Genomic DNA, 63765 nt, shown 5'->3' on the forward strand with positions numbered 1-63765 from the left:
CACCCAGATGCGTTTAATGTTTCAACATAGGTTACTTCAATTCTAGTTGTCATTGGACCCGGGGTTCGCTGGTCAGACGACGTTGCCCTTGCCTGTCAAGTCACGAGTTCGAATCGACAGACACTGCTTCTTATTCTGCCTCACTCAATCTCATCAAATGAGGTATTCCCAAATACCTCTCCTCTTTTTAGTTACCAAATCTTCACCCTTGGAATTTTGGAAATAGAATCAGGTTCTGTTGTGACGACCAACGGATCATATCGATTTTTTTAGTTTTGATCATAAAAGCACACGTTATAGTAATCTGAATGTTACGTCAAGAGATTAGGCCAGTTCAATGAGGTGAAATTTTCTGGCTCTATAATGATACCTGACAGACTTGGCTGAAAGAGCCAGGCAAATTTCTTTTACCAAGTCATTAAGTCAGTCAAGATTAATTAACTGTAACCTAACTTACCCAACTTACAAGTGGCTATTGGTACATCTGCATGCATGTTATCTCACTTATATATTAAAATTGGTTGAATGAGCTTTTCAATTAATGGTAACCATAATCCCATCAGCTCCTATGCTTTGTATCTGATCGTTCCAATATGTATACGCTTTTAATCTGTATGTGTTACCCTGGCAATTATTTTTTAATTTGCTATTATAGAGAATTATCATAAATACTTGAGTTTTAAATCCTTCCACAAAAGTTAAAGAAAATCCTCATTCCATTCATTCTGATTCCTAACATGCTTGTGTTTACTTTTTATCAAACTTTGCCTTATGATGGAGCTGATAACTGGAAGGAATAAAGATCTTGACGAGAAGAATCACCCAGAGGACACTCCAAGATCCTTGTAACAACATGCATGCACGGATAATTGCATTATTCATTCTCTTGCTTCTTCTTTCGGCTGAGTTTTTATGGTGTGATATGCTCTTGTTATATGTATTAGTTATGCAGAAAAACAGATCATAAGGGAATCTCAGCACAGCAGAGAATCAATTTTCCCATCATCGTCTCAGATTTAAGTCTTCCCACTTGTACTGGTTGTTAGAGATGAAATTCAAATTAGCCGACTCAAAATCAAAAAACATAAACAAACGCGGAAAACATGCAGATAGGTAGATATGCCAAAAATATTTCTCATTATTTTAAAAATACATGGAATATATATAACGCTACCGTGAGATGTAAGTAAGGTGGCTAGGTATGATTTGAATGGTCCACAAAATATAATGTGGAGGGTATGAAGATAGAGTTTTGGAGGAAGCATGAAATTATATAGAGAGTGGGCAAAATAGACCGTGAGTGAATCGAAACAGGGATGAGTGGCTACAGAAAGAGTCAAAAAGAGATTACAAAGTATTTGGCGCTGCAGCTTTCTTTATACTGAGGAAGGCGACAGGCGGCCAAAAGCAACTTCAAGTTTGGCCAAAAGAACATCGCCGACGACTCGCCGTTTTCCAACTGGCAGCGGCCTGCCATCAATCACTATGAAATGTCATCTTTTCCACATTTCAATTCAATTTCTTTTTAAAATAAAAAATAAAGTAGAAGGATAAAGGTATGCTTTTAAAACTAACATGCATTGATCATGTAAAAAAGGGTTATGCCCACTTAAGCCCGGATGTTGAGTTAGAGTTCATAAACAAAGGCTTTACGAGAATTACTCTTAATTGAATCTGTTAATACTCTCTCTTAATAAGATAGCTATAGCTTATGTCAAAGTGAGATGCTCTCTCTATTAAGAAATTATCGCTTTGATTTGTTTTTTATAAGTAAAATTGTATATCTTAATAAGCATTTATTATAATTTTTTAAATTACCTCTCATAATTGACATTAATGATAAACAATTAATACATACTTATGTTGATTAACACAAAGTATCTAATTACTTTATTTTTAGATATAATTATTATAATCAATTAATTTTTTAAAAATGTATGGTATATTTTTTTGTTATATACAGAAACAAATGGAGTATGCTTTTAAAATTCTAATTTGACCTAATATAATGGACATTGGCCGCCTGCTAATGTGCATGTTACTGTCACTCGTTGTCTTTTGCACTTTCTCTCCATGTTCTCAACTCGAACTTGTGCTTCCAGATTTTCTAATTTCCCTTGGATACTGCATCTGCGATTCCCTTCTTATAAATTTTTTTTCTTTTGGTGATTCCAAAGATGCTTTTTGGTATGTTTTATATATATATATATATATATATTATTACTTACAGATATCTTTTTTATTATAGACATCATGTTCAAGACACAATGAGATATTAAGTGTGGATATTTCTCTTAATAAAAATTTAAATCTTAGTTGATCGTATTATGAAAGACTAGCTTCTTTCATTATATTTAATCCTCAGAAGTCATGCTCAACTCAAAACATTGCTAAGCATACATAAATGGCAAGTCGTTTTATGTTGTCCTTACCGCTTGAACAAGGGAGTCATTTTGTTGGGTAAAACAGGGGGAAGATTAAAATTTCTTGGAAGTAATAAAATTGTCTTTACTCAGTTTATTAAAAAATTAATTTCTTGATATTTAACATCGTTAAACTAATTTGGATTCGAGTTTGTTCAGTTTTCAAGTAGATAAAAGCACCCCCGGCATAAGCGTTCGTTTTTCGTCTACGATGAATGAACGTAATGACATTGCCTAGCTAGCTAACTTTGAAATAAATTACTTTGTCGTATTAATATGACAATATTCATATTTAAATATTGAACGAAAGATATCAAAGTCACAAAATGGATTTGATATTATTAAACCCATACTTATGAAAATGAGTTATAAAATTAAAGATATATAAGCGAAGATTTAACGTGTCATTTTAGGTATGGTCAAATGCATCGAAATAAGTGAAGTAAATGCTAATGAAGCCGAGTTGAAATTCAAAGAGCATGTGTGTTGAATGAATGTTAAATCTCACAGTGAAGGACCATATTATAAATGAAGGACGGGGCTGATGAACGAGAAATCGATTGTCAGTTCGTTGGAATCGAAGGGTCAGATGGGGACTTCGCAGTGCCAAATATTTCTACAATGATATCAAAAGTCAATTATGTACAGACTGTCAGTCCCCAAAAAAAAAAAATCTAAAAAAACTGTACAAATAGAGTTAAAAAAACAATTGACTCAATTTTATACACTTAACATTTAAGGATTAGAACTTTTAAATTTAATTTTTAAAATATTTTATTTTTTAAAGCCCGACTTTTATATAAAGGATTTAAAACTAAGCCTATAAGCCCTTGTTATTATTTTATTATTTTTTAAAATTTTTAAAAATTAAAATTTTTTATTTTAATATTTCCTATATTTTTTTCAAAATATAAATTATAATATTTAAAATTTAAAAATAAATAATATAAATTCTTATTTTAAAGTATAAACATGTATTTTAAAGTTTAAATTTAATTTAAAAATTAAAAATATTTTATTTTTAAAGAAGAAACAAAAATGGGTCTAAAAGGGCCGCCCAAGCCCATTTTTTAAGGATCTATCAGGGCCGGACTTAAAAGTTTAATTTCTTTAAAAAATATTATTTTTCAAACCCGAATCCTTATAAAAATGGACTTAAACGAATAACTCTTCAAGCCTAACCCTTATTCTCGATTCTATGCACGAGCGGGCTAGTATGGCAAAATCAAACTCGTTACAAATTATAATTGTAAACTATAGATGCTAATGCTATACACAAAGAAACTCTCATTTGTTCCAAAAAGGAAAAAAAATGTTATGTTTATACTTCTCCCGAGCAAACATGACTAGATAACTTTAGAGAGAATCTCACTTAGAATTTTCAAAGTACAAAATTTTGCACTATGAATTCAATAAAATTTAAAAATATACTATAGGTTCGAGAGTCTTCCTTACAAATTTTGTCGTAAACAAAAAGACGTATTTGTCCTCATCTCTATAGAGTGTTCATAAATATATAACACAATATTTATAAATTCTCAACGTAATATTTATACATACGCGATATATCGTGTGAATATTAACTTAAAATATGTTGTTTTAATTAAAGTATTATTCTTTATGAACTTTATGTTATACAAATATTTAGGTTTACATTTGTTTATTATGTTGAGAATTGATGGGTATGGTATTATGTATTCATAGACATTGTGTTGTTCATCATTTGCTCATTTGTACATTTCACTTCAAGTTAAATCATGTTTATCTAATGTGATGTGCATTCATGAATATTGCGTTGAGAATTTGTAGACGTCTTATTGTACATACATGGACATGCCCTGAAGACAAAAGCAATTGCATTTTTTTGTCCACAACAAAATTTGCAAGAAGGGTCATCGAATTTGTAGCATATTTTCAGATTCTATTAAGCTTGCAATGTAAATTTTTGTGTTTTAAAGCTCTAAGTGAGATTGTCCATGAGTCCTATTTATAACATTATTAGGTCAAAAAAGGTTTTGTTGCATAATCCATTTGAGTTCAGGTTCAAAAACATGGCCACCTTAAAATTAGTTAATTTTCAAAAGTCCTACACTTATCATCAATCCGGTTTATGATCAGAAGCCCATCTTTGTATTCAATTTTATTTTTAAATTTTTTACTTTTAAAATTTAATTTTTATATTATAATATTACAAATTCATTTTCTAAAATATAAATTATAATCTTTAAGATTTTAAAATATATAATTTAAATATTAATTTTAAATCACAAACGCTTATTCTAAAATTTAAATTTAATTTAAAATTTAAAAACTTTTTATTCGTACGGATTAAAAAAAAACTCAAACATGAAACCTTGAGCCCGAAGTTGTTTCTTTTTAAGGTTTAGAAAAATCGGGCCGTGGAGCCCTTTCATATAAAACAACTTAAATTTTGAAAGCTAGAATCCTTCCCAAAAAAAAAACGGTAAATGGGTTGTCCTGTAAACCTGGTCAGTAATTTTTGCAACCTCAAAAAGTACAAATTTTATTTTAAAGGATAAAATTATACCTTTAATTGTTTTATTTTATGCAAGATTTTATTTTGACTCTTTAATGTTATAAAATATTTTTTTAATCTTGTATTTTCAATACTATTATTTTTATCACAAAAAAATTATATGTTAAACTTTTTAATATTAACAAAATATTCTTAAATATTACCATATTCATTAGTTTAATATTTTTAAAAATAATAATAATTGGCATAAAAAAATTATTTAAAATTAAATACATTAATATTAAAATATTAAAAAATATTTTATAAAATTACGAAATTAAATCAAAATTTTATGTAAAGCTAACTTTAGTCTATTTTAAATAATGTTAATATTCCACGTTCAGTAAGGAGGGAAGATAACAACGTTAGTGAGCAGTGGACGGAATATTCGAGAAAGAGAGAGATGTAAGTAAGATAACCTGCCAAACCAAACAAACAGGCAAGCAGGTCCAAAATTCAAGGCGGGTCAGCACACCGACCAGCTGACTCAGTCCGAGCAAGCATCCCGCCGTTCAATTCAACCCTCCAGCCGTCAAATTAGTCATTTCTCTGTCCTTAATCTAATTCCAATCAAATTCCTAAATCATACAAGTACACTACTATAGTCCATTACTTTCATTTTCTTCATTCACAAACCTCGTGTGTCAATTGCGTCCAACTTCTCTCTCCATATCTTCCACCTTTCAACGGTCAACCTTCCCCTATTCAACCTTCTCCCTCCCGCTCCCTTTGACCATCTCCCCCACCCTCCTCTACTTCTATCTATAAAACCTACGCAAGTGGCTTTCCCTCCTATCCTCCTCCTGTATCTCTTCACAGAACCACAAACAAACAATTCAAATCCCAGATTTCTTCTGCTTCTACTCAAGCATACAAACATGGTTTTGTCTTGGTCCAGAAGAAGAGTTTTCCGCCGTGCCCGCAAAGGAAAAGACGTTCCCGGTCCAGCCGGCGCCAGTGACTTGGACGTCGATGTCGAGGTGCTTGTTCCGACGCACTTCCGATGCCCGATTACTCTCGACTTGATGAAAGATCCGGTCACTTTATCCACCGGGATCACCTACGACAGAGACAGCATCGAGAAGTGGGTCGAATCTGGAAACCAGACCTGCCCCGTCACAAACCAGTCGTTGATTAGCTTCGACGTGATCCCCAACCACGCCATCCGTAGGATGATCCAAGAATGGTGCGTCGAGCATCGTTCCTACGGCATCGAGAGAATCCCCACCCCGAGAATTCCAGTCACGCAGTACGAGGTTTCCGATATCTGTGGGAAAATAATGTCGGCGACGCAACGTGGGGACGACAACAAGTGCCAACAGTTGGTGGCTAAGATCAAGATCTGGGGCAGAGAGAGCGAGAGGAACAAGAAGTGTATAGTTGAAAACGGCGCTGCTGTTGCACTGGCCAACGCCTTCAGTTCTTTCTCAAGCGCTTCGATTGAGAAAAACGTTGGCCTTTTAGACGAGATTTTGGGGCTTTTAACATGGATTCTTCCAAAGCGACAGGATGGTTATTCTCAAATTCAAGCTCAATCACTGTTGAGCTCAGAAGCGTCTTTAAGTTGCATGGTTTGGTTCCTCAACAGCAAAGATCTCTCATCAAGGCAAAACGCAGCTTTGGTGCTGAAGCAAGTGCCTGTAGAACCATTAGCAAAGACTGAAGGTATGATTGAAGCTTTAGTTAAGATGATCAAAGAACCCGTAGGCCCTTCTGCAACAAAAGCATGCCTGAAAGCAATTTTCCAGATGGTTTCCTCATCAAATGAGAAAGAGAGGATCATCAAAAGATGTGTGGAACTAAGTCTGGTCATGTTGTTGCTGGAAGCCCTAGTGGATGGAGATAGAGGGACAAGTGAGAAGGCTTTGGGTACGTTGGATTGCATATGTGATTACGGTGAAGGGAAGGAAGTGGCCAAGGCTAATATGTTAACTTTGCCTATCGTGGTGAAGAAGATACTGAGAGTATCTGGTTTGGCTTCTGATTTTGGAGTGTCAATTCTTTGGAAGCTTTGTGATAAGATGGAGGAAACTGTGGTGAAGGAGGCACTTCAAGTGGGAGCGTTTCAGAAGGTTCTGGTTTTGTTGCAGGTTGGGTGTGGTGAGAACACGAAGGGGAAGGCCACTGATTTGTTGAAGTTGCTGAATGCTTATAAGAACACAGTGGAGTGTGTTGATTCGTCTTTGGATTTGAAGTACCTTAAGAAGCCGTTTTGATTGATCCATTGATCCTGACTTGTTTTCTGTATAGATTCATCAGAGAAACTTTGTACAAATTTGCGACACTTGGATTCAAAGAATATACAAGTTATATAGTCAATCGTTCCATTAAAGTTTTGAATTTCAATTTCAGGGAACTTTGGATTTGAGAGATTTATGTTCTGGTGCTACAATCTTGCTTCTTTTTTAACACGTACGTTTCATTTTTAATGATCATAATCACATTCGTTGTCGTCATTTAATTTGCTGATCTTGATGATAAGAACGATGATATATTATCCACGTCTTTTAATTTCTTTCTTTATTTTCTCAAAATACAATTGATTATCGTGGCAAGTCATTTAGACTTTCAAGGTGCTATTAGTGACATGCTCAAGCTCTTTCTCAGCCGTTGAAATTTCGATGAAATAATCAGCCACACAAGTTTTTGTTATTAGCTGTTGCCCATAAATTATTCCAACTTATCTCTTGCACATGATAAATGATTACAATAACTTCTATCAACTTTTTTTGTTCAATTGAGGCAGTCCATTTTGGTGGCTTGATAATATTCTTAATTGAGTATAGAAAAAATATAGTGAAATGTGAATTACTTCGGTCCTTAGGTGCTTTTTCAGAAGTTTGTTTTGTCTACAAATATAAATGTGCCATAACAACTTTGAGTAATTGACAATTTGGCCCTTATTATTATAAGTCTTGAAATGGGGGGAGAAATATTGATTCCACCACCATGATATAATTGTCACATTATTGAGACAAAATTGAACATTTATTATAGTTTTACATACTTTCAACTAAATAATAAAATTTTATTGGTATATAAACAATAGAGTTTGGTTTAAAACATTTTATATATAAGAAGGGACATCGTGCCAAATTAAAATTAATATTTTTTAATTAGTTGAGAAAATTGAATTAGTTTATTAACAAGTTTCAAGTTCAAGCCTTAAAATTTACAATCACATTAAATAAAAATATTAAAGACATCTTCGAAGTACTATAGTATTGTTGTTGATAATAACAATCCCATATATAATATATAGGATTTAAATTAGTCTAGACGGGTAATAATAATATCCAAATTTTCTAGGATAAACACAAACTAACGCTTTTGAGTTCTGAATCAAATGATGAAGATGCTTCATTGTTAAGAGATCCGAGCAGGTAACTCCTCAGTGGGCAGTGGCTCAGAGTTAAAAAATAACGTATATATTATTTGTAATAATTTTTAGCTTGAAATTTATTTAAAATGATAATGGAGATTTTAAAAAAAGTCACAAGGTCTAAAATTACCAAGTTTAGTTCAATCAGTTTTTGAGGGAGGATAACACAGAAACTCTCTCATGCCCATAAAAAAATCAATTAGTATCAAGGCTTTTTTTTTTTGGCCAAAACTATTAAGGCTTATTCGATCTTTTAATTTGTCAACGTGAAAAAAGATTTTTGGCTTTCCAGAAACGTATTAGTTGTATTTAGATTTAAGTCATTTGAAATTGTAATTGGTGAATTTTTATGAAGTTTTTTATTTTAAAAAAGAGAAAATATTTTATATTTGATAAAAAATAATACAATAACAAAAATATTAAAAAATGAACACTTTATCTAAATCCACCAATCCCAGTTTTAAAGAATTTAAAGATAGTTGTAGATAAGAAGAAAAAAAATCAAATATGCACATTCCATGTCTTAACTTCACGATGTCGTGACAAGCAAAATTGAGAAGGAAACAATTCTACACAGAACAACACTCTCAATTTCAATAGTCTGAACTGCTGAAAAAAAAAAAACAAACAAACACCATGACTGTTGACTTGGTACTTCCAGATCCAAGTCTTTAGCTCCACATAATTAACCGATAAATTTCTAGAAGGAGCCATTCAAATTGACAAATAACCACTGGACATTTATTTTATTGATATAAAATACCATATATATATATATATATATAAACAGCATATATAAGGCGAGAATACATATTGACCCATCACACAGTAGACAAAAATAAAAAGAAAGTTAGAGACGAACAAGACGAAACACAAAACGACAACAAACCAAACCCAAACGAACCCCAATTAACTCAGCTCCCAAGCACGTCCTTCCTCAAGGGAAGTAGTGATTATGCCAGAATGCATTGGAATGGCCCACATCCCCAAACGACAGCGTTTCATCAGCACCACCGTTCATCATGTCCATATACCACTGCTGCTTTGGCATCGCTTCCCCTCCGGCCACCTCCAGCACATCCACCTGCTCCACCTTCGCCTTATCTCTGCCCCTCGCCGCCACATCGGCCGCCGCGATGGCCGCCACGTCCACCGCCCTCTGACTCTGAGCCGTCTTATGCAGCGTCTCCATCCTCCGATTAACCTCCTTCAGATTCTGCTCCACGAGCCAAGCCAGATCGTTGAGATCGATCATCGTCATGTTATGAAGAACCTTTCCTGCACTGAGATACTGGTACATGATCTGCGTCATCTCCTTCTCCCTATTGTCCTTCCTATGCTTCTTCAGCTGCTCCTTCGCTTTCATGATCCTTTGCTTCAGAAACCCTTCCTGATTCACCATCTTCTTGCTCTGCTCCAGCTCCGGCATCCTCCTGAACTTCGACAGAACGCGCTGGACTCCGAACGGAGAAGGCCAAACCTCCGGCTGAGAATCGTACGGACTGTACACAATGGCACAAGCCTCGATTCCGCAGAGAGTGGTTAGTTCGTCGATCTTCTTGATCAGACCCTTCTTTCTCTTCTTGTATGTCGCTTTCCTCGCAGAGTCGTTCGCTATGAACGCGAGCTTCACCTTCTTTCTGGTCATGGTGATATTGTGTGACTGGGAAGGAAGATGGAGAAAAACGGAAACTGAAAAAGTTTCTGTTATGTGATTCTTACCCCAAACAGTGAATGGTATTTATAGTCCAGTTTGGTATGGTGTAAATTAATATTTTAGTAATTCATTTATGGTATTAATTAAGCAGTAATTACTAATTTTGATACTTTGTACATTTACATGTATGCGACTTGATTAAACCTTACCCGTTACAATTTTTTTTTAAATGTCCTAATTAATGGATATATGTGAAATTAAAAAAAATATATCTCATGTGTGATTGTTGCTAGAAGGATGTACTCTATACATGTACATAAATCAAGAAAAGATATAAAGCGTGTATGTGAATATGAGTAGGAAAATGGGTGGAGGATAAAGAGAATCTGGGAATTTGATATGCAGCATAAATAATGATGAATAAATGAGGATGGTGATTGGTTTATTTGTGTGTGTGAAGGTATTTTTGACACAACAAGTGTACGTTTATAACCAGTGAATCGTAACGTAAACTTCCATGTTTGGTAATTTTAAATATAATTATTTGATATTTGTTATCATCATGCTAGAATCGAGAATTGTTATATGCTTAATTAAAAGTTTCTCTCTTGACAATAATTTTCCCATCAACAAGTTAATATTCAAAATTTTTATATTACCATTTGTCCATTTCATTGCTAATTCAATCAATATTGGTATTTTGATAAAGAAGATATATATGGAGTTGAATAAGCCTCAAATTTAAAATAATTATTGATAATATTCATTTAACCAGAGAAATAATAACCACGAAAATGCATGTGAACGAGTCTCTTGTGATAAAATTACATAGAATATTGGATTAGAATGCCACACATTCATACTCATCTTTTGCAGTTGGACAATAGTACATATCGAGTCAAACTTAGAAACCTGGTAAAATACGAGTGACGTATTATTTCTTTTGGTCAATTAATATGAGAATCTCACTAAATGGAAAATCCTTAAGTAATGAACATTGCAAAATATATGAGAAAGGAAATATAATTAATAATAAGATTCTACTTAATTTTAAGAATTAACACGATACAATCATTAAGTAATTCAGGCAAAAATAATCATTAGACAACGTCCTACTTTTTTAAGACACTGCAGATTGACGAAGAGAATCTTTTCCTTGTGCAGGTATACAACTATCATAAACATAATTAATCAATTAATATCATGATCATCTGGGTACCGTAAATAGTACGTACTATCTGTAAACTGTATAACATTCAAGAAAAATCTTATAGTTTTAAAACAAACAAATTCTACATTCTAAGATACTAGCTAGACCCATGCTTTTTTATGTTAATTCTTACGCAGTAAATTCTTCTGTGTGTGTGTGTGTGTCATATACCCGTTGTTTTTTTTTTTTTTGGAAAGCTACGTTGAATTTTGATTAATTTGATTTTGAGTTCAGCTGTGAGTTGGATTGAACGTGTAAAACTTTTTATTGGACGAGTTCTGCAATAATAACTATAAAAACTGATGTTAATAATTATTGTGCAATAATTCTAACAATATTTAAATACAATTAGACATGTTTTCTTATACATTGTCAGAAAATTAAATATTATTTTTTCCTTTGGATTATTCGTGCAAGAGAATTTAACATCGTCAACATTTTTTAGTACAATGTTCCCCTTTAACAGTTAAAAATGAAGTTTAATCATTAATTAACCTAAAAAATTACAGAAAAAGATTTCAAAAATTATATTATAGGACTCTATAAGTCTCTTAAATTATAAATAAATTTCAAAAGAATAATGTTATTTCTTATTCATACAAAGGATTAAAAAACTATTTTAACCAATTATTTTGATCAACTATTAGGTGATTTTTTGAATTATCATTGTTGTTAGTCACGTTGATAACAAAATATTAAATATTAAAGTGTTAACATTTTCATAAGATATTATTAAAATAAATATATTAGTTTTCAACCAATTACTGGTGTTGATATTAATAATGATCCAGTAATCATCTAATAGTATGTCAAAGTGGTTAATCAAAATGATATTTTAGTATATTACGTGGTAAAAAATGGCATTTGTCTTTTAGAATTTATTCATGATTTAAGTGACTTAATTAGTATTTTTTTTTATATTGTAATTTTGTATTTTTTTAAGTCAATATAACTAATGGTTAAATTTAATTTTATTAACCATAAGGGTAATATTACAGCAATTTTAATTGTTAGAAAGAAAACATTATACCCAAAAAAGTCCAGGATGCCGAATGTTCTCCCATGGATAATTAACAGACAAAAATGCCCTTTATTCCAGTAATTAAAAACGATAATAATTTACATTCACTTGCACCAAAAAAAATTCTCAACGCAATTTTACAACTCAGTTTATTGTTAGCTTTTACAGTAAATATAAAATATTTATAAACAAAAAAAATAAATAAAATAATATAATCCACAATCATTAAAATGATACATTTATCTTTCTCTCTCTTTTTACTCAAGGCATTCTTGCAACTGGCATTTGTAGGATTAATCCTTAAAAAAAAAAAAATCTACGTAGCATTTCAGAGATGTCATCTCTTAAGCAATATTTTTCTATATATACTTTTAGAAATCAAACCGTACAATGATGCACATTTATCTTGTATTTATTAAGAAATCGCATCTAAAATCCCCATAACAAAGTCCGAGAAGCTATAGCTAAACTCTGCTCTAAACAAATTTGGAAGGTTGCCCCATAAATCAAAAAATTTGAGAAGGGCTGGGCCTTTGGGCTTCTGTGCAGCTCGGGCTTTTTTTGTCCTCCTATTTTTATTTTTTCAGTTATTTTTCCCTTTCCAATGTTTTTGCTAACATCATCAGAATAAAGATGAAAAACTCAGTATGTGTTTGGATTATATTATAACTTAGGTTGGGATGGCTCCAACTTAAGTTGAGATGGTAAATGCCATCAAAATTTTGTTTGGATTAAAAAAAAGATGAACGGGCATTGGGAGGGAAACGAGCGTTGGGATAGAAGCTGCTGGGTGGAGCTTTGCAACAAGCGTTGGCGGACATTGGGTAATGTTTTATCAATCTTCTCTCTCTTCAATCTCTACCAATGCCCGAATTTGCTCTGCCTTTAGCATTCACGAGTCTTCAATGAGCTCTTCACCACCTTCTCATCTTTGCAGATCTGACCGGAGATTGTGTTCGCTGTCATTGTAGCCGTCCGATCTTTCGTCGACTGTGTGTTGCTCGCTTACGGTGCCTGAGTTTGCCGGGCATCGTCCCTTCTTTCTTCTTGCATCTGCTTGCCTACTGTCTTCTTACGTCGGCTTCTATGGTGCTTGCTTACCGTCTTCTTAAGTCAGTATTCGTTTGAGGGTAAGGTGGGTATTCATGGCTTCATACCACTCACCCATGCAACAATCTTGAAAGTAGAGAATCTTTGGAAAAATGGCATCATCTGCTTCAGCTGTGCAGCCATAGAACGTTGACATGCTTTCCCTCTTCTGTTCTCTCCTCTGCACGATACAATATCTCATCCTCTTTCCATAATTAAGAACCGACCACACACGACATTCTCTCTGATCAATCCGAGGTATAGCTTATCTTCACGAATTTTTCGTTCCATTTGCTGTCAAAAAACCAGACCAAAATCATGTAATCCCCGACAACATCGTCCTTCACTTTCACTATGTTCTTAACCAGCAAAAACCTGTTCTTTGTTCTCCTCCTCCTCCTCCTTCCTCATGTCTTCATCATGGTGTCTAGCCAAGCACAAGGTAGGTTTTCAAAATCTGAGCCTTTCTTCAGTTTCATTAGAGCCATTGACCCTAGAATGTTCTTCACATTAATGGGTCATTATCTTCATCTGCGAGAACTTCACATCCCTGCATGACGAAGCTAAAGGGTGTTAGATGCAACTCTGAAGGTACCAACATTGCAGAGATCAGGCTAGAAAGCCTGAATCTCACTAGAACAATCGATGCAGAATTTCTGTGCAGGCTTAAGAAGCTTAGGATTTTAAGCTCAGCTGAGAATAATATCAAAGGCAATGTTCCAAACTCAATTTTGCACTGTGCTAGCTTGTGTTATCTGAATCTCCCAAGCAATCATTTGAATAGGAGAATATCCAGAGGCTTAACGAAACTGAAGTTTTTGAGAAAATTGGACATCTCAAACAATAACTTTTCAGGAAAGATGAACTTAAGTCACTTCTTTACTGATTCGTTGAATGAAGAAGCTATAATGCAATCAATGGTGGATCCTCCTGTTACCAGCAATATTTCTCAATATAATAATGATGAAAGAGACAATTTCTTGATTCTATATGTTTTGGTCATTGGAATAATGTTGTTATTCTTGGGCTTTTACTTTGCAAGCATTAAGGTTGGGGACAAAGTGCAGATCATGATAATAATGATGATGATAAGACATTAAAGAGCATTGAGCAATTTGATCATGCCGTCAGAAAGGCTAAAATAATTGAGGTCAAAGAAGAAGAAGACGTGATGATGATGAAGCTGAAGGAAAGAGATCATATTCATACAGATGATCAGCTTGTATTCTTTGAAGAGAATGAGAGATTCATAAAAATTGGACAAAAGGTGGCTGGATTGAAGGAATGGAATAATAGGATAATGATCTTTATTTGCAGCCTATAATAATATGAAATTTGAAAATGAAATATTGTGGTTTCCTAATGAGAAAACTATTGAGCATATCTCAATGTATGTGTATAATTAAAAAAATAATAGACTACATCATGATAAAAAATTAAGGCAAAAGAAGTTTGGAGACCTATAAAGTATAAATTTATTATAGAGGCTTATTATGATATAATTTATAAATTATACAATTTTTATTAAGACTAATTAGATTTTACATTCATTTCAATAGCATCAGGTAAACGAAATTACTTTAATATTTTTTTAAATTTCAAATTTACGCAAATCCATTTTTATATAATTTTTCATTATATAATATCTAAAATAGTTTTTAAATCAAATTATGTGAAAAACATTCTATTACATGTTTTTATATTTGCAATCTACTCTTTAAAAACATCAAAGATTAGTTACAAAAATATATACAAGAAAAATAGTATTTATTTTTGTTATTATACATTTTAACTGGCTTTTGAATCAAATTATCCAAACAAGTTTTAGTTTGTCTGACTGACTTCTGAAAAAAAGATATCCAAACATAAATCACGTTAAAGTTACAAACTTTTTTCCTAACCTCGGTTTGCTAACCTCAGTTAAATCTAATCTCAATTATAAATTTTTTTAATTCAAACATACTCTCAGTTTCACGGCTTCATCTCGTTGCTTTGTGGTTCACAATCATGCCCTAGATGCTGCTTTAGGGTGATTTTATTTTTTTTTATTTTTTATTTTTGACCAATAGAAGAAAATACTGCTTTGGCGTGCTTGATATATTCATTACACATAAAAATAAGTTTTTCTATTCATAGCTGTTTTTTAGCTTTTATATCATACACAGATATAGATAAAAAATGGATAATATTTATTCTGAAAGTGGACACTTTTGTTTTTCGGGAGAGAAAAAGGACACTCTTAGAATGATAAATCGGGATAAATGTGAATAGAAGCATGAGTTGACTAAAGCTCCAGACATCAAATGTCCCTTCATTGGTTTGCTTCAGTTACAAAAATGGCTGCTCTGAGTTTCTTGAGCGATGATGCATCAGTAGTTACAGGATTAGAAAAAGAAATTTTCTTATCAGGTGCAGATATAATTAAATCAACAAGTATAACCATAGAAATAATCTTGATTTGTCAATGAGTCTTGTCGGCGTGTGGTGACTCGGAGTCTCATTCCACGTAAATGTATCCGCGCATGTTTTATTTAAAAACTCACAACTTGTGTGTTAATTGTTTTTGAAAAGCTATTATCCTGTAAACTTTATAATAATTTGTTAGTCCTAAAAATACTTATATTTTAAAATTTATTTAGCATATTTCTTTTGAAGTTTGAGTTTTTTTTTTTGGTTATACTCCTCTCACGAGAAAGTAAATAATTAAATAAATAACTTGTTTTTGGCTTTTATTGATGGGTAAAAGTATAAAATTAGTCACCAATTATTTTTGAAGGAGCACTGTATAGCCTGTAATATCGTTGATGTGAAAAAAATTATCAAAGATAAAATACGGATCATCTATCACCTTCCATCAATTTTGCCCGGCCGTTTGTTGATTAATTCTTTGACTGGAAGAAAGAGCTGTCTGGTGGTGATATTGGGCTTAGGGCTAACCTAAAAGACGTTGAGATAAATACAGGAAGGCGGAAGCAGGGAGAAGGCAACGAATGATTTTGTGATAGTTCTCTCTCTCTGTACTCTTCTCCTCTCCCTGTAAGTTTCTTCTTCTATCTCTTCTGCTATTGCTTTGTAATCCGAAACTTGCTCATTTATCCTTGTAATTTGCACTTCCGTTATCATATTTTGTGGCCAATTCAAACTATATTGTTGTTAGAACGTGGTGATCGTTACATTCGTATTGGCTCAGATGCTATCTCACAGGACAACTCATGTATGGGCGTACGAGGATGAGAGCGACGATGTTTTAGTTGGCGTTGAAAGAAGATGTGACAATGTGAACCAGAAAACGGAGCGAAACAGCGGCAAAGCGCAGCACCCACTTGGACGACGCAACGTTGTGAACTGGATTCTGCCATCAGTGACTTCCGACGACAACAAAACCTTTTGTGCGACTCGGCGACTTGGCAGCGGTGACCACAGCCTCCCATCGCTGTGAACAATGGTGGCCTGATTGACTAAGACACACAGTTGAAAGTTTTGTGGAATGTTTTTGAGCTTTGTTTACTGAAAATAGCAACTATTTATTAATGTATCACTCTGTTCATCTGCTTAAGTTTTCAAGCACGGGCAACACTGCAATCTATGCAGTTTCCATAACCAGAAAGCCTTTGATCTCTGCAATTTCACTCAAGCCACTCTTGTCACCAAATCTCATACAACCTCCTACATGGTAATTAGCTCCCTCTTACTCTTATCTGGGACTTTCGGAAACAGCTTCAAAATCCAGTTTTTCCTGGCAATTTCTTTCCAAGTATTTCAAAAATGGCTTCAAAATCTATGGTCGATGGAGGCGTTTTAGAAACTTCTGAAGGGTGGCCTGATTGACCTAGACACTTAGTTGAGTGTTTTGTTCTTTCTCTATTCCAGTAATGTTTTTGGAAATGGTGACTCTGTGCTTTGGTGTGTGCGCGTGAGAGAGATTGTGCCATGTTTTGAAGACTTGCCGGCAAAGCTATGGTGTTATGAGAGATAAGATTAAATATGGGGGGGGGGGGGGGGGGGGAGAGGGAGAGAGTGATGGAAGATGGGAGTTGTTGTTATGAACCCGCGAGTCTAAAAAATAAACAGCCATTTAATCAAAATTGACTGAAGGTGTTGGATACTTCATGTTTTATAATTGATAAGTTTTTTTACATCACTCGATAGTGCCAGTGTTTATCAAAAAATAATTAGTAGTACAATTTATACATTTAAACATTTATTACTTTATTTGAAGAAAAATTAATTTCTTAATTTCTTAATTTTTAACTTTCTTGTAACTTAATTTTTAATTGGACTCGTTACAACTTAATTCCTTAACTTTTAACTCATTATAATTCAATCTGTTAATATTTGTAATTTTTTTTTTTTTATATTAGTTTAGATCCCACATCAAAAAGTAAGATAAGAGTATTTTAAAGCAATATATAAAAATTTCTTCTCATCTTATTTGATAAGAATAATTTTTCAAAAAAATAAAAAAAAAATTAAATTATAGATAAGTAAAAAGTTAAAAAATTGAATCATAAAAAGTTATAAATGAGGGAATGAATCACACTAACGCTTTGTTTGATTGGAAAAAAAATATGAAAGGAAAGAAAATAAGAAGATAAAATAAATTTTTCCCTATTTAGATAGAGAAGAAAAAATGAGAGAAAAGAAAAATAGGGTGTGAGATCTATTATTTTTTTCTTCCAACTTTTTCTCTCCAAAAATGGAGAAATTTTGAGAGTAAAACTTTTTTTCACCATCTACCCTCTCTCTTATTTATTTCATGCTCTGACTTTTAAAAAAACTACTTAATTACATTAATTTAATTTTAATTAAACAGTTTGATTTATAATTTTTAACTTTTATGATTATGAATTACATTAATTTAACTATTTAATTAAATAATTTAGCTATTGGCTAGATCAAGTGTCCAAATTACATTAATTTAATTTTAATTATTTAATTTAAAATATATATAAAAATACATTTTTAACAAATAATTTTATTTTAAATTAATTTAATTATGTTAATTTTAATATAATTTTTGCTTTTAATTTATTTTCACCAATATAATTACATAAAATATGATATATTTTGATATATAAGAGTATTATAATTATTATGATATTATTTATTTATTTTTTTGTCCACCTAAATAAGAGGAGAGTTAACATTTTTTTATTTTTTTTATTTTTTTTCTCATTCAACGGAGGGTAAAGGAGCGTGAGATAAAAGGATTAACTTTCCATTTATTCTGACAAAAAAAAATATTAAACATGCCAACTTTGGACTCATCTGCAGAAAACCCTCCATCACCTGTTGTTTTGTATCAACTCTCCCACTTCTTCTTTGTCCTGAAAATTTTCCCTCCCGGAGTTCTTCTGCGGAGCATTAGTGAGTAGCCACTCATACCTATCAAGCATGATAAAGTTCCATTCTTTCCCCGTCATCTTCACCCATTTCACTTTGACTGAGTATATCTTCCTTTAATTCGTTAAATTTCTACCCTAATGCCTCTGTATATTGCTTACAACGGGGACTTCTGTTTTTGCCATTGACGCAACTGACACCACTAAAGGTGGTAAAGTCCAAAATGGCGTTTCGCCAAGACACACCTTTGTTTGATCCTGGCTGAGTGGATGCCAGGTAATGTGAACTCATAAGTTGAAATGCTTGTTTAATTGCTCGTGACAATGTCATAAATGATAATAATGTATGAAATGTTGATTGGCAAGAAGATTCTAGGATTGCATTTGATGATATAGTGGTTGGCATTTGTTGGGATTCGGTATTCTCCTTTGAGACGAAATGCTTCTCATGTAATCGCCTTAATGTTTATGAACGTTTCTCACTGATATTTTTCTGATCAGTCCCGAAATCCAGGTTACTTTGTGCAAAAGGATGGACTCAAAGCGTTGGCCTTTTCTGCTATTGTCTAACTTTGCTGATAAAATCAACATAAATCCCAAGAAGCTTTTAGCCATCTTTCATTTATGGTTAGTGAATGAAGTTTCACTCTTGTATTCTCTAATTTATAAGATTATATAATTCAAAGAATGGCACCCTCCGTATTTTATATAAACTCTCTAAGGAAGAGTAATAGTTTTGATCATAAAGATGTGAACTGAATTCTGCTAGCGACAAAGTCGTTTTAGTCTCATTGCTTTTTGAACACCTGTCCTGCATATTTACTGGAAAACAAGATAGGTGGATTAGCTTAGTTGCCTTGATTTCATCAATAGAGTCTCTGTTTACCTGACACCTCAGTCACTCATTCTTCAGTTACAAAATGAACTGGCTAAAGAAAAGCAAGCATTGTATCTCAAGCTAATTTCTAGGATTCCTTCCTCTCCCTTCTCCTTTCTGCCTTTTGTTGTATAATCAAATTCGTCAAACTGAATTTGGATTTTCTCCTCATCCTTTAGCTCTAAGATTGTGAATCGATTTTCCTTTTGAGATTGAAGGATGAAAAAGATGAGTGCTTCTTCCTCTGGAAAAGTGGAGAAGGTAAAGCGATTGGTTGCTTCTATATTTCTCATGTCAATTAAGTATAAAGCAAATACGTCTTTCCCTTTTGCATCTTTTGGTTATAATTTTAAAAGTATTGCTCTCCTAAATTTCTTTGTAGAGGGTTATAAGAATTGATTTTTTATTTGAAAAGGATTAGATCCTTATACCCTCTAGGTAAATGGGTTGTCACAAGTTATTTCTTGCTAAAAATTTATGAAAGGAAAAACTCTTTCCGGGCTTGGGAAATCATCATTAGAGCAAAATAATATCAAAAATTTTCTTTGAAAGGCTTACTAAGTTGGACATCAGTCTAAGAAATAGCTTAGAAGGATCAGAATCTGATTCTTAGTTGTCTATCCTATAAAATCAAGATTCATCTGAAAAGGGAAGGGAAGTGAAAGTTGATGTTGGATATAACAAAACTGTATGACTTTTCAGAAGCAGATAGAAAATTCCATAAATTTATTCTATGTGTAAATATTTCCTTATTATCGGCCAACTATTTAGTCCTTTTGCTGTTTCAAAAATTGTTAAATTCATTTAATGCAACCGCTTATTTCTCTATTGTTGATTTGTCGCATTTCAACGAACTTTCTCAAATGACAACAAAAAGAATTATTGAAATTAATCACATTCAATTAAATGCTTCTTGGTGGCATATGACTTTGAATTTGATTTTCAACTTTTGGTAACCTTTATGTTCATTTTCTCATCGCTATTGGTTTCCTTGTATAATGTTTGTTTTATCATAATTATTGACATCATACTGTATCAGATAATCCAGTAGACTTACCATATGTTAAACATCTCATCATATTGCCTTGTGGAGTAGCAAGCATATCTTCTCACTGCTGATTTTGTTTAAATTCAGAAGCTGAAACACAAGATTTTGTTGTCCCCTGCATATAGTATCTGGTAGCTTGAGCATTTGATAACGTTTAATCATATACAGAGGTTTATTGAGGGAAACAAACTATAATAACTGAAACAAGTGATAGAAATTGATTGCATCACTTGTGTTAGTCCTTTAGTTCAGAATAGGTTGCGTTTATTAGTTGTTGGTCCTAAGCAAAGTGAAGTTGCACATATTAATTTAAAATGTGAGTGAAGTACTTTCTGAACACAAGATCCCAGACTTTGAGCAGGACTGATTTTTTTAGGAGAAAAATGGAAATATAAATAATTCAGATTAAAAAAATTAGAAAAATAATGATGAGACAGACATTAGTTTCTTTCTGTAACTTACACTGCAAACTAACATGGTTCCTCATACAGGTTGAACAAATGGCCCAACGTAGGGTGCACAAGCCTAGGTGGCTCGAGCCTATTCTGAAAAAAACTTTCTTTGATTCTTGTGTGGCTCATCCTATGCATAAGAATGAACGGAATAAATACTGTATGACCTGCAACAAGTCTGCTTGCCAATACTGTGTGTCTCATGGCATCCATCGATGCCACAAAATGCTGAGCATTTTCAAACATGTCTACAAATATGTTGTCGCTTTAGCTGCTGTTGAAAAGCATATTGACTGTTCACACATTCAGGTACGATATCCTACCTTGCCTTGAGAATTCGCTAAACTTTTCAAGTATTGACCCAATTCTTGTGTAGTAGACTTGATTTATCTCAAGTTCTTATTGTTAGTTAGTTATTAATTAAAGCTTAATCTTTATGTCATTTGACCTTGGTATAATAGTGCGAAAGATAATAGTGAGTGATTTGCATTCAGTATGATTGTGTCATGTAAGATTAAAACAAGCATATTGCTAATAGTATTACAGAGCTTCAAGTAAATGTTCTTTCATGGTGGTCCTTACCGACAACATTATTTTGTCCTTGCGCTGTTCTCTTACAGTCCTACTTTCCATGTGAGGGGCAAAAAAAAAACCGGTTCAGTTGGTGACAATTAGTAAACGAGAATCCCATCAGTCAACATTCTGAACTGCATTCTTTTCTGGCAATAAGTACAACATATAGCTTTTGAGTGGTGTCGGGCATGTGTGCCTATACCACACTTAATCCCTTCTTTGGGCATGTTTCAAAGGTGGATTACTGATGGAAACTAAGTAGTGAATCTTAACGTGTTCAATTGCTCTGTTTTTAAAATTGATCCCTTCCTGATGCAGACCTACACATGCAACAAGAGATTGGTTATTGCTCTGAATCCTCTTCCACATGGCAGTTTGGAGTCAAATACTGATCTGTCATGTGAGACCTGTGGCAGAAGGCTGAATGACCCTCGTTTGTATCGTTATTGCTCCATTTCATGCAAGGCACGCCAGTACTTCGACAATCTCTTGCAAAATTGATTACCCCTTATCGTCCCCTCAGTCATTATTTTGAACTTTATCACTAGCATATTTATTATTATCAGCCTGAACTTTCAGGTTAAAGCTGTTTTAAGGAAGCCCGATGATTCACTTCCTCCCTTCATTACCAAGCAGCGTCCTTCTAAGGGAAAGAAAGAGAAGGCCTCTGTGCTCCGGAAGCCAATAAACAAAAGAAAGGGAACACCCCGCAGGGCTCCCTTCTTCTGAAAGCCTCAACCCTCAAGTGGTTGGTGATTTATATATATCCTTATATGATGTAGACAGGATTGGGAGTAATTACACCATCAAGTTTTTGTCATCAAGGCAATTAATCTAGTAGCCTTGTTTTACTTAAATTTGTAAATATGCTGCATATGCTCATGGTCTCTGGAGTTGCATAACTAGCTCTGTTTGCCCGTGGTGATTAGACTTGCGCTTGCAACAACTGTCTTGTGAATTAACCATGTGACTATTGTATGAGACTGAAATGATTTGAAAGTCTTCAACTTTCATCAATTGCAATGGAAAAGCTGTCGAGTTGTAATAATAAATCAATGAACTTAAACTTCGTTTCTATTGCAGTATCCAGAGTCATGTGATCTAAAGACCCTTAGGTACAGGTTTGGCAAGGTTGTTTAATAAATCCCAGACCAAGATATGGGATGTACAATATCAGATACAAGAAGCCTCTATCATGAAAATTTATATATGCTCGGATATTCTTTATTATTCATCCAGCCGTAGAATTGAACTGGCTAACATTGACCACTGTACACAATCAGAGGCTGCCTCTACGCGCCAGAATTCTTAGTCCCTTTTCTTTCCTTTTTCTTTTTCCTATTTTCCATACAAGAATTGAGCGTATTTCTAAATGTAAGTTTACAAAAAATACATGAATCATTGCATGAAATGACAATTACAGAGACAAGTTTCTGCAGTATTCAGTAGCCATACCCAAATTCCAGAAAGTTATTAGGCTCTGACGAAATCAAAAAATCATCAGCACAGTCCATGCTATCGTTGCTAAATGCAGAATCAACCCTTGGAGGTACAAGTGAATCACAACACCCAGAGCACACAAACAATGGTGGCACCGTCTCTGAGTCATCAATCCCACAGCACCTTGTGTGCTGCCACACCTCACAAATGTCACATGCCACCATTCTCTCCCCATCATCATCCTGAGCTCCACATTCACATGTCACCTTCCAATTGTCTGCACCTCCCTGATACTTCAATGGAGTAACCAAATCTAAGCCAATGCCCCTCACGCGCAGATCCACACCAGACTCCACTACCCCAAAAAGCACTTCCTCATCACTGATTCCCACTAACTCTGCAATCTCTATCACCATGACTCTCTCTGCAATACATAAGTATCCCTTAGAGCAGTCTCAGCTGCTTGCTTCAAGTCTCCAACAGTTGCATGCAGTGGAACCAGCACAATCTCACCTGGGGATACTTCCTTGTTCAACTCTCGTTTATCATCAACAAAGTTGGGTATCAAGCGGCATATGAAAGTCAAAACTTGCTCGATTTCATCGAATAATGACCATTCCTTCACAAAATGCCTGCTGTCTAGAATTGTTTGAATCGCCAAGTCCACTTGTTCTGAATCTGGGTAACCCAGTAGGACATTCTTGTAGAAAAAAGCTACGTCACTGTAAACATCAATTCCTGGCACTTGTTCTGATTCTGCTGGAGGCTCCATATGATTAAAAACCTTTAGCTCGCGATGTAGTTCGGGGGCTTTAGATCCATTTCCCAGCTCATGAATGCTGTACTCTAGGATTCGAGTTGTCGGGTTGACCATTCGACGAACAACGTAGTTTCCAACAATCATATTATTCAGTGATTTCAGCACATAATCCAGCAAGCCTGTGTCACCAATGTGGAGCCTAGCTGCATCTCTAACATCCTGCCTCGTCATCCCACCAGAACCTGAACTGTTTGCTTTGTTTTCTTTCAATGCATCTACTATCACTTGGGCTGCGTATTCTAGTCGCCTTGTAGGCCACCTACTGTCCATATTAGCCACTGCAGAACTGAACTTTTTGTACCTGACAGATTTTTCCTTTAACGGGTTATGCTTGCTTGACATTGAAAATCTCGTCGAGTTTTTTGAGCAGAAGTTTGAAGGAGGAGGAACAGTGATATTGAAAACTAGTCTCTTAGGCGGAGGAGGTGCCCGAGACTTGACGGTAAGCATAAACCTGAGAAGATCCTTGATTGTAATCAACTGGGTTTCGCTCATGTCTCTATAGTGGCGAATTATTTGTTTGATTTCTTTATGGCGAATTGTATTACTAAAACATTGAACGACCTCATCAAGCTCTAACGAACTTAGAAGTTCGATCGCTGCATCATAGTTTTGCTCTTTCACACCAAAGCTTCCACGACAAAATCTGTAACCCCACCTACCAAACCAAGAATGGCCATAAGCAACTCCATGAAGTAGGCGAAGATCCATCAGGCGCTTCTTTGATGTATCTTCAACTGCGATTTTCCTGCCATTGAAACAAACCCCAGAAAGTTTAGACTCTCAGAACGTTTGAGAAATTCATGCAGAATCAAGATAGGTCTAATGGTCTTTCCAATACCTTGTTCGAAGAGTTGTACAGATCCTGTCCCACAAATCCATGATTTCTCTGCCACTGAGAAATTTAGAACCCCCTTCAATGCCATTAACACAGAGCAAATGGCCGTACCCATTACAGTGAATTATTCCATGCAACAGATGACTCTGATTATCAAGAAAACCTTCAGTCAACGGTTTATTATCGTCGGGGATTATAAAATGGTACCTTCTCTTCGATACAAAATGGCCGCTCCAGCCTAGTCATCACAATCTCAATAATCACCCATATCAGCATCTAAAACAGAAGGAACCAAACGAAACAGAGGAAAGCTTACATGCAAACCACCGAAACCCTCGACAACTCAAGATTCTTGGCAGATAAAATCAACCAGATCACTAAACGAGAATTAAACAGCCCCCAAACTGGAAGCTTTTAGATTACAGAATGGACGATTCAGAGTCAGAGACTAACCTGCACATCGGCAATGGTCGCAGAATGGGTGCGTAGAGTGGTAGACATTCTCTTCAATGGTGTAAAGAGGGGTCATACAGTTCAATTTCTCGTGAATAAGAAAGGTGGTCCATAAAGGCATGCCCTGGATCTCGAAGTCTTCAAGCTCTCCACATTCTTGAAGGAAAAGACGAATGTTATCTCTGAAAGGTCCGTTCGGATTGATGGGGCAACCAGGGTCGGCGAAAGAGTGAAACCTGAAAACCTTGGGCCATCTCTTTCTCTTCCTACACGCTTCGAGGAGAGAGAAGGACATGGTTAAAGCTTCGCTTTGTGCTCGAAGATACCCCAAGACTTCGCTTCTTTGATTCTTTCTGAAAAATTTTCATGCACAAAGCCTCGTGGGCGTATACACGGGAAGGGGGAGGGGGAGAAAGAAAGAAAGAGAAGGGAGAGAAGAAGCTCACTGGTCTTAACTGATTCTGTTAAAACGATTGGTGTCCAGTCGTTCAGACTTGGCGCGCTCCAGTGGGGATTCAAAAGAAGAGAAGAGGTGTCGCCGGGGGCATAATCGTCCTTTCGCCATTGGAGACAGTGAAGCGGCAACTAGTTGTATTGGTGACAGATGGATATGTTTTATGGGCGCCACGTGTGCTAACTACTAACTACCTGTCGTTTATTTGGTTGGCAATGGCATGAGACATTGTAGAGTTTTCCAACCATCTTCCATATAGAACTGAAATTAGACGATAAGAGTACGTTTTTTTAAAAATTTTTATTTTACGTTCTTGTCAATTTTTCTTCTTTCTTTCGGCCAAAAATTCTTTTTCTTCTTTTTTGTTAAATGAAATAATCCAAGCTTTCCTATTCTTTTTCACAAGGAACATCGCATGATTAGAAGTTTGAAAAACTATTATGCAGCTGATTTGTCTATAAATAAGATTAATATCTTGGACTCAATAAAATAAATAAAATTAGTTTTTAAATCATGGGTGAACCTATTAAATCATAAAGATATTCAAATTCTTGCTTTGTGCATCATGGATTGACAAGTGACCATCTCCTCTGACACAAATTTGATACCTCACCAAAGTTGTTTATATACCGTGCATCTGAATTATTCAATTTATAGCTTAAATTCTTTCTACCAACAGCCATTATCCTCAAACTGTGTTATTGGATGTCTCTCGCTTGTTAGCCATGCTAAGAGACTTGGTGATCCAGTCCTTCACCACAAGATTAGCATTGAATGACTAAGAAGCTTTTGTTCTTGAACTAAACTTTTGACAATTAGTGATAAATTTTAGAGTGGGACTGCTTGTGTGTTCGGCCTTGTCTATCTTGACTTTCTTGATGGAGTGAACTGCTCAACTTTTTTCTATTGCATCTCAATCACTTTTCAATGCAATTTTCAAGAAAAATTTATTGAACAGTGAAAAAAATAACAAATCAATTGCTACTAATTTTATAAATGAAAAGTACTTTAAACAAATTTAACATAAATTTTAAGTGTGCTGCCTTTTGATATTACACAAAAGGCTTTACAATTAGTTAGCTTTTTGAATTTCACTTCATTCTTAAATCTCAAAACAAATGAACCTTTTTGTGGTATTTAGTATTCATTTGATCTATGATTTATCATGAATGACAACTTGAGAAAAAATTGCAATTCAACCTGTTAAAGAAACAAAAAACCCTAAGTCCCCCAATAGAGTGTACGATACAATGAAGAACTTTCCATTTGGGAAAACATACTCTAAAGGCAACTAATAGGCTAGGGCAATTCATTAGCTCAATATTCAACACTCAAAACCCACATCGTGCAAAAGGCAGATATAGAACTTGAATCTAAAGCAAAACCTAGCCAATTCATTAACCTACCAAAGTGAGAATCAATTAGGGAGGGTAACTCAAATGACATACTACCTATTCAGTTCAATTTTTATTCTTTTGGAAAGATGCAATGCAATCTTCATTTCATTTTGCAATGGAGAGATAGTAATGGAGTGCAATGAAAATTCATAGGGGCAAAATATAAATGAGCATTGCCATCATTTTGGTAATGATGTGTAACAGCCATTATCATGAGTGCACCTAAAATGCAAACCACTCTTCTAATGATAATGCAATACTAGTTACCATTGTACATGTACAATAGCATTGAACCAAACGAGCCTGTAGTGTAGTAATTGCCAAGTCATGGCAAAAGGGTAGGACTTTGAGAATTGCATTTAAGGAATCATGCTCACTAGTTATTTATTGCATGTAACCCCTGAAGGACAGCATCATGTAATTTTTTTCAGCTTCACAACAGGTTCTTGCAGATACAGGTACATTTCCATGTGATTAAAAGCAATTATTGCTCACAATACAACACAGAAGGCAATACAGGAAGCCGTAATATATTACTACACATCTTTAATGCGTTTCGTGGACTAAATACAGCTTTTGACCATCCATAATCAATCCCGCATCAGTAATTTTACCAGCATCTTCTGATAGAATACAACAATCACTAGAAACATCTAGCTGCTCTGCTGCTGTTTCGATAAGCTCTTCAATGGAGTGTGGAACCCATAGTACAATCCCATGTCTTCTATGTTCTTTTGGATCCCATGGCTGGAAAGGAAAGACTGTACATTTCTTAGGATGAAATTTATCTGCAAACGGAAAAAGAAATATCAACAACGTGGAGGAGAACTATGAGAGGAAGGTGTGGAGAAATTTAGGGTGGAGGCCAGCTAGAAGACCGCCGGGGGGGGGGGATCTAAGGATTTTCACTCTTCAATGACAACGTTGAGTCCAAAGATTTTCTTAATGGCAACGTTGCCGAGTCTATCATATTTCTAGTTCTACAGAACAAATGACAATAACAGAGTATTGTCGAAACCTGTAAGTTCTGAGGAGAGATGAGGGAATTTTGACAATTGAGCAGACTTTGCTTCTTCAAGGAGCTTGATCAGATTCTTATTTCCACACAGCCGGGCTTCATCAATTGGGGTATTTCCCCACCTGCAAGGCAGAGAAAAAGGCAATTTTAATCCCAAGATGCGAACCCCGCACTTTACAGTTTAAAGCAAAATAGTGCCATTAGAATGAAAATGTTCGCATTTACAACAAAGGAATAGAAAATTTTAAAGTTGAAAAATCAGGTGAACTTATTAATGTTCAAATTACATGGAGAATTTCTGTGGCAATAATTCGTTGAGTTCCAAAGATTGGCCAAGTTATCTATGCGTTAGCATGGATCATGTCAGCATGAACACGCCAAATGAGTAATTTAACTTGCCTGTCTTTGATAAAAACGCTAGCTTCAGCTTCTATCAGCAACTTAGCCATTAAGAACAAACCCTCTGCTGCAGCAACATGAAGAGGGCTTCGGTAATCGTAATCTTTCGTATTAGGATCCATGCCATTAGATAATAGCCTTTTAAGATATCTGAATCTCCCCTTGCAACAGCATTACATAGAACACTGCCAGCATCCTCTATTTTCATAGAAGCCCCTTTTCCAACTAGTAAAGAAGCCACTCGATCATGTCCATTCTTTACAGCTTCAAATAAGGGTGTGTTCCCATAGTTATCTAAGCAAATCACCGAATTAATTATGTCCAGGATGTCAGAAGCAAATTTCGGTGAGTACATAGACACAGGTTTATTTTTTGATATCGAAGTACCTCTAGCATCGATTTCTACACCTTCATGAATAAGGAAAAGGGCGATCTCTTCATATCCCCTAGATGCTGCGAGATGCTATGAGAAAAGGACATTCATATCAGATAAGCATTTGCATATCAATATATGACTACTTTGCTCCGTAGTTTCTATTTCAAGTGACAGGGAGCGTGCTAGTTATCAGAGATCAACAACAATAACAAAAAGCTCTATCCGACTAGGTACAATATGAAATATTACATAAACGGGACATGCCATAATAAATTTTACAGGGATGCTAATGCTAGTGTACGGTATAAAACCAGAGCAAAAATAAATCTTCCGTGCAATGAGTTAACTTTGCTCTTAGAAAGACGAAAATCAAGAAGCTGAAAAGATAGATCCACTTATGCAGCACTGGCAAAACAGACACTCATGATCAGCTGAAGTCACGAATCCCCCTATTTTATGATACAATGAGCAAAGCTTGTAATTAGACATCAAAAGGAATAAAATTTTTAGAAGTAAAGGAGACGTGCAAATACAACTTCAATCTGTTTGCATAAAAAACCAAAATAAAATGTTTTAAAATTCAAACTTGATCACTCCTCCTCTATTCTGTAAAAAGAGTCAAACAGACACCCTAAGAAGTGTTAAACAACTCACCAACGGTGACCGTCCATCATAATCAGTCTTGTTTGGATCAGCTCCAGCTCGAATCAATCCCTTAAGATGATTCAGATCCCCATTAAAAGCTGCATTATTAACCTTCAAAGCAAGTTCAGCTTCTTGCTTTCCAATATGGAATGTGATATCTGACTCCAATTGCTTGCCTCGATTAGCGTCTTTTCCCTGAAAGTTACGTAATATTAAGTCGCATATTATGAAGACCACCAATAGTCAATTGTGTACGTGTAAATCAATGCTTCCATGCGAAAGTTAACTAGAGCATAATGCATTCGTAAACTATTTCATAACTATTCTACATGCCAATTTTCGGTCCAATAGAGAAGGAGGGGTATGGGACTATCAAGTGTATAGCCGTCTATTTACCTCTAGAAGGTTGTTTAATACTTTCCTCCCATCATAGAAGTATATATCAAGGATATCGGTAAATGATTGCTTATCAAGCCGCAGAAGCCTACACAGTTCACAAACCCGAACAGTATATGGCTGAGGAATGTTACATAGAATGGATATTTGTCCAAAGGAACTGTTAGGCTCTAGAAGCTGAACAGTCTCTTCAGATCCATTTTCACCGGGGCCTACTTCCTCCTGCACCAAAAAAAAGGATCTGGTATTTTGCACAAAGATGTAACTTTTTTGGCCATCATGCACAAACATATATGTTATGACCATCTTCTGAGGAAGGAATTCATTGAATGACCAACTGAACATAAAAAGAAGTACATTCAAAGCTCACAAGATTCTCAGTCTAGTTGTTTAGAAAATGCTTTCCATAAAAGGAGATCACATATTGGCAAGTTTTTTTTTTTTTTTTTTAAAAAAAGGTTCCACAAAGCCGAGCATGACACATGCCAATTCAGGTATCCATACCAGCGTTTCCAATAATAGATTACTGAGAAGCTCTAACTAAAACCGTTAGAAATTAGGAAGAAGTAATTAAAAAAGAAAAAGAAAAAGAAATCCAACCATACAAATTTACATTATTGGCTCTGGAAATAGAAATTATACCAGCACACCATGACAGACAAAGTATAGTTGATCTACAACATTTCCTTGTTCCAATATCACTTCTCCTGGGAGAAAGAATTCCTCATGGAGCCTGATAACCTGAAATATTAAAGGTGCAGAACTTCTTAACCTCCAACATTCAATGTGAAGATAAAGAAACAAGACCTTGACCAAAGCTTTCATCTTGTCACCAAAAACCAATTAATTTTGAGTTATGGAATGCAATTTATTTAACTCAGATACCCTTGTTAACATTCATCTCGTAGAAGAGGTCAAATTTACACATGCCACTTACTTTCCTTGTTCATTTTTATACAACATGTTGGTCAGAAGGAGATAAAAAATTCCCATGCATTTTCATTTATATCTTGTAATTATATATGATAAAAAGCAAATCCCAGTTTGCTATTTGTAGCAGATCAAGTCCAAAAGGAAAAGACAGCTTTGCACACCAATAACGTAAAAGATATTATGGCCATTTTGTACCAACATGCATGGAAAGTTTCGGTGCAATAGGGGAAAATTACTTACAATCTGATTGATAAATTCTGAAGAGCAATTCTTAAACAGAGAAACTTTCTCAATGTATGGCAAATATAATTCTTGGGATATCTGCAAAATAGAACAGATCGTTGTTCACATGTTGAGACCAAATTATTGAATTCAATGAATCTAGTACTTCTCTAAAGACACAAAAGGCAATATATTCTATTAAGACTCAGAGTACTCAGACATTTTAGATATAAGAGCATATGGATTATGCAATATATTCTCTTAATACCTTGGATCGAATTGAAATGGGGAGGTCCTGAATTGCAGCTGGCTCCCAGTGTAGCTACTTTCATACTGTAAGCGCATATGGCCTTTTATTTGTTCCCGAATGTCCCTTCCAAGTCTGTTTCTATTCATATATTTCAAAAGATCTGTCATTCTATCCCTAAACTTTTCTGTCTTTGATCCTTTGACTATTAAAGCCGTCATGTTACCAATTAAATAAGCACCAAGAACCATATCAAATGAAACATATATCATTATGAATATCATCTCCCTCATATTTACTGCATGAATGTCTCCATAGCCTGTGCAGGGAAAAAATATATCACAAACATAAATACATAATTAATTAAAAAACCTTCAAGAGAAATAAGACTGACATGATTTGGGAAGGTATGAAAGAGATTTATTCATTGATGCGCATAGCCAATTATTAACAACCTACCAACAGTGGCCATTGTAACAATAGCGAAATACAAAGATGTTGTGTAACACTTCCAAATATCAATGTCTCTGAAATGTGAATAACTATAGTCACCCAGCTTTAAACTTCCTATCCATGTGTAACCCTCTTGGGATGGTGGTAGTGTGGTGGCCAAGTAGTAGAAGATGCAGGCAGCTGTATGGGTGCAGTAGAGTTCAACTACTATAAGTTTGGCAATCCTTGTAAACATGTAATTAATACGTATATCCTTCTCTAGCCTCTGTAAAAATTCAGTCACTTTCCGCACCCGATATAATCTTATCCACAAAAGATACCTTACCCCCTCTATTCTTCCACTAGCCTGAATGCAAGCCAAAAAGAAACAAAGATCAGTTGTCGCAGTATTAGAGAAAGAACCATGACTTGAAAATCTTTGATAATCAAGAAAATTCGACAAAATCACACATCATGAAAAAAGCTATGAACTTTTCGTGATTTGATCATGTCGCAAATCCTCGGTCAATAGGATGTGCTGTTACTAATCTCCAACTAGCTAAAGAGTTGCATGTATGTATGCTCCACAAAATATTCTGGGATATTAATAATATGCATACTTGCTCTCCCGCTATGCAATAGGGTGCATTTGACATGACGGTCTAACTAACAAGTTTAGTTGACTCACATTGTGGTAAGATACAGAAAGCAGTCAAACGGCTACATTCACCATTGCTAGAGGGTCGTAAAGATCATTTCTCCCTTAGGACATGATAAATGTCCACAATAATCACCATGAACGTATAAAGGTACAGAACAGAGAGAGGAGAAAAATAATGCTTCTTACTTACCCATCATAGCCATGATAAATGCCCACAAACATCACCATGACAATATAAAGCTGTAGAAGTCTTTTGTTGGTTTCATCCAAGCTGACATACATTGCATTGGCTTTTCTTTACAGATAATAAAATTTTGGTGCGATCCCCAAAATGCGAATAACACCCTAAAGTACTAACAGAAAAGACTCGTAGACATTCAAGGAAAAAACAAGTGACTGCAGCTTCAGGTACTTGTAATGTTATCTCACTTAAGTATCCTTCTAATAGTTGTCCTTTCACTAAAAATGCAAACTATGCAGGAATTATTGTTACAGTAGTTACAATACCAGAAGCCAGCAATCAGAAGACAGCCATCCGACTCTCAAATGAAACAGCATCACAGATTACACGGAATCAATTAAGCAAAGTTTTGAACAGTCACCAGTATCACACAACGTGCACATGATCGAAAAAAATTGAGGGTAAAAAACTTAGTACTCATTACTCAAGAAATTTGGATTCCTGGGTGAGAATTAAAACCTTATAGATGATGTCCCAAGGCATACATCCAAGAAGATCAAAGATAAAGCTAGATTTCAGATACCTGCAAAAACACAAAAAGGTAACTCGTAAATCAAACAAGAAGGAATTCACACACCCCTCAGACAAGCCAGTAAGCTAACCATTCATGGACTTCACCATTGTCATTGCCGTAGTAACTGAGGTCATCATCCTAAAGCTTAAATTAAATTGCTGCATAATAATAAGCACTAAAATTAATGACAACTCACCGCAGAGCTATAGGGGTTCGCTTGTAGATCATACGGTAGGTCTGACTATCTCTATAAGCAACAAAGAACTGCAAAACAATGTCTACGAGAAATGCAACTTGGCCAATTATGTCCAGTATAAAGAGATCCGCGTCTAGCCCACGAAAAAATCCAAACTCCATTGGAGTGAAGAAGGATGAGTAAATTGCCCACAGCAATATGAATTTTGTCCATGCCCGATACCACCTGCAGTGCCCACCAATATCAGTTTACAACCATATAGCTTCCCATTTGTTTGAAACCCAGCTACCATACTCCGAAGTCCGAACTTTGAAAGCATTAATGCTTTCTGGAGTGGGAAGAAATAAATCCTCCATAAGATACCATGTAGAACTGCCCGGTGCAATGGCCAGCATGTCTTACAATTTTTAGTCAGTAATGTGTATTTTTCTTTTTCTCTTTTATGGTTATAATATACTCTGCAGTTTTTAGTTGATAAAGAAATGAAAATTTGACGTATGCTGAAAATATGTTTGAGGAGGCCCACGTTTTTTCCGCAGAAAAGATGGATCACTGTCATGAATAACACGGTCGACTTTTGTTAGGACTAGAAGGTTACTGAGCTTCTCCATAGTTGTTTCTCTTCATAATTTGCAACATAATATTTATAAACTAAAATGAACTATAAACTGAGCTTCTCCATAGTTGTTTCTCTTCATAATTTGCAACATAATATTTATACACTAAAATGAACTATAACGGCTTCTTATCATCTTCCAGTGCTTCAGAATTCAAAATTCAGACTATCCAGATTTCGAACCGCATGGCCTTTGGCTGGCTATGGTCCCGTAGAGGCGTGCAGAGAGAAACACTACTTTGATTCCAGGGTCTCGTGACTCGCATCCAGACAACAGAACAGCCATATGCTAGCTAAAATATCATCTTCCCGAATCATACTCTTTGCTGAATCAATCCGTCCATCCCAGTTAAGAAACATTATAAAAAAGATGACACAGACCACACCAAAAAAAAAAAACAAATAAAATGAAGAAAGAGGAGGAGGAGATGACACTGAACACGGCCAGCCATCCCTGCACTAACGCCCAGTGGCCAGTGCAACTCCTCATAGAATCGATTCAATTATTTTTGTTTTGATAATAAAATGAAAATATCATTCATTTTTATTTCCGTAAACATATCTGACGTTTTATTTTCACATGTACATTACCTACTCTCCTGTTTATCTCGATGTTTCGTTCCATTTATCTTCACATCATCATAAATCACGAACGTCTGTAACTTAATCGGTTAATCCTCCTCGCGCCAAATTATAATTAGGATTACTCACAATGCACGTGTTTTAGTGTCATATACTTTTTGGCCAAAATTTTCATACAGCTGATTATTTAGTATATTTATTTTTAAAAAAGAAAAAGATAATGCTATCATTTTCAATCGCTAAATGCCGATTATAATTATGCATCACTTGTCTTGGCATATGATCTCGAAGAAGTGAGATATATATACAAATAAGATTTTGATTATGCATCATTTTAATTGTGCGTGGGGGTGTGTCTCCTTCCTACATGAGAGAGCTAGGTTGAGGTTTAAAAAAAAATTTTATTACTTATCACCAATATTAATGTACTATCTCCAATTCTATTTATAAGACAAATTTTGTGTTCAAAATATAAGAGATTTTATAATAATTAAATTTTTTTTAATTAGCACGAAAATATTTAATATAGTTATATCATTATTTAAAATTAAAAATAAAAATAAAAATACATCTTACTTTTTTATAATATTAAAAAAATATTATTTTTTCTTAATATTCATAAAACTATTGAAAAATTATTTAAGGGAGTATCATTTTTCTTTTTCAAAAGTCTGTTTGGTTTAAAAAAAAAAAAAAGAAATAAGTGGGGGGAAATTTTTCTCCTCCCCCCTAACCAAATGAGGGGAGGGAGAGAAAGTACTCCAACCAAATACACCCTTTCATTTTTTAGCCGGATACAATGCAGTTACGCTTGTCGCACAGTAATATTCTCGTCAAATATAATCTCGCAAATAGGAAAAACCCCCGCATCAAGGAGAAAAACCTTAAAACATGCCAGCCGTCCGATCTTTTCCGCCAGGAAAAAAAGAGTCAGACGCAATCAGATGCTTCATGGGGCCAACATGTCCCCACCAAATTGGGTGTGTGGAGGGAGATGGATGGAGTGACGTGCAGATCCCTCCATTTGAAAGTTGCAGCTCTTTCCACCGAATAACAACACCCCATGACCCAAATCTAAAATCCCCTCCGGCACCCCCGACGTATGGAGATTGCCAGATTGGAGACTCTTTAAATAAATAAAAATAGAGAAATAACACCCCGTGAAAAAAGTAACTAATTCAGTAAGATTTAATAAGGTTGGTAAAAAAAGGAAGAAGAAGAAGTAAGATTTAAAAAGAAAATACAATTATATAAAAAGGAGTATATGGGAAGAAAGAGAAAGAGGAAACCTGTTCTCTGGATGAATGACGAGATCTTTGGAGAGGCCTCGGATGCCGTCAAGGACTTGGCGACTGAGCTTTTTCTGGTTGAGCTCATTCAACTCATTCTCAATCAATTGAAATCGGCTTCCTCGCGACGATTTTAACCTGTCTCTCAGGTCCTCCACTTCATACTCTCTGTTATCCGAAGCTGACGACGACGACGACGAAGAAGAAGATGATCTCGAAGACGACAACATTAGCTTCCGTTTCTCCTTGCCTTCCTCCCTCACCGCCTCCGCTTTCACCTCATTCCCAGGCATTTCCGAACTCGACGTTACTGAATTAACCTGTCAGATTCAATATAAACCAGCTCGGCGCTCGATGGATCGCGATCGATCGTTCTTGCTTAAAAATGCACGTGAATGTGATCAGCACGCTCTGCGGAAGAAATACCAGCAAAAAGTGAATGCAAATTGTAGATAATAACCACAAACTTCGGAATAAAAAAAATTAAATGAAAAAGAGGGAGAGAGACAAGCCGAAGAGGCTCTGCAAGATACCTTGGCAAGGTCACGAGCATTTGGGAGAAGTGTATGTAAATCTGGATCACGAGAAAGCCAGGCGATGTCAGTGTTGAGCAAATTGAGATTGTAATTGGATCACAAGTGAGATCGTGAGGGAAAGAGCTTTCGAGTCGATGCTTGAGACGAGTGGCTAAAAGGATCGAACATTTATTAAACTAATATTGACTGTGAGATTTGGCGTCTGCGCAGGACAAATTGGCAAAGAAGCGGGGGAATAGGGGCTCCTTTTATACCATCACACTCACCCCCAGGCCACCTTCGTTCCGCACCTTCTCAAAGGCGCACATAATTTACAAATCAAAACGAAAAGTTACCCACGCCTCACTCCTAAATATAGTCCTAAAATAACATAAATTTTAAGGTGGGTTAATCTCAAAAAATTTTACTAAAAAATAAGTAAGACAATTATAAATATGATAATTTTAATTATAAATCAATAAAGGTGACTTATGAGACTCGCGTGCCTAATTTGCAACTAACAATATTCTTGTATTTATATATAGTTAAATAAATTCGTATTCCAATTTATTTTTCAAGAAAATTTTTAATATATAGTAATTATTATTAAATTGATCAATTGAGATCTAAGTGTCTTAACAAAATTTAAACTTATAATGATGTATTTATTAAAAAAAAGGAGTAGTGTAGATTTCTCTTTGAACTCGTAATCAGCACATAAAAATTTTAAGTATTATTCTCATTTCATTGATCATGTTTTTAAATGTATACATCCGGCATCGCTCGCTATGCAAGAATCAAAATGAATGAATTTTCCTCAAATAACGACTTATAAACTAGAATCTAATTGGATAAAATCACAATAAAAAGTATTAAACATATCAAATAATATTTAAAATAATTTAAAACTCATGGTACTTTTTACATTTAACATATACTAAAATAATCTATCCTATCCAAAACCCCTAAAATATCTGTATACTGGAATGCTTTACATTTCCAGATTCAAATTAAATGAATTTTTTTGGTCGATGCGCATGCATATCTCTGTTGTGCCCATATCCATGTGGGATGATTTTGATTAACGTGCACTCCAATCAGAATAGAAGTTAATGGACGTGCGCGCGCGCGCGCGCATTTAACAGTCAATGGTTGTGTGGTTCTGTCATAACTTATCAGTTATTTCAACACTTGCTTTGCTACGTGTAGTTTACAGCTAAAACTCATTTAAGCCACACAATCACGCGTCAGACTAACAAACGCCTAAAACTAATGTTGGACATATCCGTTAAGAAAAATTTAACTAATCAACATCAACATTGTTCAACGTCAAGAAGATTTGAATTTGAACTTATGATCTGAATAATTGTTAAAATTCTTTAAACATCTCTATGCAATATTATTTTCTTTTGCGTTTTTTATCAGAACACTTTCTGATCGTTAAGAATTAAATAAAAAAATTAAACCTGTTGAATGAGGTGGGAAAGAGTTAATTATGTCCTTATCCGCTGTCTCAATCATTTGACTCGGTGATGACAAAACTTTCGGACAAAAAATAAAGATGGCAAATCAAAACACATGCTGATGATATATACACATGGCATTTTGCAATTGAGACTGTTTATTTTTATTTTTTATTTTTGGCCAGGAGACTGTTCAGTTTAATTTGTTATGCGCTGAATTGTTTGATTTGTTATTTGATATAATTTTATTTAATTATTAATGCCTTTAACTTGTAGCAATGAAGGTGGCGAACGGAGAAAGATAGCACACAGGTCATAAAATGCGTGAGGCCGTGGAGGTATTGGATTAAGACGTAGAAAAAAAGACAGTAATTAAACTAATATCAATGGACATGAAAGGCCTTTCTGTCATTATATTGCCTTATTTTAAATCAGAAAAAAATTAAACGTTTAAATTTATATAATTGATATATTTTATAGCCAGATTTAAAATAATTTAACAATAAAATGTTAATAATAATAGCTAGTTACAAGGCAAATTAAACAAGAATAATATGTAAATAGATATATGTATGGGTATCCCTATTCGATAAGAGAAGAGTATATTAAATATTAAGTTTAAAAACAAAAGCTTCTTCATTTCAATTTTGATTTTGTTTCAAAATACTTGTCACTTTAACAAAACACTAATTATTTTCAATTAGGCCATCTCATCCTTCATTGATAAGAGAGTTATTATCAAAACAGTAGATTAAGAGAAAAAATAAGTAAGAAGTGGCTTTAATATACCACAAAAACAGCTGTGATGAAAAAGATGGAGCATATAGTAATATTAACAGTGATTGTTTTCTATAAGTACAGTTGTCACAGTTCACTTGTTTTGCGCTCAATCGTTGACTTTTAATATCGCATGAATAGCGTACACCTAATAACAACCAATAATCATCCTTAAGATGGTGTCCAACACTTGCTCCTTGTCATTTACTACCAATTAAACACTGAGTCGCCCAAGGGAGCGATCACACAAAACGAAAGGAAAATGAGAAATTGGATATGTGGGTTGAATAATGGAACTGTTGAAAGATTATGGTGGAGCGTACTCATAATACACCCACAATCAATTTGAGCGTCGAATAAAGACGAGGTTTTTGTGTCACAACTTCTCCGCACTTAGCTTGGGGCCCCACCCGTGCTCTTCCACATTTGCCATTTTTTTTTAGGTTAAAATATATAAAATTTTTTTAAATTTTAAAGCAATTACATATAATCTTTTTCATCTTTAAATGTTTAAAATTAATTCATATAACCTTTATTTTTGTTTTTCTAAGCCCCTGCATGTTATTTATTAATTAATATTTGAGGCAAATTTTATTAATAACAGAACAAAGTTGAAGGTAAAATAATGACCTCCTCTCTATGTTATCTTAATTGTAGATATCATCCTTCTATTTTTAAAACACATACCAAATTTTTTTAATATAAATAGTTACAAAACACAAACATTCTCTCTATTCTTAAGTTTTCATTTTCATTCACCTAACCGTTAGTTAATCTTAAATTATATTTGTTAGACCAAACCAAAATACTCATTTTTAAATATAAATATTGTCTAAAAATTAATTATATTATTAAAAAAATTAATGCATATTTTTATTTTTATTTTTATTGTTTTGTAACCATCCCTACAACATTTTTTTGCTCTAGGCAATAGTTTTGATTGCAACAATTCTAAAAGTATTACCTAATATGAATATAAGCAATAATTTTCAGGTGCTACAATAAATTTTTCAAATGAGCAACATAAAAGACTGTTGCTTATAATAGTACTTTTTTCACAACATTTTAAAATTAGTTCCTATTCTAATAGGCAACAAAAAATGAATGTTGCCTATAAATATTCATTTTAAAATCTATTGTCTATTGTTTTTCTATTAATAAAAAATATTTTTATTTTTTATAACTTATCTACATTCTCTTATTTATCTTATTTTCTTAATTTTATTATTTATTAATTAAAAAAATAAAAAATTTAATATAGCAATTATCTATATATATAATATTTTATATTATAATAACTAAAAGTCATGTTGAAAGAGTAGCTAGAGACATCTCATTAATTCAAGTGGATTCAGGTTTAAATTCAAAGTGAAAAAGAAATTATAAAATTTTGACTATTTAATATTTTCTAACAATTTTTAAATGTTGCCGATACTTACATAATAAGCAACAGGCAAAAATCATTGCTTATTCAGCACCCAAAAATCATTGCCTAATGTCTAACTATAAGCAACAATTTTATGATTTGTGACCTAAAATATGAAAAATCATTGCCTATGCCTATAGCAATTGTTTTTCACCCTCTGACTATTGCCACAGAACAAAAAACTTGTAGTGTGCGTATTTATTAAAAACAGAAAGAAACTTAATGGAATAAGAATTTTTTTGGCTATAAATAAAATAATTATTTGATATAATAAATTTCTTAATATAAGTTGTATTAATCAATTTTAACAATTTTAAGTATATAATGATTTATTTATTAAAATTTTATTAATTTTAAAATTATTTATTTAAATATCTATATACTTAATTATTAAAAGTTTTTAAAATTAGGAGAGATTAGATAGTTAGATTTGAAGGAAAATTAATAATTTTAAAATTTTCAAAATAATTACAAATAAAAAATAAGTATTTTAGAATATTAAATGAAAAATTTCTAATGGTATTAAGAATTAAACTAAAGTGTATGTTTTAAAAATAAAGGAGAGATCATTATAATTTCAAGTGTTTAACGAAACGAAAGGGAGGTTATTATATTTTTCCTCAAATTAATTAATTGCAAGGAGTTTTGAAAAAAAAATAAAGATTAAGAGTGTTAATTTTAAATTTTTAAAAATGACAAGATTATATATAATTCGTTTAAAGTTTAAAAAGTCGTGTGTTTTTAATTTAAAAAATGAATTAAATGCCCACACACTTTTATATTTACCATATACTCACCACTTGCACAGGCTCACCTGGATCATGCATTCACCACGTACAATTTTCCTCATTTTAAGGGAACGTGAGATGTCATGAGTCGAAAAACTGTTGGTGCTTGTTCTGCTGCTCCAATCTCATACTACTTTCTAATTTTTATTTTTATAAATTATTTCTATCAATTTTATTAATATTTATATAAAAAATATATAAAAACTAAAAATTTATAAAATTTTAAATATATACTTATATAATAAATTTAAAAAATAATATTACATTATTTTCTCTTTCTCATAAAGAATAATTTAAAAATATTTTTTAAACATTACCTGAAATGTCACATAATGATTTTTGAGTGAAATTAAATATATCTTATAAAACATAATTTATAAATGAAATCAAAGGGAGTACATTTTAATCATCAAGGTCACTTTAAAGTTTCTTTAAATAATTGTTCTTTAAAATATTAATGAGAATTAGTTATTTTTGTGCAATACATTATCCTTCATCAATCACAACAATCATAAGTAACTCCGCCTCAAATATTGATTTAAGTATATTTTAATCTAATAACATCAAATTTTACTATATTCTAATTTAACCATTTAATTAATGATCGCTTCCTTAAAGCATGTGCATAATTATTATTATTTTTTTGGGACCGAAACCAGATGAAAAATCACTTCATACATTAGTATCCAAGTAATAGAATGTATTCCTTTAATCCCAAATTATAAGATATTTTTATATAAAATCTCACATGCTAATAAACTTTGTTAAATATACTTAACAATTTATCTTTATAAAATAAAATTTAAACTTTCAAAAATACCTCTCATTTAATATATTAAAAAGAAAAAGGATAAAAAATAATTATAGAGAGAGAAAGAGTAAGAGTAAGATTAGAATTGATTCATTTAATGAAACCTTAATATACTTAAAGTGTCTTATGTTTCAATGTGAATTTTTTTTTAAAAGGTGCCATATAATTTAAAATGGAAAGAATATTATTTATTTACATTCACATGCACATTTCTAACAGCGCTAATAACCGCCCCAAAAAAAAATGTGACATGTATGCATGACTTTAAATGAAAAATATTTTGAAACGGAATGTCGATGTTAAAATTTAAGTAATTGATTTTATTCTTTAATATAATGTTGTACGAGAAAAAGTTTAAAGCTTGAATTTCTGTTAATATTTTTTGCTGTTTTCTTCAGTTTTTTCCCGTCGTTTTTTTTTTTAAGAAATTTGCTGTTGTTTATTTGTTGCTTCTAGATTTGTTCCTAGATGGTGACTTTTGGCTTTTGTTTAATAAAATTTGAAGTATTCGTGACTGAAAAAAATTCTGCTAATATCTCAACTCCTCTTACAACGATGTGAATTGTCAATAAATGGCTTGATAACAATACATTTACTGGTTAGTAATATGTGTGTGTATCTAGCGTGAGTCCTTTTTCCTCCCTTCCAAAATCTAGCATGAGTCCTTAAATAGTACGATTTTCTAATTATTATATTATTATTAACTTGTCTTTATTTTTAGGAAAAATACCTCTCCATATCCGTATATTTTAATTGTGTTTTGTTTTTTATTTATTCTTATATTTTTTCATTGTTTTTCATCCCTTTTATTTGTTCCATTGGAAATGCCATTCATTAGTGTATATTTATAAATATTTAGAAGAAACATAAGTCCATGAAACCTAGGATTAATTTTGTTCGGGTGGACTTAACATCGTTAAACTCAGTAGATGATTAAAATTTAGAAGGGGGGAAAAACATGCCGGCTTGGGAAAAAATTATAACATTGTGTGATTAAAAATCTGGGTTGACTAAACAAGGAAAATGAATCTCACTTTCTTAAAATGACCATGCATGACAGCGTGACTGAGGACGGCAAGGACGTTAGAGAAGTATCAATTAAAAACATTGGACCTCAGAAAAGTTACACTGCTTGGATGAACTTATAATCCTTTTAATTATTTTTCAAAATAAATGGTCTAATATTCCAGTCAGGGTAAGCAAGGGGGATGTAAAACTATTTTTTTAAAAAACTATATACATATAAGGACTAACAATAAAATTTGATTAAAATACAGGGACTAAAAATGATTTTTTTTTGCCAAATAAATGCCTTAATACAAGATCAAATAGTCCAGGAGACTGTGAATTAGTAACTTTTATAAGTGAGAACAAATTCATTGACCCAAAGCGTAAAGTCTTTACATTAATTCCCCAGGTTAAAAAAAAAAAAAAATTCTCTACACCCCGGCTTGACTATTTAATTATTGGGAAATGCCTCAAATGGTCCACTTGACAATCTTGACCTGTTACTAGCACTTGAATGTGATATAAAGTGTTAATGGCTCATTCTGGAATAAACATATGTAATTATTTTACTCTATACCCAAAAAAAAAAAATATGTCACTTGACCTAATAAAAGCGCGTCGGTGGTTTTACAAAAAAAAAAAATAAAATTAAACTCTATTTAACTGGCCTAAAACGGCATTTTCCTTTTTCAAGGGCTTTCCTTTTATGTAGTATGCATTTTTAAATTCATTTTTTTGATTCATTATTATATTGAAAAGTATACCCTACTTCCTGTCCTGGCTAGTTTAATTAAATTGAAGCGTATAAAGCGAAACAGCGAGGATTGATGATTAGAGTGGACAAAATTTAAAATTAAAGAAGCCCAACTGGGAGCCTCACAATATGAACAAAATAATAGAAGTGGCCATAAATGGAATGAAGGAGAGCCACACAAACAGGAAATCAAAGGGGCAACAATTGAGTGTCGGGGAGCACTACATTAACTAGGAAGAGGAAATTTAGGTACACATCGCTCTACTCGGGACATGTCAGTTTATGGGAATAGGACAACATCTGCACTATCCGCCATATTCACTATATTAATCTCATGGTTCATTGAATTTACTTAATTAAATACAAGCCCTCTTGTTTCTGGCCACTCAGCTCTACCCATACACCGCTTCATTTGACTCCGATTATCAATTTATTCTCCCTCCTCATCCCTCTTACACCTTGCTTATGCATTATAAATTGTTACCAACTTTATATATCTAAAAATATTGTTAATTCTGACCCTGCACTTTAGGTTGCTATTTAACACTATATATGCAAACCAATTTCCCGTCATCAGAGAACCAACATTTTGCAAATCAATCTTAAGTTTGAATACATTAATACTCTACGTTGCATCCGAACTGAATAATTTAATAATAAATATTTTTCACATATTGATTGATTTAGGAATGCTTTGTTAGCTTAATCAGTTTATTTTTAATAATACATATTTGTCACATATTTATAAGGAGGGATAGTTTTACATATTTATTTCACAGGAATATGTATGCACATTATAAGGAGGGAGCATTACAATCAAGTCGCAGGTAAAAAAATTAATTATTTTCTAAATTTATTTATAAATCAAACTTTTATATTTACATGTTAAATTTTAATATTATTCACAAGTAAATGGATCTTGTAAGTAATTATTATTTTTTATTTATGACCTATATCTGTAATTCTCCCCCGTAAAAAATAGCTAAATATAGAATTAAGGATTGGGACCCCATACTTCGAGCAGAACCAGTGGTCAACGGGTGGCTCAAAAGTTAGTGGCGATTAGGTAGGTGAGTGTGAAGGGTTGGATATACACTATACATGCTTAAAAATGAAAGGACATAGTGTATTTAGTATAATAATAATTAATTAATAACGTGAAGTGACACCATGTGGATGCATATAATATAAAACATATAAAGAAATTAAAGAAGGTTGCGAGGCAGAAGGAAAATAAATAGCTGCATGTACGAGGAAGAGGGCAGAACCCGATCGATTTGATTTAGCCAACAAGAAAAATTAGAGTATTTAAAATACATTCACATTAAATACTCAATGTGAGAGCTTTGTTCTCTGAAAATACCTCACAAGTGCATGGTTGATCCAAATTAATACGGGTCTCATCAAGTCTTTGAAGTTAGGTATACTTAAAATATCGGGTGCAATATATTACAAAAACAAAAACAAAAACAAAAACAAACAGAGAGTGAGAATAGTGGAAATGACTAATCATCCACGTTCCACTGAGAAGTTGGGGAGGACGTAACAAAATCTGGCTATGGATATTGGGAATTGAATTGGCCACATCGTACTCGTGCCTTCATCACCATCCAACTCACGTGATATCCACTGGTACTTTTCTTTGTTTAATGATCTAGAAATCGACCTCACGTTCATTAATTAATAAACCATCAATTTTGATCTTATCATGTTTCATACTCTCTCATACTGTCAAAATGCGTGACGTCCAATTTTATTTCTGAATTTCCTCATAAACATCAGTTGCTTTCGCTGCCAGTAACGCGCCTTGTGTCCTCCTCATCAACGCTCAAAATTAAATCACGCTCAGCTTTTGTCTATCTTCGTTTATATATGCGTGTGTGTGTACTTGTAGAGATATTCACTTATTTTTTAGATAGAATGACATTGAAAGATATTTCAAAAAAATTATTACATCAAAGGCTCATCAACTTTGCATCGAATATTATCTTATAAAAATATATATACATTATAATTAAAAAATAAACCTTAACTTATATTTATTTTTAAAGTTTTAAATGTCATTCCCCCTCTATTTTATTTAGACGCATTGCCACTTGCAGGGTCCCCTCCGCATTCTCAGGGTATATAAAATTAAAAAATAATATCATATGTGTGTCATGTAAATAGATATTAATAATGACTACAGTATAACTGGAGAAAGAGAAAAACGACATGGCAGTGACGCATCATCGTACTCGTTCCACAGATAGGCCTTGGCGTCCCCCATGGCATTTCATGTGTAAATAACTAAATGTATCCGTATGTAAATATGTAATGCATACTCGATGGCACATATATGTAAATATTTTATAAATTATTTAGTCCACAATAAATTATTGTTATTGATTTTATCAACATATTAAGATTCATTTATCATAATTTAACTGTATAAAAATATATGAAGTATATAAAACTAAATACATAAATCTAATCCATATAGTAATACTGCTGGTTGCCTTCAATCTTCGTACGATGCGTTGCATGAAACGATGTTTGTGGTCTACTTTTCGTCCTGGTATTGATATCCCTGATACATGATATTTGTTTATCTGATCCTAAATATAAATCTATTTTAGATTGTGAATGCAGTAGTATTTGACTTAAAATATTTTAAGAAACAAAACCCATTCACTCTTTAGGAAATAAATATTTAAAAGGCATTGTATTTTTTAAAAACAAAAAGTTTAAGGCTGAGCACTAATTTCAACTTCTCACATTAATACGTGATTCAATTAAAATTAAATTAAAAAGTTCTATATATAAAGGAAGGATGGGAGGTAGAATTTAATTTGATACAATCTATGCGCGCGCGCGCGCGCGTATCAGATATAGTATAAAAACTATGTTAAATTACACCACTTCTAAGCCATATATAATAATGTAAACCAATTTGGTATCCAGAATTTTGAGATAAGATCAATGATGTTCGGAGATTTTCTTCAAATGTGGACGTTGCTTCTTTATCAACAAGACAACTAGTGAAATAACTTAATTGGAGACTTCAATACGTTCATATCCGGTGGTTTCTTTAATTTTATGGCTAGCTACAGCTACACAGGGACTTGTGAATTTTGATGTTCCAATACCAGCGGTCTTACAGGCCTGTCGTTGTATATTGTTCAGTGACAATCTATGTACGTTTTTCCAGTTTCCATGGTTTCGTGTGTTTCCCACGGGTTCGAATCCCTTCCTTCAACCACAGTATCCCATTGACTAAATTCTTCTATTTATTAGCATTCACAAATGGATAAGAATTCTTATTGAGATTCATCAACTTATATGATTTTTTTTTTTAGTGTTTTTCTCATTTTATTAACATGTCCTTGTACTCTGGTTGTGTTTTGGTTTTAATCTCTATGATGTTATTTTTCGTCACCTTTAGTTTAATCAATTTGCAATGTTAATCTCAATAATTTTAAAAAATGCATATAATGACCATGAGACGGCATTGAATGAGGTGATTTTATTGTAACTCTGCTAATTTCTTTATTGACGTGATAAAAATATGTTGATGACATGAAACATTGCAAACAAATCAAACTAAACGAATCGAACAACGAAATAAAATTATTAAAATTTTAAAAAAATACAATTAAAGTACATTGATTATTGTTTTGTTTCTCTATTGTTTTTTATAAAATCTTTTTCCCCCTTAAAAAGCAAACTTTAATCAAATTTACATAATCTTAACTTTAGAGGACGTGAATCCAGAATTCTTGATTATATATGTCTATTTTTTGTTGATATATTTCCCTCTATTTTTTAATTTGATGTAGTGTTTTTAAATTGTATCGAGGTTAATACAGACTCGTCAAAGGAGCGTTGGTAAGATGATAATCCAATGGACGAGAGTGTGTGTTAAATAACGGCAATATTATATCGTCGTTAACTGCTTGTTGTCTATAAGGCTACTGCTTGGAAAAATGTCAAATATTGAAACAGTCGTTACGTTTTCAGTTTCATTGATATTTTCAAATGTAAACTTTATATTCTTTTTTTCATCCCAAGTGGTGAGACATTATCTCGCTGTTAGACGCGCGCGCTATATGTGCATGGACACATTGATTTTGATTTTATTTTTTTTCAAACGATTCTGATTCTATCAAATTTCATCTTTCAGTGTTCATTATTAGGTACAAAAATGCATAAATTATAATTTAAACGAACATAATTTTTAAAAAATGTGATGTGAGTATTTCTATTAGTAGACCCAGTAGTTTTATCAGTATTAAATAGTTTAACGTCAGCCGCCCGACCAGCTTGGTCTGATCCGATTTCATAACATAGTTATTTCAAATCCAAAAAAAGATTGATATTTACACAATCCAACATTATATTGAATATAAATTTGGGTACTTGCGTAACAAAAAGCAATGTCTTGTATAATTGAATCTCTTTTTAAATACAACTAATTTGCGTAGATATTTAACATTGAAAAATTCAAACTCTGTCGATGAATTTGAATTTAAAGCTTAGACCATGCACCAGGAAAACCCACATCACTGGCATAGTTAATTAAATTAAACACCAATTAAACTAGCTTCGTGCATGCACCCAAGAAAAATAGTAGTTTTATACGTCGAGTGGTGCAGAGGAGTCACGTAAGGAAGCGCAAGTTATATGCTTTAATGCTCTAATTTTTTTATAAAAAAAAAAAAAGCTTCTATGCCTGTTACTTTGCTGGTAGAAAAAAAAAATGCAGATGCTTTTAAAAAAATAATATTCGTAATCAACTCGCTGCAATATTGGGGAAAAAATTTGAATGATCCAAAATGTTTGTACAAGTTTTGAAAATGGGCCTCCAATGATGCACAAAAAAAACGGTCCTTGTGCGCTATGTTCTATTTCTGGTTTTGGGCCGAAGTGTGTTTTGATTCAAGTTTCAGGCAATATCACTCATATATAACCAAGGATGTGTTAGAGGGACCATCAAATCAGGGGCAGAACCATACTAGCAAGGCCGAGGTGGCCAATTTTGTAGTGTATAATTATATGTAGACTTAGTTATTCAATTGAAAAATTGATAAAAAAAATTTATTTGAATTATGTAAATGACAGATTAGTTTTATAAAATGGCATAACTCCCCTAAAGTCCCATGAGATTTTTTTTTTTTCATTAGGGAATTAAAAAAATGACTAAATTGCTCTCAAATAAAACAAAAATCTATAGAGTTGCGAATAACCATTAAATTGTTGTGAATTTAACAATACAAGTTATTAATATAGAAATAAAAATTGTGAGTTTTCAACACCTTATACATATCAGAACTTACATATGTAGAGTTGAAATGACTATTAAATTATTGCTCATTTAAAAACAAAAGTTATTAATATAAGAACAAAAGTTATGAACTTTCAATACCTGATGCATATCAGGACCTGCAAATGTGAAGTTGTAAATGAATATTGAATTGTTATGAATTTAGCAACAAAAATTGTTGATATATGAATAAAAGTTTTGAATGGAAAGTTGCAAATTTTTTTAATATGAATAAAGGGCAAAAGTGTCGTTTCTTATAATTTCTTAATAATAGAAATATCTCTTGGGACTTCAAAAGAATTATGCCATTTGGTGAGATCAATCTGTCATTTACATAATGTAAATAGATTTTTCTATCAGTTTTCCCATTTAATTTTTATTAATAGTTAAAAATAATTTTATAATAGAATTGAGAAATTTATAAGATAACAAATCATTTCCATAAAACTTAAAAAAATAAGAAAAAAGCTTTGCAAAGTATATAAAAAAGTTCGTGCTATAAAATTTTAAAAAAAATTAATAATTTATTTATATTTTTATCTACCTAATATTACTCATGGAGATGCTTTTTTGATTTTGTTTATAACACATTTTCAACATGTTTCATTGGAAACAACAAAATCCTAAAATTTATTAACTTTATTTAAAATTTTAATAAATTTTTTTTTTATTTCTATTAAATGTATATACTTTAATAACATATTTTGTTTCTTCATCATTTAATAGAGGGCAAAAAATTGTGATAAAAATTTAATAGTGTGACTTATAAGCATGACAAAATAAAAAAAAAAGGCTAGTGTGAGGATTAAGGAGTAAGGAATGCATATTCGCATAAGGACTGAGAAGTAAGAAATGCATAGTAAAATTATGATAAAAGTGAAAGTTAAAAGATTGAGTGGCTAAAGCAGTAATTTTTTCTTATAGAAAGCCACCTCATAAATCATAACAAGGTAAAAAGTTTAAAAATTCTGAGGGGCATGGGGAAACATTATTTGGGTCTGCCCTGCAACAAGTGAATCACGCACCATATATAATGAGCATTTTATAAAACACATTCTTTCATCTATGTCATCTTACCTTGCTTGATAAAAAATTATGCAAGGATAAAATTAGAAAGAGGTGATGATATGATCAACCAAACACATATTAACATTGTCTAGGAAAAGAGAGAGAGGGTGGGATGCACCGTGTCTGATGGGAGGGGAGGGGAGAGCGATAGAGGAGCAAGCGATGCTGATAAGGAGGGTGGTGGGAGCTCAGCTCAAGTGGCAGGTTTGTTTTTTCTAGTAAACGACTAAATTTGGTGGAAAAGACAAAAGGTGGTTGAGGGAAAACATTCAATTATGACTAGCCTTAGGGCTAGTTCATGGTATAAGGATTTGCTACTTAGCTTGAACTTTTCAATTCTGTCGTGTGATAATACCATGTGAGGAGGGATGTAGTGATATTAAACTTTTCAATCAACTGTAACAAACAACAAAGCAAGGAGGGGTCTGGTGGTTCTGATAAGGATGATACTTTACAAGAATCATGCAAGAGGAGATGCCCAAAACTTAAGCTACTTGGTGAATAGTATCATGCATGGTGTTCTCCTTTGATGGACTCATTGGTTATTAAGTTGTTGGGCAATAGTATGCCTTGTAGATTTCTCTACCTTAATCTAATACATATGTGGAAGCTAACTAACCCAACATGTGGCACTCCTTTGAGTAAGGGTACTTTATGGCATCTTCCATCAAAAGAGAGAGAGGATTTAGGATATGCCTAATGGAAGGGGGACCCTGGATGCTTGATGAATGGTCCAAAATGGTGGCCATATATCAATTCATGGGGAATTAAAAGGTAATGGAAAATTGTTGCTTGGATCCAAACACCAGATGTTCCCTATAAGTTGTATAATGAGGAGTCACTCCAACAAATTAGGAACATGGTTTGCAGAACTTAAAAAATTGTCAAATTGACGTCCATTTCTAGCAAGGGAAGGTTTTGTGTAGATCTGAATTTGAATAAACAACTTTTGCCTTCGCTCACCTTGTTTGAGGGAGAGTATAAGATTGCTTATGAAAATCTTCATCTTGTTTGTCTCCATTATGATAAATGTAATTATCATATACACAAGTGTGTTAAAAAAATTATCTACTCCAGAAGCTAATGTGAAGAGTGAAAACTGAAAAGAAATAAATTCAAGTAAATTTAAAAAAATTACTAATTACTTAGTATATATTATATCTTTGTTATGGATGTGAAATTTTTTGTCTCATTTTTTTTAGTGGATAAGTAAAATTGTATCACACTTAAGTTATGAATGCCATCGGCTCCTTAAAAACATTTTGTAGGTATTTTCATACCTTTATCTTTTTTTGTCATTTGTGTGCCTGTTTATTTTGTTTTTGTCTTTTCTTCTCCCTTGTGCCAAAAAAAAGAAAGAAAAGAAAAAGTGGCAAGGGGTTGGCCAATTGCCACGTTGCAGCCCTGCGGGTCGGGCATAGATAGTATCAAACGTTTTATCGATGGATCGGACCATCCATCCACTGATCATTTCTCAATTTTCCCTTGGAAGAGTGGACTGAGGTCTGAGCCTGCAATCCGCATCACCCCGTCGGCCACATCCCCGCTCAAGGAAGCTTTATTTTCCTGTCATCTTTCAAGCGAACAGAGATCCTCGAGTTATAGGGTCAAATCTGACACTGGGGAAGGTAACGATTTTGAGGAACAGAAAAGGCGAAACCGAAAATGGGGCTGGGCTTGTTAGCTTCCAAAGCCATGAGACCCGCCTCCAGGATCCTGCATTCTCCGAATTCTAGAAACTTCCTCATCAGAACCATTGTTACGAAACCGGAGCTGCAGAAGCCGGAAGGTGCGGCCGCACAAACTCAACCGGAGCCTCCGGTCGATCTCCCTCCGCGGACCCCGCTTGCCGGAGCCAGGGTCCACTTCCCCAATCCCGAGGATGCCATTGAGGTTTTCGTAGATGGGTACCCTGTGAAAATCCCCAAGGGCATGACCGTTCTTCAGGCATGTGAAGTTGCCGGTGTTGACATACCTCGCTTTTGCTATCACAGCCGGCTTTCCATTGCTGGAAATTGCCGTATGTGTCTCGTCGAGGTTGAGAAATCGCCTAAGCCTGTTGCTTCTTGCGCTATGCCTGCTCTTCCTGGTTAGCTATTCTCCCCCATTTCACTTCTATGTTTGGTTTATTCTAAAATAGTCTGAGCTTAAATTTCAACTACTAGAGTCTTGATCATGGTCATTTGTTATTGATTCTGGTGTTTTTCCCCCCTCTTATCACGTGTGATATGATTTTGAATATGATTTTGTTCTCAGTCAGAGTAGTATTGCTTTTTCTTGTCATAGATTTCAAATTATTTTTTAGGTTCATTTTGCCACGTCCATGAAATTTAGTTTTGTATTGTCAAACTTAGCTGATACTATTTGATTTCGATGCTAAAATGTTCAAAAGTTAACGTTCTTTTTGAAATTGAACTATGATTCGTTTATTTTATTGGTAGTTGCAGATATTAATGCTACTAGGAAAGCAGCACTAATCCAGTTCTGACCATTTGATTGAATTTTTTTTCCTTCTTAGCGGCTATGCTGACATTTGTGTTAAGTCTACTGCTAATATGTGCTTTTGTATATTTAAAAAGCAAAATAATTTGTGCCTGTTCTCTTCATAATTTATGATTATATTGTCACACAGTGATTGTCTTGTAAAGGTATTATCTATTTCTCCTTTCATAGATTACAAGTTATGTTTTTTCTAATAATTGAGAAATTTGGAGATAAAGTTATCAGTTATCGTGTTCTCTGCTTGTTGTACTGAATCTACTGATATCTTCTAATATTTTCAAACATATTTATACCTTTATTTTCAATGTCTGTGTGCACACTTACTCCCTTTTCTTGTTGCATAAGTTTGGTTCTATTGGGGGTTCTGATAAGTCCTTCTTGTTTGATTTTGTTTATAATGTAACCTAATGGGATGTTGGTCTAAAGGAATGAAAATTAAGACCAACACACCTGTGGCAAAGAAAGCTCGAGAAGGAGTGATGGAATTCTTGTTGATGAATCATCCACTGGATTGCCCAATTTGTGATCAGGGTGGGGAATGTGATCTTCAGGACCAGTCAATGGCATTTGGCTCTGATCGTGGTCGCTTCACTGACGTGAAGAGATCTGTGGTGGATAAAAATCTTGGTCCTTTGGTGAAGACTGTAATGACTAGGTGTATTCAGTGTACAAGGTCAGCTGTGTGCAGCACTTCTTTTACCATTAATCTGATCATTGTCATTTGCAAAACTTTATAAATTTTTTCTACATTTTAAGTATGAAATTATTCGTAGTTAGTATTTTTTTTAAGAAAAAAAGGTTGTTGGGTTTTTTTGATGATTTGAGTAATGGTAAAATAGTAATTCTTATAGTTGTTGTTGAATGCTCTTGTGAGAATTAATAATTTCTGTTTGAGTTGTTGATCCCACTTTCAAATAAAGTAGTAGCCGTTATGATTGTTACAAAGCAGATGTACCACTTATGTCTGCATTTCATCGGTTTGATGCAAGTGATATGATATCCTTTTATGATGTTCCTGTTCTATATAGGTGAAGTCCAGCCTTACTAAGATATGAATTTCCAAGCGTGAAGCAAAATAAAAATGATATCCTTTCAGTACAGTGATAGTATGTTTGGAAGCAAATTCTATCTCAAAGCACTACATTATTGTTGATGGGAATTTTTTTTGGCTGTATTAAAGTTGTCTAGTTGTGGATTCGTTTCCTATCTCCCATTTTTTCATATTTTGTATCTTGAAATGCTATGCCATTTATTGTAGTATTTGTCCCCTCCCTCCTTCAGCAGCTCTAGGTTCAAGCCTGAGTGTGATGATATATCAGAGCTTGTTTGTTTCAATTCTAAATCTAAGATATGTGTGCATATTTTGTTGTTTAATGTTCTCACTCTAGCAGGTTTTTTTGGGATCTGTTTGGGCACTTAACTTGATTATTTAGTGTATATTTTACCCATCCACATAGTTACATAAGTAATAATAGCATTAGCGTGAGCCTAGAGTGGTTCAGGGGTCATATATTTTATCGCTTCTGAAGGTTTATGTCATTGTACTGATGGAGATACAAATGACATTCAAATTCTATTTAATTTGTCTGTTTCCAATTCAGTCCTTTCGACTCATGATTTTATAGTGTCTTCCTTACATTTTGAAACAATTTTTCCTTGATCATTTAGTTTTATTCCTTTCATGGGTTGGTTCCATCTTAGTTTGGCTGGTTCTAATTTCTGGTTTGGGTTTGACCTTCTATAGTTTAAAATGTTGGCATTTGTTTGAAATCTAATTGCCAGCATCTGAGAAACATTTTTTCCTTGTATCTTGAATGTCAGTTGTGTGAAATAATTGAGTGTCTCTTCGGAACAACAGGTGTGTTAGGTTTGCAACAGAGATTGCAGGGGTTCAGGATCTTGGCATGTTAGGTCGTGGCAGTGGAGAGGAGATTGGAACATATGTTGAAAAGCTCATGACAAGTGAACTTTCTGGTAATGTGATAGATATCTGTCCTGTTGGAGCTCTTACCTCAAAACCTTTTGCATTTAAAGCTCGAAATTGGGAGTTAAAGGGTACAGAAACCATTGATGTTACGGATGCTGTTGGATCTAATATTCGAATTGATAGCAGAGGACCTGAAGTCATGCGAATCGTCCCTCGTCTAAATGAGGTTAGATTCTGGTAAAAGATACTGTGGATGTTCATTGCAGTGAGTTGTGTCTGTAAGATCTTTTTTGCTCTCAAGGTTGTAGGCTTTTTCACTGCTGCATGATGCTATTGCTGCTTTTAATGGTTTAAGCAAGATGACTTCTCAGTTCTCACTATTTGATGACTACTTGAACCTGACAAAGGAAGTTTTTGTCAACCCACTTAAACTCAATTGTGACCACACTTGCCATTACTTCACAGTTTGTACAAGAAATTTGTCTAAGGAGTGCTCTTACCTATTGCAAGGAGGCTGTGTCAATGGAAAAAGTATTGCATGTGTTGTTTAGATAATATTTGCCAATATGATATATAAATAAAGGAAATGCTAACCTCCGCACTAGTAAGTTATATGAAGGTTAGAAACCTCTGCATAGGTTATTTTGACCAAAGTGCCCCTGTTGTTTCAAAGACTCAAAAAGTATCGGACTTAGGTCATTTCTTTCAATACCTTGTATATAATTGTGTTGTGAGAAAAACTACTCAATCCTCAACGTGGTTTAGCTTTCTCTTGTTTAGAGTTGCTTTTTTCATCACACTGAAGCCTGTAGAAGGTCTGTAAACAAATTTTCTCTTCTAATTGATGTTCTTTCGAAGACGTGTAGGTTTGGGCATTTAGATATAGGCATTGTTTTGTTGCTCTATGACAATCTTTTAATTAAACAGTATCATGAGCAGATCTCTGTTCTTGAGAATTAAGCTATATATATATATATTTTTTTTTTTATTGGATGATTGAACAAGCCGAGGATGTTTTAAGTGAACCTAACCCGTTAACTGTCTTGATATTATTAGGATGCCTAATTCATTGGAGTGTAATTGGTCACGGTCACTAATCATGTGTTATCAAGGACTGAATTGTTATAAAATATGCGTGATCATGTACCTGCTATGGTTCTCACATTTTGTAATTTTGAGCAACTAGTGAGCAGCCTCAAGAATGGATAGTCTTTTGTCGTAAAGTTCCTGGGTTGAGATTATTAACATATGGTTCAGGCAAATTGTTAATATTTGTTGTGATCTGGGAAACCGTAGAGCTTTTTTGAACGACAGAACTTCTGCTTTTTATTTTTCATGGGGGAGGTGGGGATTTTCGTCTGTCCATGGTTTGTGTTTAAGGTTGTACTGCTTATCAATGCAGGACATAAATGAAGAATGGATTTCAGACAAGACTCGCTTTTGCTATGATGGTTTGAAGAGGCAAAGGCTAAATGATCCCATGATTCGTGGTCCTGATGGGCGTTTTAAGACTGTCAGCTGGCGTGATGCCCTTGCTGTGGTTGCAGAAATTGCCCACCAAATTAAACCAGAAGAAATTGTTGGAATAGCAGGCCGACTATCCGATGCTGAATCAATGATGGCACTAAAAGATCTCATCAACAGGATGGGATCAGATAATGTGTGGTGTGAAGGAATTGGCGTACATACTAATGCTGATTCGCGATCAGGGTATGTTATGAATACTGGCATTGCTGATCTCGAGAAAGCAGATGTTTTCCTGTTGGTTGGTACCCAGGTATATATCTGTCCATTAAATGTAATTTTTATCTCCCTTGATATTCAAATACTTCCTATAATTGGAATGCCTTTCCCTTTCACCTAATTGCAGGATAGGTTTTTTTCCTCCTACTTTCTTAACTTTTTTTTTTTTCCTTCACTTTAGTCACTAGAGTTGGTAGAGGTTGCATGAAAAGGAAAAAAGATTAAAATATTTTTTGAGAAAAACTGTTCACATAAATTTTTTATTGGCTTGGATTCATCTACTGGTTTATACTGTGTTGGAGCTGGGCGGTTGGATTTTGTTGCTTCTGTTGTCAATTAGGTTTGCTTATCTTATATGGATTCACTGTTGAATTTGTAGCCACGAGTAGAAGCTGCTATGGTTAATGCTAGAATTCGAAAGACTGTCAAAGCAACACAAGCCAAGGTTGGGTACATTGGTCCTCCCACTGATTTTAATTATGATCACAAACATCTTGGTACTGGACCTCAAACACTCATTGAGATTGCTGAGGGTCGTCACCCATTTTCCAAGACAATCTCAAATGCCAAAAACCCTTGTATCATTGTTGGTGGTGGGATTCTTGAGAGGAAGGACAAGAATGCAGTTTTCGCAGCTGTTGAAACCATTGCTAAAATTGGAAATGTTGTCAGCCCTGATTGGAATGGACTTAATGTGTTGCTTCTCCATGCTGCCCAGGCTGCTGCACTTGACCTTGGACTTGTTCCTCGATCTGAAAAAAACCCTTGAGTCCGCAAAATTTGTCTACCTGATGGGTGCCGATGATGTGAACTTGGAGCATATTCCAAATGATGCTTTTGTTGTATATCAAGGTCATCATGGGGACAAGGGTGTCTATCGTGCTGATGTCATTTTGCCTGCTTCAGCATTCAGTGAGAAGGAGGGTACATATGAAAACACTGAAGGATGCGTTCAACAAACGTTGCCTGCAGTTCCAACAGTTGGTGATGCCAGGGATGATTGGAAGATAATCCGTGCCCTGTCTGAGGTGGCTGGACTGCGGTTGCCCTATGATACAATCAGCGCCATTCGTGCCCGAATTAAAACAGTTGCACCAAATCTTGTGCACATGGATGAGAGAGAACAGGCTGTATTTTCATCTTTGCCTAAGCCCGAAGTCACTGAGAAGATCAGCACGACACCATTCGGGATTGCAGTTGAGAATTTCTATATGACCGATTCAATAACCCGGGCATCAAAGATAATGGCGCAATGCAGTGCTATGCTGTTGAAGAAGTGAAGTTTAATTTTTGTTTTTGTCCAAAGTTAATGCTTATTCATGTTTTTTCGTTTCCCGGTCATTTAAGCCACTGGTTGGCCAAAGCTTCTCGGATGTTGGAAGTACCTAATAAAATTAATTTAGGCTTTTGCCCTTGTATGCATTGTAAGAGCACCACTAGGTAAAACTCTTGTGTACATTTGGTTTTTGTCCAACTGATTGTGAAAGCTTTAGAACAACACTCAGAAAGGGCTAGGAGCAGGGGTGGGGTTAGGATTTAAGAATAAGGAGGGGCTAATATTAATATATATATATATATACACTATAAATTTTTTATAAATTTTAGAAGGATCAGAAGTATGTAATATTTATACAATATAAAAAAAATTTAAAAAATTGAGGGGGTTACAGCCTTTATTGGTCCCCCCCCTTCTGCCACTGGTTAGGAGCAATCTTGATCTTTTATTTCAATCTTATTTAATCTTGACTGTTCATTTAAATTAAATTTTTAAATATTTGATATTATATTTATTAATAAAAATTTTAAAATTTTAATGTATTTGTTAATTATTAATTTAGTTAGTACAAATTTAATTTAACAATCCAATTTAAAATTAAAAATTTATAATTTTATAATTTCACTATATAGATAGATTCTGTATAATTTAAATATAATTTAAATACATAATTTATATTAAAAAATTTATAAATTTTATAAATTAATCATTTAAATGTATTCCAAATAGTTTAGATTTAATATTAAAAATATTTTTTTTACTTTAATAAAGATAATGTTAAAAATATTTAAAAATTACTTTAAATGAACGTTAGAAATTAAATAAGACTGAAATAGAGTGTCAGAATTACTCCTACCCGGACATTCGATGCTGAATGCTGAACTGTGCCATATGTAATAGACTATAATGGAAGTTGGATACCATTTTAGAGTGAGGCGGTAGACTTCGCCGGGTGATTGGAAGCGAATGAATGGTAAAGCGCTGAAAGGATATGTTGTGAACTTGGACCAACGTATCCATGGAATTACAAGGATTCTGAAAAAATTTTCACCAATCAAATGAGTGAGGGAATCTTGTTTGTGAACACAATCCTCGTCAAGATGCTAAACTGAAAAGGTAGCAAATGTGTGCGAAGGAAGGGGAAGATTCTCAGACTAGGATAGATACTCCTACACCCTTGACCGACCCTAAGAGATTTTTTTTTTATTTTTGTCACAGCCATACATACAAAATCTTGGCAGTAACATGGAATAGAAACAATCCACAACTGATTGAGTAACAAGGAGTTACTTCTGCACCTTTGAACACGAAGAGATACCAGTTTGACGATATGAGTTTTCCCAATTCCTTCCATCAAAACGCCTGATTTCAACACCCTTGAGCGTGCCAGGGTCAACACACCTGAATGAAACAGCAACCCCATCTGGGTTTGAGCGTGGGTAATAGAATGAGGTGATACCACAGACCTTGCAGAATGTATGCTTTGCAGTGTGAGTGCCAAAGGTGTAAGTTGTGAGGAACTTCTCTGAATCCCCCAAAAGCTCAAATCTTTCAGCTGGCACGACGAAGTGTGTATTGGCTCTCATGTAGCAGGCAGAACAATTACAATCCCATGCCACAACACTAGAAGAAGCTACCGCTTTCCACCTCACACTCTGGCAATGGCACCCTCCAGTGTGCACCACTGTCTCTGAATCAGAATCCATACTGGCTTTCTGAACTTTTGAGATCAGAAAAGCAATTTCGGCTCTTGCAGATCTATATGCTGCCAGCAACCTGCTAGCCATGATTTATCAGGCCTCAAAAACAAAATATGCTTGCACTATGAACAAGATAGTATACCATCATTTTCATCCTACCACATGGGACGTGACAAAGCACCAAAATTTTGTTTCAAATGCTTATATCTAAGATATCTAGTGTCATCAATTATACCAGAAGGCATGAGATGGTACCACCCTAGAAGTTATTTCATTCTACTGAAAAACTATGGAGGTCTCGTATGTGTATTTTTCTTTACTTTTATAAAATATCAAATGACCAATTAAAGATATAACAACTTTTGATTATCATAGTAAACAGATGAACGCGTCTAGACTCTTGTGCCCTAGATAAGAGGAAAGGCAAAATAACAGCATATCAGATGAATTACGACTTATGGCTACAGCGACTAAATAAATTCAGAGTTCGGCGACAAAAGGATTCTGCTCAACGAAAATCTTGAAGGCTATTGAACAAAATGGACAGGATTAAACAGAAATGAAAGTGTAATATTTCCAGCAAAATAGAGTTATCACGATACTTGCAGCTGCAGGGGTGATGATGGGTTGTTTGTAACTCGTAAGCGGCAAGCTCGTCAACATGAAGATGAATCAAGACCTGTGGATTTTATCATTGAAGATCTAAACTACGATTGTATCAAATATGATAAAATTAATAGAGGTTTGGTGACCTTGCTATACTAAGAACTTACTGTAAATATAATAATGGCCCTTCTCAGTTCTCAATTGAAGACGGAGAAGCAAGGCAGAAATGTTGCCCCCAGGTGTTCGCTTTCCGTGTCGCTACCTGAAAGCTTTTATCTTCATAATTTCGCTTGACAAAGCCTTCTTCACTTTGTCTTCCTGAGAATTTTTTTTAATTTTAATATCGAATGAATATCCGAAGTTCCTGAATAAAACACAAACAGCAATAATCAATATATATATATGTATATGTATGTATGTATGTATGTAACTAACATGTGTCATGTTTCCCTGTTAATATTCCAGTGATCCAGTGGACAGATGTTTTCGAAGTAGCACTTTTTCAATCTGAAATGATTTCTTTAGTTGACAATGAAGAACTGTGATAGAATTATGTGATTGTTTGTGTTCGACCAAATTCTGCTTTCTCTAGTGTTCTATTATTAGGCGTTACCTTATAACGGGCCAGGCCCAATGCTGATGCAGAGGACCTCATATTTAAGATAATGGATGTGAAGACGACAACGTTAGAAATACCTAGTTGGGATTAAATTTGATGTAGTTTATGTTTCAAACATAGTTAAACGAATCTCTAAGAATTCTTATAAAAATTAAATCAATCCACAAGACTATGAAACCAAACAAAACAAGTGCAACAAACCATTCTTTTTTAGAGGGCCTAGTTGTGTGGAAATGCTGCTGCTTCTTCTTTTGTTTCAGTTTAATTAACATTGTTGTGATGTGATAAAAATTTTGAATTAAAATGCATTTTTGTCCCTATACTTTTTAACGGCATAATGCAATGCTTTGCTATTGAAGGAGTGAAGTTTAGATTTTGTTTTTGTCCAGAGGAAATGCTCATTGTTTTTCATTTCCTGGTCATGTAAGCCACTGGTTGGCCAAGCTTCTAGGATGTGGGAAGTACCTAATAAAATTAATTTTAGGCCTTTGTCCTTCCATGCAATATAAGAGCACTCCTTGCAAAACTCGTGCACACTTGGGTTTTTGTCCAACTGATTGTGAACGCTTAGTACAACACTCTCCTATAGGCATTTTCCCCCATTAAATGAGGTGGGCGGTGCTAATTGCAATACTGTAATGGAAGTCGCGTACCATTTTAGAGCCGCACTCAAATTGTGATACAGTAGACCTTGCCGGGTGATTGGAAGCGAATGAATGGCAAGGGCTCAAATGTATATTGTGAACTTGGGCCAGTGTGTTCGAGAGGTTACATGTCTTGCAATTCAACCGATTTTAATTAAAAGGGTAGTCCAATTATTAAAAATTTGCCTTATATCGCTTCCGTTTTTATATTTTTTTAAGAATTGAATATTTTAAAATGTTAGACATTTTTACCATTTTAAGATATAATTATTATCATTTTATAAATAATCACTTTATATTTATTTTAGAGTCAAACACTCTATTACATAAAGGTAAATATAAAAAAATAATATTAATTTAAAGATAAATAATTATTTTATTGAGAAGGTAAAATTCAATTAAAAATATTTTATATTTTTTTAATGAAAGAAATTATTCACAAGATTGTGAGATTAAATCCTGCTGATATGAGAATGTTATTGATGAACAATCTGTAAGTACCTCGCTTTTTGAGCTTAAAAGTATGCTCTAATTTGATGAGTTCTTAAAAGTCAATCCACTTTAACTTTCTTGTATTAAAAAAAATTATTAACAGTGAGAGAGACGAGTTCCAACCATTCATTGAATTATAAGGATTCTGCAAAGAGAGTTTACCAATCAAATGGGTGAGGGAATCTTGTTTGTGAACACAATCCTCGTCAAGATGCTAAACTGAAAAGGTAACAAGTGTGTGCCAAGGAAGGGGAAGATTCTCAGACCAGGATAGATACCCCTACACCCTTGACCGACCTTAAGCGATCCTGTTATTTTTGTTACAACCATGCATACAAAATCTTGGCAGCAACAGGGAATAGAATACAATCCACAACTGATTGAGTAACAAAGAGTTACTTCTGCACCTTTGAACACGAAGAGATACCAGATTGATGATATGAGCTTTCCCAATTCCTTCCATCAAAACGCCTGATTTCAACACTCTTGAGCGTGCCAGGGTCAACACACCTGAATGAAACAGCAACCCCATCTGGGTTTGAGCGTGGGTAATAGAATGAGGTTATACCACAGACCTTGCAGAATGTATGCTTTGCAGTGTGAGTGCCAAAGGTGTAAGTTGTGAGGAACTTCTCTGAATCCCCCAAAAGCTCAAATCTTTCAGCTGGCACGACGAAGTGTGTATTGGCTCTCATGTAGCAGTCAGAACAATTACAATCCCATGCCACAACACTAGAAGAAGCTACTGCTTTCCATGTCACACGCTTGCAATGGCATCCTCCAGTGTGCACCACTGTCTCAGAATCAGAATCCATATTCGCTTTCTAAACTTTTTGAGATCAGAAATGCACTTTTGGATCTTGCAGATCTATATGCTGCAACAACCTGTTAGCCATGATTTATCAGGCCTCAAAAACAAAATATGCTTGAACTATGAACACTATAGTACACCATCATCTTTATCCTAGTACAATGGACGTGACAACGCACCAAAATTTTGTTTCAAATGCTTATATCTAAGATATTTACTGTCATCAATCATACCAGAAGGCATGAGACGATACCACCCTAGAAGTTATTTCATTCTACGTAAAAACTATGGAGATCTCGTATGTGCGTACTTTTCTGTACTTTTATAAAATATCAAATGAACAATTAAAGATATAACAACTTTTGATTATCATACTTAACAGATGAAAGTGTCTAGACTCTGGTACCCTGGATAAGATGGAAAGCAAAATAACAGCATATCAGGTGGGCTTATGGGTCTAGTGTTTAGATAAATTCAGAGCTCTGCGACAAAAAGATTACGCTCAACGAAAATCTTGAAGGCTATTGAACCCAATACACAGGGTTAAACGGAACTGAAAATCATGTATTTCCAGCAAAATAGAGCTAACACAGTACTTGCAAGCTGCAGGGGTGATGACGGGTTGTTTTGTGACCCGTAAGCGGCAAGCTCATCAACATGTAAGATGAATCAAGACCTGTGGACATTATCATTGAAGATCTAAACTACGATTGCGTCCATATGGTAAAAGTAATACAGGTTTGGTGACCTCCCTATACTAAGAACTTACTGTAAATATGATAAGGGCCCTTCTCAGTTCTCAATTGAAGACGGAGAAGCAAGGCAGAAATGTTGCCCCCCAGATGTTCGCTTGCCGCGTCGCCACCCTAAAAGTTTTTATCTTCATAATTTCGCTTGGCAAAGCCTCTTCTTCGCTTTGTCTTCCTAAGCATTTTTTTATTATTAATATCTAATGAATATCTGAAGTTCCTGAATAAAAACACAAACATATAAATCAATATCTATATATATTTATATATAACGTGCATGTGTCATGTTTTCCTGTTAATATTCCAGTGATCCAGTCGAAAGATGATTTCACACTTGCACTTTTTCAATCTCAGATGATTTCTTGATTGACAACAAAGAATTGTGATAGAGCTATGCTTGATTGTGTTGACAAAATTGTGCTTTCTCTACTGTTCTATTATATCAGGACCAGGCTCAATACATTATGTAGGGGACCTTTGAATTTAGACAACGGAAGTGAAAAAGATTAGGTTAGAAACACCTAGTTGGGATCAAAAAATTGATGAAGTTTATGTTTCAAATTCAATTAATCAAATCTATAAGAATTCTTAAAAAATTAAATCAATCCACCAACACTATGAAACCAAACGGAATAAGTCCAACAAACTCTAAGAATACTTTTTTTTTTTTGTCTATGTTTCAGTTTGACCATTATTGTTGCGATGTATAAAGTCATCAATAATTAGGCAGCAGCCAAAAAATTATTTGAACCATAGCATAGACGTGAAATTAAAATGTCAAGTAGCTTATACTTTATAATATGTAACAGGATCAGATTCCAAATATACCAAGCTACCAAGTTATCATTTTTTACCTTAAAACACAAAGAAAGAAAGAAAAGACCAGTACATAGCATCTTGCATGGACTTAGGCAATTTCATTTCATTAATTATTAATAATTGGACTAAAACCTTAAACATTATTGTCACACATGGAACATGGGAGTGAGGGAAACTAATTCCCTC

General features: G+C 34.0%; 7 protein-coding genes and 1 pseudogene across 15 annotated transcripts; 3 read left to right on the forward strand and 5 right to left on the reverse strand.

Annotated features, from left to right (window-relative positions):
* Window positions 1–5749: 5749 nt before the first annotated feature.
* LOC129318725 (U-box domain-containing protein 21-like) lies at window positions 5750–7415 on the forward strand. The gene has a single exon (XM_054963652.1). It carries the CDS (start codon window positions 5838–5840, stop codon window positions 7173–7175), a length of 1338 nt encoding a protein of 445 aa, XP_054819627.1. The 5' UTR covers window positions 5750–5837; the 3' UTR covers window positions 7176–7415.
* Window positions 7416–8927: 1512 nt separating this feature from the next.
* Window positions 8928–10186, reverse strand: LOC129317039 (agamous-like MADS-box protein AGL80). Its single transcript, XM_054961355.1, has one exon. It carries the CDS (start codon window positions 9987–9989, stop codon window positions 9279–9281), a length of 711 nt encoding a protein of 236 aa, XP_054817330.1. The 5' UTR covers window positions 9990–10186; the 3' UTR covers window positions 8928–9278.
* An 8430-nt stretch (window positions 10187–18616) lies between these two features.
* LOC129319021 (protein RGF1 INDUCIBLE TRANSCRIPTION FACTOR 1-like) lies at window positions 18617–22822 on the forward strand. Of its 3 annotated transcripts, none has more exons than XM_054964051.1 (5): window positions 18617–18937; window positions 19162–19287; window positions 21077–21346; window positions 21929–22075; window positions 22190–22822. In XM_054964051.1, exons 2-5 carry the CDS (start codon window positions 19285–19287, stop codon window positions 22337–22339), a joined length of 570 nt encoding a protein of 189 aa, XP_054820026.1. In that variant the 5' UTR covers window positions 18617–18937; window positions 19162–19284; the 3' UTR covers window positions 22340–22822. The 3 variants fall into 3 exon arrangements, with proteins under 3 accessions (XP_054820026.1, XP_054820028.1, XP_054820029.1); XM_054964053.1 differs by having other exon boundaries at window positions 19175–19287; XM_054964054.1 differs by lacking the exon at window positions 19162–19287 and having other exon boundaries at window positions 22190–22818.
* Window positions 22823–22828: 6 nt separating this feature from the next.
* Window positions 22829–25456, reverse strand: LOC129319020 (PHD finger protein MALE MEIOCYTE DEATH 1-like). The gene is given in 4 exon segments (XM_054964050.1): window positions 22829–23486; window positions 23489–24618; window positions 24712–24946; window positions 25162–25456. Coding segments are annotated over 4 exon segments (2094 nt in total). The 3' UTR covers window positions 22829–23052.
* Window positions 25457–27365: 1909 nt separating this feature from the next.
* Window positions 27366–36582, reverse strand: LOC129318228 (potassium channel SKOR-like). The gene is given in 16 exon segments (XM_054962886.1): window positions 27366–27800; window positions 28031–28152; window positions 28430–28577; window positions 28580–28723; window positions 28817–28892; window positions 29460–29645; window positions 29847–30068; window positions 30489–30587; window positions 31020–31100; window positions 31270–31314; window positions 31317–31567; window positions 31708–32047; window positions 33042–33105; window positions 33293–33517; window positions 35780–36190; window positions 36313–36582. Coding segments are annotated over 15 exon segments (2538 nt in total). The 5' UTR covers window positions 36073–36190; window positions 36313–36582; the 3' UTR covers window positions 27366–27558.
* A 14572-nt stretch (window positions 36583–51154) lies between these two features.
* On the forward strand, window positions 51155–57285 carry LOC129318617 (NADH dehydrogenase [ubiquinone] iron-sulfur protein 1, mitochondrial-like; annotated as a pseudogene).
* An 828-nt stretch (window positions 57286–58113) lies between these two features.
* On the reverse strand, window positions 58114–62918 carry LOC129317643 (uncharacterized). 6 transcript variants are annotated; one of them, XM_054961982.1, is made up of 3 exons: window positions 62781–62837; window positions 62608–62687; window positions 58114–58915 (listed from the first exon to the last, which is right to left on the reverse strand). In XM_054961982.1, the coding sequence occupies exon 3, from the start codon at window positions 58843–58845 to the stop codon at window positions 58426–58428; it is 420 nt and encodes a 139-aa protein (XP_054817957.1). In that variant the 5' UTR covers window positions 58846–58915; window positions 62608–62687; window positions 62781–62837; the 3' UTR covers window positions 58114–58425. The 6 variants fall into 6 exon arrangements, with proteins under 6 accessions (XP_054817957.1, XP_054817953.1, XP_054817956.1 ...); XM_054961978.1 differs by lacking the exon at window positions 62608–62687 and having other exon boundaries at window positions 62781–62918; XM_054961981.1 differs by lacking the exon at window positions 62608–62687 and having other exon boundaries at window positions 58114–58918; window positions 62781–62918.
* Window positions 61312–62918, reverse strand: LOC129317644 (uncharacterized). 2 transcript variants are annotated; one of them, XM_054961984.1, is made up of 3 exons: window positions 62781–62840; window positions 62608–62687; window positions 61312–62085 (listed from the first exon to the last, which is right to left on the reverse strand). In XM_054961984.1, exon 3 carries the CDS (start codon window positions 62013–62015, stop codon window positions 61596–61598), a length of 420 nt encoding a protein of 139 aa, XP_054817959.1. In that variant the 5' UTR covers window positions 62016–62085; window positions 62608–62687; window positions 62781–62840; the 3' UTR covers window positions 61312–61595. The 2 variants fall into 2 exon arrangements, with proteins under 2 accessions (XP_054817959.1, XP_054817958.1); XM_054961983.1 differs by lacking the exon at window positions 62608–62687 and having other exon boundaries at window positions 62781–62918.
* Window positions 62919–63765: the final 847 nt, after the last annotated feature.

The sequence above is a fragment of the Prosopis cineraria genome, unplaced genomic scaffold (assembly GCF_029017545.1).
Source record: "Prosopis cineraria cultivar Desert tree isolate PC_DT_omini unplaced genomic scaffold, ASM2901754v1 PC8, whole genome shotgun sequence".
NCBI classification, from domain to species: Eukaryota; Viridiplantae; Streptophyta; class Magnoliopsida; order Fabales; family Fabaceae; genus Prosopis; species Prosopis cineraria.

Bases quoted from the DNA above. Each gene is read 5' to 3' on its own strand.
- LOC129318725 (XM_054963652.1), top strand. From the start codon at position 5,838: ATGGTTTTGTCTTGGTCCAGAAGAAGAGTTTTCCGCCGTGCCCGCAAA.
- LOC129317039 (XM_054961355.1), bottom strand. From the start codon at position 9,989: ATGACCAGAAAGAAGGTGAAGCTCGCGTTCATAGCGAACGACTCTGCG.
- LOC129319021 (XM_054964051.1), top strand. The intron at 21,347-21,928 runs GTACGATATCCT...TTCCTGATGCAG, and splicing joins TTGACTGTTCACACATTCAG to ACCTACACATGCAACAAGAG. The intron at 22,076-22,189 runs GCACGCCAGTAC...CTGAACTTTCAG, and splicing joins ATTGCTCCATTTCATGCAAG to GTTAAAGCTGTTTTAAGGAA.
- LOC129317643 (XM_054961978.1), bottom strand. From the start codon at position 58,845: ATGGATTCTGATTCAGAGACAGTGGTGCACACTGGAGGGTGCCATTGC.
- LOC129317644 (XM_054961983.1), bottom strand. From the start codon at position 62,015: ATGGATTCTGATTCTGAGACAGTGGTGCACACTGGAGGATGCCATTGC.